At 42.6% G+C, this 70,412-nt stretch overlaps 4 protein-coding genes across 8 annotated transcripts in view; 3 read left to right on the forward strand and 1 right to left on the reverse strand.

The window, feature by feature from the left end:
• The window catches only part of CUNH4orf54 (chromosome unknown C4orf54 homolog), a 14,078-nt gene extending 4,530 nt beyond the window's left edge, over positions 1–9,548 (forward strand). The window contains exons 2-4 of the mRNA XM_071432676.1: positions 1–1,421; positions 5,872–5,994; positions 9,043–9,548. The exon at positions 1–1,421 is cut by the window's left edge and continues 3,357 nt beyond it. Coding sequence (XP_071288777.1) covers positions 1–1,412 — 1,412 coding nt within the window. The 3' untranslated portion in view covers positions 1,413–1,421; positions 5,872–5,994; positions 9,043–9,548. The remainder of the gene's footprint in view (positions 1,422–5,871; positions 5,995–9,042) is intronic.
• Positions 9,549–13,814: 4,266 nt separating this feature from the next.
• MTTP (microsomal triglyceride transfer protein) lies at positions 13,815–39,030 on the reverse strand. The gene is made up of 18 exons (XM_071432696.1): positions 38,970–39,030; positions 34,499–34,686; positions 33,801–33,944; positions 31,712–31,819; positions 30,859–30,975; positions 29,662–29,801; positions 28,696–28,846; positions 25,234–25,391; positions 24,196–24,364; positions 23,507–23,614; positions 22,394–22,606; positions 21,173–21,384; positions 20,468–20,565; positions 20,245–20,366; positions 19,252–19,479; positions 15,342–15,466; positions 14,828–14,998; positions 13,815–13,983 (listed from the first exon to the last, which is right to left on the reverse strand). Exons 1-18 carry the CDS (start codon positions 39,028–39,030, stop codon positions 13,815–13,817), a joined length of 2,682 nt encoding a protein of 893 aa, XP_071288797.1.
• Positions 39,031–42,915: 3,885 nt separating this feature from the next.
• On the forward strand, positions 42,916–52,592 carry TRMT10A (tRNA methyltransferase 10A). Of its 5 annotated transcripts, none has more exons than XM_071431860.1 (8): positions 42,916–43,044; positions 44,147–44,446; positions 45,449–45,611; positions 46,042–46,113; positions 46,542–46,616; positions 47,589–47,738; positions 48,301–48,406; positions 49,733–52,592. In XM_071431860.1, exons 2-8 carry the CDS (start codon positions 44,226–44,228, stop codon positions 49,897–49,899), a joined length of 954 nt encoding a protein of 317 aa, XP_071287961.1. In that variant the 5' UTR covers positions 42,916–43,044; positions 44,147–44,225; the 3' UTR covers positions 49,900–52,592. The 5 variants fall into 5 exon arrangements, with proteins under 5 accessions (XP_071287961.1, XP_071287960.1, XP_071287963.1 ...); XM_071431859.1 differs by lacking the exon at positions 42,916–43,044 and adding an exon at positions 43,051–43,532; XM_071431862.1 differs by lacking the exon at positions 42,916–43,044 and adding an exon at positions 43,051–43,221.
• A 5,879-nt stretch (positions 52,593–58,471) lies between these two features.
• LOC139592575 (alcohol dehydrogenase 1) overlaps positions 58,472–70,412 on the forward strand; it is a 12,132-nt gene continuing 191 nt past the window's right edge. The window contains exons 1-9 of the mRNA XM_071432677.1: positions 58,472–58,489; positions 61,354–61,449; positions 62,662–62,800; positions 65,527–65,614; positions 65,723–65,942; positions 66,644–66,904; positions 67,400–67,535; positions 68,784–68,922; positions 70,334–70,412. The exon at positions 70,334–70,412 is cut by the window's right edge and continues 191 nt beyond it. Of these exons, the coding sequence (XP_071288778.1) occupies positions 58,472–58,489; positions 61,354–61,449; positions 62,662–62,800; positions 65,527–65,614; positions 65,723–65,942; positions 66,644–66,904; positions 67,400–67,535; positions 68,784–68,922; positions 70,334–70,358 (1,122 nt within the window). The 3' untranslated portion in view covers positions 70,359–70,412. The remainder of the gene's footprint in view (positions 58,490–61,353; positions 61,450–62,661; positions 62,801–65,526; positions 65,615–65,722; positions 65,943–66,643; positions 66,905–67,399; positions 67,536–68,783; positions 68,923–70,333) is intronic.

Genomic DNA, 70,412 nt, shown 5'->3' on the forward strand with positions numbered 1-70,412 from the left:
CGCCGGTGCAGAACGCGCTGGAGAAGCTGACGGCGGCGGTGCGGAGCATGGAGGAGCTCTACAGCTTCAACAAGCGCGAGTGGAAGCGCAAGAGCGACCCTCTGCCCATCACCGACAGCCACGTCCTCTCCCTTATCGCCAGCCAGGAGCGGGGCGCCGGCTCCCGACCCGCCGCCGCCGCCGCCGCTCCGCCCCCGCCGCCGCCGGCGGACAAGGCGGAGGAGCCGTCGGGCAAGGGCCCGAGCAGCGAGCGGCTGCCCCGCCGCCCCTCCAACAGCGCCGCCGACAAGGTCTCGGCCAAGGCGGCCGCCTTCGAGAGCCTGGCCCGGCAGCGGCAGCGCTGCCCGCCGCCGCCCCGCGCCGAGCCCCCCGCCGCCCCCCGCGCCCTCCTCACGCTCCGCGGGGCGGGCGGAGCCGCGGCCCCCGCGCCCGCCAAGCTCCCCCCCGAGGGCGGCCCGCGGGGCCCGGCACCGCCGCGCTCCCCTCGGCTGCCCGCGGGCGGCGGCGGCGGCGATGCGGAGCGCGGCCCCGACTGCGGGAACTATCTGTCGCTGCCGCTGAAGGCGGCCGCCGAGCCCGGCTCCCCCCCGTCCGCGGGGGCCACGGAGGGCGGCGGCATCCGCCCCAGCCCGGTGTCGGCCTCAGCGGCGGCGGCGGCGCTGTGCGGCCTGCAGCCCTTCGGCGCCGCCAAGCCCCCCGGCAGCCCCAGACCGCCGCCCGGACCCCCGCCCGCCGAGGAGCCCCCCGCCGCCGCCCCGCCGCCCCCCGAGGGTGCGCCCGCCGCCCTGTACCGCCCGCCGCTGCCCTTCGCCGCCCTGCCCGGCGCCGCGCCGCCGCCGCTGCTCTGCTTCTCGCCCTCCGTGCCCGCCGCGGCCACCGCGGCCGAGCCCTTCCCGCAGACGCAGCGCAAGGTGCTGCTGGACGTGAGCACCGGGCAGTACTACCTGGTGGACACGCCCGTGCAGCAGCCCCTCAAGCGGCGCCTCTTCGACCCCGAGACCGGGCAGTACGTGGAGGTGCCGGTGCCCCAGCAGCCGGCCGTGGCTCCCGTCCCGCTGCCTCTCTCGCCCCTCGCCCTCAGTGCCGGTGCCTACGGCGCCACGTACATGCTGTACCCCGGGCTCCTGCCCGCCGCCACCGTGCTGCCCGCCGGCGCCCTGCAGCGCCCGCTGTCTCACTCGGGCAGCGATGGCAGCGCCCCCGCAGAGCCCGGCAGCCCCGCCGCGCCAGAGGCGCCTTTCGCCGACAGCCCCTACTACGTGGCCACCAGCAAGGGCCCGCCGCCGCCGCGGCACGGGCCAGCCGAGGCGAAGCCGGTCATCAGCATCACAGCGCCGGCCACCGGGCCGCGGATCGTCGCGCCGCCCTCCTTCGACGGCACCACCATGCGCTTCGTGGTGGAGCACCGGTGAAGAGCGCGGGTGAGTGGGTGCTGCCGGCCGGGCACGGCTGTCCCAGGGGATGGGCAGCGCAGAGCGGGTTAATGGCCAAATGACAGCAGTGCCGCAGCTTCTGCTCAGGGGGAGAGGGTTCACAGAGGGGCCCTCACTAAGGTGTAAAATATAGAAAGGTTAGGCGCACCCCTTGGTGCAGTTTGGTATAACTTGGAGCTTCTTTTTTTGGCAGTTTCAGAGAAGCACACCATAGCCACTCATCACAGGACCTGTATTTGTGCAGCCCTATGGCCGGGGTACCTCCCATTGCTCCCAGGGATGGCAGTGTGGGTGGGTGTCTCTGGATCCATCATCTGAACCCACCTTGCAAGCCATGAAAGAGCCCCTTCACCTTGGCATCTCATCCTCCTCTTGTGTCACCTCTCACCTCTTCCTCCCAAGGGGAGGTGAGCACCTCTCTCTTTCCCCTGTACCTGTTTCTCCCCAACCTCAAGAGGAGTGGGAGAGGGGTCTAATGGAAGCAAACCCTTATTTTGGGTCCTTCTTTTTAGTGGGGTGAGGGAGCAGGATGCATGGAGCAGTCCCAGGTGAGCTCTCCTGGAGCCATGGGGCTGCTGGCAGGGGCAGAGGTGCCCACAGCTGCCTGTGCTGCAGGAGGGCTCCCCGGGGCACTGCTGCAAAGCACAGTTTTACACAGCAGCTCTGAGCTTGTAGTGCCAGAGTCCTGACAGTGCCCAGCTACCTGGGGCTGTAACCCAGGGCCAGCCTCCAAATTCAGGGATGTGGATGTCCACCTGTCCTGGAGCAAGGAGGAGGGCACAGGACTAGGCAGACAGCATGCACTGAAACCAGTGTGGTGCAGTATGTCCTGTGCAAATAACCAAGGAATGATGACATTTCATTTTAAAAGACCTGAAATTTTACAGAAGTGCCTTCAGGACTGGTGTCACTGCTCCTTCTGCCTCTTGCATTAGAATGCATGGCTCATCTTTATCACGTGCAGTATTAGGCAGAACTGCCAAATCTTCCGTGGCTTACCAAGAATTCACAGAGTTGGTTTTTTGGTGTATATGAAAAGGCAAAGAGAAAGAGTGGAAGAGTGGCAACCGCCAGAAGTTTGGGTTTGTCACCAGTTTGGGTTGAGCTTTGCCCAGTTGTATGCTTGAGGGTAAATTTTGTCTTCCAGCACTTGGGTTATCTATTTTGCTTTAAAATATATATTTTTTTAGTTTGCATCATCTACTAGATAGTATATTATTTGTTGAATGAAACCTTATTGATGTGATTTATACACTTGCTTCTCTGCTTGTAATTATTTTATCTTGAAAGCTCCATTCTTTTATCCTGGCTGTGGATGAAGTTGTTTTCATTGGCCCTTATGGATCCTGGTGCCTTTATTGGCCCCAGCACAGGCAACATGCCAGTTTAACTTGAGCTCTGCTGGGCTGCTTGAGTTCATCTTGCCAGTAAAGTCAGAGAACCTAGATGAAATGGCAAAAAGTAGTTCATTATTTTCCCTTTGGTCTGGAGGCTGAATTGAGATGGCTGGCAGAAGGAATTTGTTAAATTTCAGATTAGAGACGTGATGTTTTTGAAAAGATAGAGTGTATAGTAGATGCATTTGTAACAGTAACTAAACAAAACCCACCCACTTTTCTTGTGTCTTTTTCACTCTTTAAAAGTGAAAAACATCATATTTCCTGGTGTGCCCTGTCCCTCAGTTTGCAAAGGGTTATCCTGTTCTCATGTTTTTAGCTTGCCTTCAGTGCCTGGTGAGGCAGGTGATGCTCTCACCAAATTGCTCTTTCTCCCAGGTGAAGTTAAAACAGCAGCCCTGCTTTGTTGTGCTGTGCCAGAGCTCTACCACTGCAGAACTGTGTGAAAGCTGCCTCAAAACACTGGTGGTGCATGCTCAGTACAGAAGGTCATGCAGCAGTGTGCAGCCTTGAGTTTCATTTTACCATCCTGATCAATCTTTGATCATGCCAAGGCATTTGTTGTCTACTACAGACAGGGGTGCCCCTCATGGGCTGTCTCAGACCTGCTGAGGGAGGTGTCCTGCTGCTGGACAATGGATGCACTTTTTTCCCTTGACCTGTTCTGACAGTCTTAACAGAAATAATTTTAACTGCATGCTGCAGGATGTGTTTCACTTGCCATTAGACTTTGGTTATTTCTGTATCTTATCTCTCTGTGGAAAACTATGTATATGCTAGAGAGGCATCACATCTGTAGCTTTCTTCTTCCTGTTATTTTCATTCACCTACATAATTTTCATATCCCTGTGGATAATTTTTCCTCTTCTTCTCTCTTTTGAGGTCTACTTTTTCCCCATTATTTTCCTTTATCTTTTGTCATTCCATTCCTAACGAAAAGCCTTTGTTTGCTCAGTGTGGTGTTTTTCCCCTAACACTGTGGTGTTTTTCCCCAAGAACATCAGTATAATTTCATGTGAATCTAAGGGTGAACTGTTGTTAACTTTTTAAATTCCTATTAGTTGCTTTCACACCAGACCAGGGTCTTTTGATTGCAGCAATGCTGTGCAGATCCTAAAATGGATTTGAAAACAGCCAGATTTCATCCTTTGAGTGCAAGAGTTCAATAAAGTACTGTCCTTTCAGGTCCTTTTTGTTTACTAAGCTAAGTGAGCTGAATGAATGCTCTTTTTCTCCACTCCTGAATTCCTTTCTGCACTGCACATATTCTCTTCTTCCTTTCTTTGCTCTATTTCTTTCACATCTTCATTCACAAACTGTATCACTGTGTTAAGGACTGCTCTATCTTGGTCTCTGTCACCTGTGGGAGGTCAGTGGGACCTGAAGTTCTGCTAATGGTGTGATGCCTGTGGTGGATTGACACCAAATCCCCTGCACATCTGCTGCTCTTCCAGCACTTCCCTTTGTATCTGGTGCTTTTTCCTGCATAATCATTGGGATAAAATGGATCCCATCAGTTTGTGTTCTGACAAAATCCAAGCTGCCATTTCTGAACTATTCTTAAGTTTTTGATGTGCAGAAAATAGTGGAAAAGTGTGTGCATATTTCTGAGTGATATCTTATGGTTGCTTCTCTCCCTCCTCTTCTTCACTCATGGTAAATGGGGAGCTTTAGCAACATCATCCTTGCCTGCTGCACTTCTTCCTTGATGCTAATTTTCAGTTCAAATAAACTTGCATCCAAGCCTAGACAGAACCTCTAGAGGGTGAACTGCCTGACAGGAGCTCATTCCCAGCATGAGTGAATGAAAATGTGGTTTTAACTTTTGTATCTATTCCCATATTTTACTCTCTGGAGTTGCTGCCTCGTGTTAGGTAAATAAATGAGAAAAGAACAGGTAGCAAAGTAGAAAGCAACTGTAGTAAATAGTACTGCCAATATTAGAAGGGTATTTTTCATTGTTCTGTTTAAACCATGAGCATAAACACCTTACAGGTACAGGAATACATAAGCAAATATACTTATCAGTTGTATTTTCTTCCCAACTGCTATCACATAATCTATGCTTTCCTTTAAAAATTAATTTTGTGTGGATAGTATATAAAAATGATTTTAAGGCTCATTAATTGGTATTTTTACACTTTGTTTTAGTTGTTCCCTGTTCATCAGGATGTATGTTCTACATTACTAAGTCAAGAAGTCAACTTACAGTGTAATATGCAGTACATAGGACTTACTTATGCTGATGCCTTTGCTGAGAATTTAGTACAGAATTTATCCAGTTTTAGTGGGAAATACGGGAATATTCCAAGAACCAAACAGGCTCTAACATTTGATCTAGTAAATCAGTCTACAAATGGAAATAAGCGTGACCTTGTACTCAAAACTGTGGCTATTTAGGAAACATTTCAATAGTGCTGAGCCTTGGTACCAATACAAGTTCACAGTGGCCTTAATGACTCCTCCTGCCCAGGATGATTTCCTGAGTCAGTATTGAAGTGTTCACTCCACAAATCTTAGAGCACTGGGTGTGGGTTGTTTCCCTTTTCCTGATGTGTTCCATGCTGGAGGCTGTGCTGGTAAGGGAAGCTCCCAGGGTATGGTTGTTTCCCTTTTCCTGATGTGTTCCATGCTGTGCTGGTAAGGGAAGCTGCCAGGTCTTTAACTGAGCAGATGGATCACTGAAATCCCACACAGGTCACATTGGCCTCTTTCCACCTGTGTCCGTGGGGTTCCCCAGGACCTGTCTGCTGGGAGCTGTGGCTCTGGAAGGCACAGCATGTTCCACACCTTGAGCAGCAAGGATGGGTTCTGCTCAAAACACCAGGGCTGCCAAAAACTGACTCAGTTTGAAAACCTGGATGCCCTTGGCTGATCATTGGCAGTGGCTTAGGAAATGAGGAGCAAAAGTAGTGTGGGGACAAAGGAGGTATTTATGCACCTCTCTGGAGGAATAAAGATTGTTCAGATTGTTGTGGCAGCTCTCTAACAATCTGTATTAATGATGCTTTTCTGGTTTTGTTTGTTTGTTTTTTCCACAGGGATAAGGAAGAAGAATTATGCTTCTTTGATTTGAAATACACTTGGTAACTCTTCAACATTAATCCTAAAAACTGCTTCTACCGTTTTCTCAATTTTTTTGCTTCATCATACAAAACAAGCATGTAAGTTTCTTGTTTTCTCCTAAATGCCCCCCTGTTTTGGAGTATGCCTACATTTAATTATGTGAGCAGCACTAAATTACTGCATTATTTTGTGCAAAGTTCTTTTTGTACTGAAGCTGATCTGCAGGCTTTATTGCCTCTGTGCTGGTAGCTAATGGCAGTGATGCCACTGCAGCTGTTTGTAAAATGCAGGGTGTAAATGCAGCAGTGTTTCAGTGTGGATCACCACACAACTTCATTCAGGTCCCTGGAATGTGTTGTGATGATCCAGTGCAGCCCTGCAGCTCTTCACAAATGAAATAAAGCCCTCAGCTCTCTCCTATTGCATTAAATTAGGGTCTTCCATATAGATTTTAATCACAATTTGCAATCAGATGGTTTTTTGTACTCTCTACTTCTCACTTGGAATTGCAAAGGAAGAGAGCTGTAGTGTTGGAATTGCAAAGGAAGAGAGCTGTAGTGTTAAATTTATCCTTAGTGTTCATTTTTTGCCATAGTTCAAAACAAGCTGTGTAAATGTCAGAAAACACATTTGATTGCTTTCATTTTTTGTTTGCTCCTCTGTACTGTGTTGAATATCACAAGTTGCCTTAATTAGGACAGCGTTTGAATACTGGGAAACCAGAAATCGAATGCAATATTTTAAAATCCTGGTTCTAAAGGAGAGAACAGCATTTATTTTCCTTTAAGACTGCAGTCTATTCTTCCTTAAATTGCAACATTGTTGAAAACATAATCCTAGTCACTGCCCTGTGAGAATAATTTATAACTGTTAGAGCCTCAGTACTATGCAGTTGTTTCTTTAGTTAGCTGTTTGACAGGTTTATCTGAGGGCTACAATTACAATTTGCTAAGAAAATATTTACCTTTTGAACAAAAAATATACATAAGATTACTGACAGTGCAGTGATTTATATGTCCAACTCTGCTCAAACTGATTGTTTTTTGTTACCAGCAACTAGTTTGTCTCAGCAAAAAAGAATTGTTATTGTGACACCAAATCTAAAATTCAATAGTCTGTTCCCTGCCCAAAATTTTGGCTAAGTGAAGCACTTTGGGAATCAAATAAATGTAAGACAAAACCTAAATTATATAACATAAAGCTTTCTTGAAGTAACAGATTAGAATTTTAAAGTCTAAATGCAAATCCCAAAAGTCTTTATTTAAGCATTTGCCCACAGGCAGGATTTTTCTCCACCTGTTCTCAAGGCTTTCTGCCGCTAAGAAAGTTTCAGTGTTTCCTATTTTTAAAATAAGCCCTGGGTTTTTGTTTTCCTAAGTAACTCATGAGGTACAGAAAACTCAGGTAGAACTGTCTTCAGCCATGTGTGTGAGATTGTATTTCAATGCAATTTATTTGTTTACAGGCACAAGTTGTAATTGCCCTCAGGATGAAATGCACTACAAGTGTGCAGATAGTGATTTCTCATGTGCCTTCTCACTCATTTTCATCATTGTGGAAACCCAGTTAATATTCTGACCCTTTTTAAAGAGCACAGATTGTGTAAGGCTAATCCCTGTGCTCTTCAGCTGTACAGCCTGCATGAGAAGCTTTAACTTCCCTCTGGGATTGGGGCTGACTGCCTCTTAAAGGAGATGAATGCTTCTCCCCCTCTCTCATGATGATAGGTCCGTAGGTGTTGTGATTAGAGTATCAGTGTTAGACAGAGCAGTACTTGGGACTGCAGGACAGTGCAGGTACCAGAGTGGCTGGTTCCCTGTGACATACACATGTGCAGAATGTTCAGTATAATACTAGCATCCCTGTTCCACAATGGTCCTGTCCTACCTTTTCCTGTATCGGTGCTCGGAGCGGAGTTTCCTGTTGCAGTTTACAAGATATAGGTTTGCACACACAACCTCAGGTTTACAGTTTCACCCGGTGTACTTGAAAGGAAAAAAAAAAAAGCATAGAAAACAACTGCCCAGGATTTCAACATGTATTTGTTGGAGGTAAATTTTGCAGGGTTTTTTTTTTTCACTGCCTGTGGAGATGAAAGCAATGAAATGAGGGAATACCAACAGCTATTTATTTTCTCAGGGGAGTTTACTTTAATGGAATGTGTCAATCCTAATGTCAAATAGTGTTTACTTGACTTTGTCTATTTCTAAAAAGACTTCTTGTTTGCATCAAGGGGTCAGTTTTGCAAGGTGCTTCGCTAACCCAGCAAAGCCTTCACATGCATCTCCAACTTCAGATACTTAAGCAGATTCCTGGGGACTTCAGTGGAAGGATTTTTTCCTTCACCCATCTATGCAAAGCTTTGCTGAACTCATCCCAGAGTGCTGAATGCCTTGCAGACCTGAGCACCAGGTTCTTCCCTTTGCAGAACCTGATCTCTGGGCTTGAGTCAAGCCAGACCCAGCAGATAATGCCACAAAAGGTCACCAGAAAAAAACTCTGGTAATATGGTGCTCCTCCATGTATGCCCAGTGGTGAATTTCTCCAGTGGATGGGGTGATGTGTAACCACATATCTTGGATTAGATTCAAGCCCTCCATGTCAGGGCTCACAAGCTGCTAGTATTATATGTTTCACGGTGCAGTCATAGTATGTTACAGCTGAAATTCACCCCATGTGCAAAGCAGGGCAAAATCCTGTGCACCACTCAAGTTCCCTCCCAACCCTGCTGTCAGGGTTTTGAGGGCTGCACCAGCCAACTGTCCATGCATTTTAGGTCAGGATACAATTAAAAGTTTGAGCGGGACTGGAGTGATGCACCAGAATGTTGTTCTGGTCCTTTGCAACAGGGTTGGTTTCACTCAGTATCAAATTTAACCCTTGGTGAATCAACTGGTGAATGATTTGAAATGTATTTATGGGTTGTGTGGGGTGTTTCTGCCCCTTGTCTGTATTCAGTGCTACCTTTATTCTTTAGTGTTGATGGCCAAAGTGTCATTCCTTATGCTTACATATTGCCATTAACTTGTGGCTACCTGAGAACACATACTTCAAAATGCTTGTGCTTTTTTTCACCTATTTCTTTTTTTTTTAATTTCTTCTTTTTTTCCCTCCCTGCCCCTTTCTTTTTCCTCTCATTTTTAAAGGGGTGAGTTAGTTATTGGTGTAAAGATATTTAAAAGTGCAAATGTGAAGTCAGGATAATGATTGTTTAGAGGATGTGGGTGGTATGTCTGATGAGAGAGGGGTGGGCTGTAAGGCAAAAGGGAAAAGGCCGTGAACGCATCGTGTCGATGACTGTTGCCCGTGGAAGAAGAATTAAGAAACAGAAGATGTATAACTGGAGAGAAATGGACTCTTTGAGCTGCTCTCAGTGGAGACAACACTGTGGCAAGTGCATAGCTGAAACCCAAAGTGATCCCACTGCAGGGTGCCATGGGCCTGGGATTGAGGGACGGCGGTGTCGCTCTGGGACTTGCACGGCGGGAACTTCGGAGCGTCACAGCCACGTGAGAACAGAGTGTCTGAAACTGCCAAGTACCAAAGTTTGTAACTGAATGAGTTGGCATTTGTATTATGTTGGGGTTTGTTGTTTTTATTTTTGTTTTTTCTCTTGAATGTTATGATAAATAAAATGTATTTTTCAGTAAAAGACACACTGCAAGTAAGCCTGCAGTCCTGCTTGGTTGTATATTTGCAAAGTTACCTTGGTTGTTTTGCAGAACAAGTGAAAACAGAGTCATTGCTTGGTTCAACATGTAAACAGCAACAGAAGAAGGAATTACACCAGAGAGCTGATCAAAAACCCCACACTCAGAGTCTCCCTGAGTTTGTCCCAGTATTGAAAGTCTCTTTCTGACCTGATATCTCTTTATTCTTTCCTCTTATAACAAAGGGTAGTTGGCATTGCTTATTTTTTTACCCAAGTATAATTTAAGAAAAAAGTCCCCAGTTTCAGTGAACTAACTTTGACTGGTGAATGGGTTTGGGTATCCAAAGAACTGCATCTTTGTATGTTGTAATGTGTTCAGAGAGAGCAATTGGTGGAGTAAATAACTTTTTTCTGCTCATCCTCCATGTTATCTTCATTGCCTAATATTGCAATACAAGCAAACATAAGATGAGTTTATTAGTGGATAGCATTATTGCTTGCACTATTACTAGGAAATATCTTTTGCTGCTTAAGTGTTTTCTTTCTATCTTCATGGAGACTGAAAAGATTTCTATTGTTCAAATGTTTAAAAAAGAATGAGTCAAACACCAGAAAATCCCAAAATAGACTTGAAAACTGAAGTATTACTTTTGCAGTTTAAATGAACACTTTCACTTAAAGGAAAACTGAAGCAAGTTGGGCCACCAGGAGATAAAGGGTGACCAAAACAGACACAAAATAATAGTGGGTGTGTAGAGCAGAGAAAATGGCCTTGGATCACTTTATTAAAATCAGAGAAGTCCAAAATTGCAAGGAGACCTGGGGTTGTCAACTGGAAAATTTGGGAACTCTGCTTTTCTTGAAGGAGAGCTCCTGGAGCCTGATTTCAGTGGAGCTCTGTTACAAGATTTTCACAGCACTGCTGGTTTCTCACAATAGATGGAAAAATGAAGCTGAAACCTCCACAAAAGACAGGTCAAAAGTAAATAAACTGAGAGACATGAACTTTAACCTTTCCTTAAGAAGCCCAATAATGCAACCAGTGTTTGTCCAGACACAAAGTGCCTCCCACCACATGAATCTACTGAAATTAAAGTATGAGGATTTCTTACGATACCTTAAATAAACTTAAGGGTGGAATATGTGGGATTTTCAAGGATTGTTGGAGAAAATCTTATAAGTTTCTACATAGTTATTAAAATATCACTGGTAGGAATGATGGTAAAAGTGCAACTCTATTGTGAAAAGGAGTAGGAACAAAGTAAAATGAGAAGCAAATAATTCCCTGATGTCAGATCTAAACAAGTTATCCAAACATAGAACATAACACTAAAAAAACCCTAAAAATCCAAACAAAAAAAAAGGCACCAATATTAGATTGCTGACCCGTAGGCTTGTTGCTATTGAGAACATGTAATCTGCCTGCCAAACCCAAACTGTATCTCTATATATATGAATATTTTTTTTAAGAGTAGATGAAAAACACTGTTCAAAAATTAGTATTCCTGGAAGGAAACCTGAAGGGGAAAGTTTCCAAGTCTCTATTGCAAGTGGGTTGCTTTTTGGACTTACCTGGATTTTCATTGCACTATTCCTTCTATGGTTTCCAATTAGAAAAGACTGAGCATTTGTTTCCTTCTCTGAACTTCAGGTATGAATTATTGTTTAATTGCTACCACTGCTGATTACTTAAAAGTACATGTAATACCACTATTAAATACGTATTTTACATCTTGATTAACCCCCACTAATTGGATAAACAGAGCATTTGCTTTGTTTATAACCCTAAATGCATTTTCCCTTCAAATGCAGGCTGGAGCAATGTATTCATTTCACCTTATTTTTAGAAGTTTGTTACTTTTGTTGTTTCTGTAGCTATGGAGCCCCAGTAAGGAAGCCATGGCCTTCCATTACCCAGCTGCTGGACTAAACCTCTCCTGGAATCCCCATTATGTCCAGCTGTTGGGGTCAGATAGCTTCAGAAGCATCTGCTGCCATGCCAGGGGGTATCCACAAAGACATGTATTCCTTCTGAAGAAGCAGTGGGGTCTCAGGGGTTCTGTTTAAGTGTGAAAGCTGTGGGAGGTCCACAATGTCCCTTTACTGGCTGGTTCCTCAATTTGACACAATTGAGAAGGGGTAAGCCTTGCTGGTATGGTGTAAGGATTGCTGGTATCAGACGAAGATCTTACAGATATAAACTGCATTATCTAGAACCTTTTTATTCTGATTTTGGGTTGTAAATTGATAGGCAAGCCTGGCAGAGTGGGGCTGAGGTGTCATCTGTTGATATCTCAACTCTCTGCAAGTAAAAGAGTGATGGCAGCTATTTCATTGTCCACCTTCTGTATTTAGGGTGTCAGGTCTCTGCAGGAGGAGACTGCCTCTTGCCAGGTGAGTGAGTAAGTAGCTCTGCTCTTTTTGTTTTGTGTGACACAAAGAGCAAGTATTAATAACAAATACAAAGGTTTGTCTTCAGTTTGTTCCTGAAACAGCAGTGGAGGTATCAGAGTGTCTACAACAGGGAGCAGACTGTGAGTGGATGCTGAGGGCAGTATTGACACTGAGGAGGAGTGCCTGGCTCTTACCTCTCCTCTGGGCAGAGGGCTTGGGCAGGCACCTCCAGCCCATGGTGCATCCTCATCTAATCAGGAGGTCTCCTGATTAGAGAGGGAGCTCAGAACCTGAGTGCCAATTTAAGTTATTGCTTCATACTGTGAAGGTGAGTAAAATGGCTCCTCTTACCCCAATCAACAGCATTCCTTCCCTAATGAGAGGCTTTCTGTACCCAGAAAGTAACAGACAATAAGACTGGAAACAGTTTCTTCACACTGTATTTTTACCTGTTTTATTTAGGCTTTGACTAGAAATGTGCCAGCATTTTCAGGGAAGACAACAAGCAGACCACTTTTTCATCCCACTGACAGTTTGATTTTTGCAGATTTCTGCACTCTTGGCTTTTACAACACAAAAGAATTTGGATTTTTTTCTTATTCTTGTAATAATTTTTTTCATGACAATTTATGAGTTTTTCCCGGCTGCTTTTGGGTTTGGGATTTTAAAAAATAAACAATTGTGCTTGCCTTTTTATTTTACTTTTTTTTGTGAACAGCACTTGCCCACCTTGTCCTATAAAAATTAAATCAGATGGATCAGAGATCAGCTGAGCTAGAATGGGGTATATTCTCTTTTAATCTGCAATGCTGATGTAAAACTTTTTTTTAATTTTTTCACATATCCTATGAAGACACTGCTTGAAGTGTCTAAGTAATTTTAATCAGAGGACTTGTCTGAGTAGTGATTATTTTTTGCATTGAAATACAAGCCTAACTTACCTAGAAGAAAATGTTCTGGCTCAGCACAGGCTTTGCTAGACTGTGCATCCAGAATCTATTTCTTTCAAGATCCTTTCCTTCTCCATAGTTCAGAATTGCCTTAGTGCATGCTCATTTTTTGAAATGCACCTGCCTTGATTACACACAGGGAGACAAATTTTGATGAGCTGCCAGTATTGGCTTAACTCTGCTCCTGCTTCTGGTAACTACAGAAATTACACCATTGATTTCAATGAGAACAGAATTAAGGCAAATGTAAGTTCCTTCTGGAAACATAACCTCACACTGTTAATCAATTGTATTTAACTACAGCAGTTAATAAAAAAACTCCAAAAGATAAATAATAATAATCAAGTTCTGCCTGCTTAAAAAAACTCACAAAATCCTTTAAAATCATGTAAAATAAAACCTGCTTTTTTGTAAACAGGCAATACTGAGTAAGCAGGAATTCATGGTCCTATCTGGTTGTTAATTGTACTTGAATATTTGAACAGGGATCGGTCATAGGCCTAAAACACCTAAATACTTTAAAATACATTTATAAATAATCATTCTTTATACATCATAATTGTTCTTTCCACACATCAAAAACACAGACTTCTGTATTCCCCCAGAAAAAAAAAAAAAAGATTACTTTTGCTTTTGGCACAAAAAAGTAAAAATTAAGAACAAGCACCACCCTTATGGGAGTGCATGAAACGCTACCAAATTGGTCTTTATTTGCCTTAGGGCTTTTTTTTTTTACAAAAGTTTTAAATATAGGTTAATATGTAAACACTGTGCACACACTGAGAGTTTGATCCTGGCCCGTTGAAATCAATGGCAGATTTCCCATTAATGCAGCCGTGCAGGGTCAAGCTCCTCGCTGGAAAGGTGTGTGCAGGCCTAAGTCATTGAGGGATGCAGGAAAGCAGGAGCCCAGGCGCTGCTTTCAAAACCAGCTGCCAGCAGAGTCCGACTTGGCGCCGAACACCTTCTTGCACATGTTGGAGTTTTCCTGGTGCAGGGGGTATTCGTTCCCGGCCAGCGTGGCTGCCTTCCCCCTCCTGGCCGTGTAGCGCCTGCCGGAGGGCAGGCTCTCGTACTTGGTCATGTGAGTCCTGCAAAGACACAGCACCGGGCTCTGCCATCAGCAGGTCTGTGCACAGCTGGCACCCCGCTACCAACACCTTGCACACAGGCCAGGGGGCCCTTCCACAGTGAGCAGACATAATCAGCAGATGTTTCAGTAGCTGCAGAATAGCAGACACTGTTTTCTTAGGATTTCCTGAAGATTCTCAAAGTCTTAAAATACTCAGGTTTTTAACCATCTTTCAGATGAGAAAAACCTGAATGGAAATCTGGCACAGGCTCTACAAATGTTATCTTCCTTAGGTCTTAGCAAATAAGGATTAGGAGAGAGCAGTATACCCAATAAAGCCAATTTAATTACTATTTTTTGGCTACTGAAGAGCATCTTTTTAACCTTATTGCACAGTTGTTTAGTTTTCAGGAAAACTGGTGCCTTAATAAAGTGTGATAGAACACAATGGCTGCAGGAGTGCCAGACAGGTACTTTTGTTGACATGAGTAAATAGCAGATGATGAAGAGAACTTTCCACTTCAGCTCATGTCTGGCTTTGCACGAGGTCACCATCAGAACTGATTGCACACGAGGGCACTACTGTCCTGCCACTTAAGTTAGTTCACTTGCAAAATCAAATTAAAAAATTGGACTGAAGTGCACATTCAGAGCTGATCAGTTGTGATCTTCAGAAAGGTTATTTCTGAATCTCAGGGAGGAATGCGTTAGCAGAGAGGTCAGTGTGTGTAACAGCCTGCACTGCATCTAATCGTGTTAGGCTGAAATTTGGCCTCAGTGGATAATCTCGTGTCTGTGAAAACCAAAAGTTCCAGCAGCTGGCTGGAAAGACACTTCAGAAAGTGTGTGCTCTTAGTTCTTACCTGAATGGAGAGTCCACTCTATCCATCTGCATACAGACCAAAAATGGGTACTGTGAAAACTGCACTGTGGAGATGAAGTCCAAAGCTGTTTCTGTTTCCAAAGTGGTTTCCATACCAGTTTTTACAAAGAAGGAATCCACCTCAGTGTTACCAGCTACAAAAATGGCTACCCTACAAAAAAAAATTAGGCATCGCAATTGTTTCAAAACACATTAAAAAAGAGGAAATTGAATTACAAATAGTCCTACTGCACAAACAAAAACTGCCCTCAAAGGAGCCTGTTCTTCACGTAAAGGTACATAAATTCACAAGAGACTAGTGGGAACTGGTATTATCCAGGTGGAAAGGAATAAAGAAGTAAAGATACTCTCCTATGCACATAACTACTTAATTCTATTTATTTAGTTGCTTAATTCTAACTCATCTGCAAGGTTTTTTATATTTAAATTTGGTGCTACCTTGGCTCAGAAGCCTGAGCTGCCTACAGCTACAGTGTGTGTTGGGGGTATCTCACCGGTTCTTGACGTTGGTTTTGGATTCCCGGTACCACAGGCTGAACTCCATTCCTCCAGAGATGTCGATGGCCAGCCCACCCATGAACTCTGCACTGGCTGTGGGCCCAGACTGCAGCTGGATTTCCTGGAGCCATGGCAAAGCACAGGTTACTGACTGCTCACCTCTGAGGTTTCTTTATTCCCTTTGGTCCTGCACTCACACCACTTGCCATTTTGCAGAAACAAAAAGGAATAGAGGGATTTTCTGAAAGAATGGACAAAACATCCTGATGCACCTCCCTCCCCCAGAAATGGGATGAAGCTACAGCAAGGCACCTTGCATCCTTCCCCTCTCCCCTGGGTGCCAGCTGGCATCACTTCTGCACAGAGTGTCACTGCAGGGAATATCATGTCTCCAAGAGCTACCACACTAGCCCCACGGAGGCTGTGACAGCAGTCCAGCTAAATCAGATTGAACTCCTTGCTGGAAGCCCAGAACAAGTGCAGTGCAGTGTGACCAGCACCCCTGAGCAGACCTGTACTGGCAGTAGGATGCTGCCACTTGTGCACTGGCTCCAAACCCACCATATGACAGGAATTACATCTTCAGTGGCTCGGTGGCCAAACCCATCAGCTAATGCACCTTAATTTGCATTAAATGCATTTTCTATCAAATATCAAATGTGCTCATGGCTTCATGAAACCTGTAAGGCTGGACTGAAAGCACATCCATAAAGTCAATTTCGGAAGTGGTAATATAGCTCAGGGTCATGGCAGTTCATTCCTTTTAAGGTTTGACACACAGCCAAGATTTCAGGGTTCGCCCAGCTTGGCAATCTATCTCTCTTTATATATTTGTCCTGCTTCCCTAAGAACTAGTGGATTAATTCACCATTTTAGAAGAAATATTAATTTGGGAAAAGCTTCTTTTGATCGTGTGCTTCACATACAGGACACCTTCTTCAGTCTCACAGATGGTTTTTGCTCTCCTCTCAGCTTTCTGTGCCTGTGATATTCTCAGCACTTGTAATGTTGCAGGCCTTCATAGGACATGTGGGAATGTGAATTTCCTGCCCTTTTTTGATGTCCAGGCACACTAGAAATCTCTATTCTCTTCTTAGCTATTCACTTGTCCAGTGGCTCCAACTAATTCTGTCCCAAGATTTAAGACAGAAGCAAGCAGAGAGTCAGTCCAGCTTCCTAATCCCTATAGCAAGGAGCAACATCAGGGAAGGTTTTTGTTCAGAACATTAAAGTTATCTGGCTGTAATTGAAGACTCGGATAATCATGGTAGTTGTACATGGTTAGTTCACCATTTAGGGTAAGTTAATTATCCTTGAAATTATTTCCTTGACAGAACCAGCTTGGCAGAGCCATCTTGGCAGTCAGTTGCTGCTAAAGTGGGCTTGAGATTTAAAGAATGCAGTGGGCTGGCTGTGGCTTATAAATCCAGCGTGACCCCAGCAAGTGTGGTCATATGATGCTCTGATTTCTTATTTTCACCCAAGTTAAAATCATGGCTTGAAATTGAAACCTTTCTGAAATCAAAGGGAGTTTTTATACTGACTCCAATGAGACATAAAATACTTCCCTTGTTGGTCTGTTTAGGTGTAGACATAAAGCTTGTTTTACTTTATTTTACTTTGCTCTTAATTGGGACTGGATTGGTGGGTAGCTGCTAATGAGTGAGGAGGTAACAGTATACATGCTGGCAGAAATATGTACACACAACCAGAGGAGCAGATATTTTTAGATGTATTGTCAAATTGCACCCAAGAATATTAAAGTAGGCTGAGTTTACAAAGGCTGCATGGTTCAAGACTTAAATGCTACCTAGAATTAAGCTGTATTTGTCACTGAAACCAGCAGAGAAGTTAAGGAGCACTTGTCATGTGTTTTACTAGCTCATCTATTTCCTTATTTATAGCTCAGCCCTGTCCCTCGTCTCATGTGCAAATCCAATCCAGGCTGATGGGAGGTGTAAATCACAAGGACCCAGCCTCCTAAGGAGAAGTATTTTCCTTTGCTTTCCTATTTTAAGCTTTGTGTCTCATTTGCGGTGGAAAATGTGACCCAAAAGATCAGAATCAGTCATTTTTTACTGTTTAAAATGCTGAAATATGCCATGTTCTAATAAGAAAGTGTCTTTATGTACTGCACTGTAATGCAATCTTACTGTAATGCAATGCAGAGATGGCTTCAACAAGCACTTCTCTGGGAACTGGCTACCTTCCACTGGGGTCTGGCTTTCAAGTGGCTTCTCTGACCTATCAATACAGTATTTCATTTCTCTGGGCTTCTGGCAGGTGTGTTGCCTAGGAGAACTATTAACACTGCTGAACTTTAATGCAGGTGACTTAGGAGTCTCAAAAACAGTTTTTTGAGAGCTGTTTATTTTATAGCAGGAATATAACTTCTGGGTTATTCTTAGCCCTGAAACAACACTGTGGCCACATGGAAGTTCCAAAACCATGTTGATGTGCTGTTGAGTTGGAGTGTAGCTATAAGACCATTCTTAGAAAGATGGGCTGTGCTTAAAAGGCAGCTCAGCCTGAAGCTGTGTTCAACAGTGCTTTAAACCATTCCTGCCCTTGTGGGATGTGGAGGTAAGACACTGCTGCCAAGGCTTCCAAAAAGGCAGTGACTGACTGAAAACACTGCACCCTGATCTTGTTAAAAATGGCCCACAGTCCCAGCCCTGGCTGCCCCAGACTTTTGAGAGGCTCTCCAAAGGCAAGGAGTGGAGAATTTGCTGGCGGGCAGAGCTCTAGGGGTGCCCAGCCAGCTGATTCAGCCAGAATATGTCTGGAGCTTCGTGCATGCACAGCAGTTGGAAATATTTAGTTCTCTAAATGCTCCCTGTGCTCAGGACTAGACATGATTATCTTTCTCACCTCTGCGGTCTGTTTGTTAAATAGGTCACAGCAAAGTTTTTGCCCATAATCTGCATGTGAACTGTAAAGCACTGCTGGAATGAGATTTAGTTAGCCAATTTGGGCACTACTTGGGAAGCCCTCTGGACTTAAAATACCATTAGAAGGAGTTGAGCTGGGTTCTGGATGGGGAAACCTGTCATATGCAGAGGGTGTTTCTGTGTAATTTTGAGCAGAGTGGATTGTCTCATCATCTACTTCTGGCATTTTCTTTGGCCATGAATTAAATGGGAAAAGCCAAAAGTAAAGTTTGAGACTGCAGATGTTTTGTGAGCTGAGTACAGCTGTTAAATCCACAGGTTCTAAGGAGATCCCAGCTTGGGAAGACCAAAGGTATCAAACCAAGTGCTGACCCTGCACTTCGAGAGAGATGTCTAGATTCTTAGCCCTCCAATAACACATTATGCAGCCAGTTATATGTGAATCTATTTAAACACAAAATAAGAAAATCATTTGGGGTGCAGTTGCATAAAAATTGTGTAGTCCTCATTTTAATTGCTTGTTTTGCCTAGAATAAACAGTTGAAATTCGGACCTCTTAGCATTGCTCTTTGAAGGATAGTTCTCTGATTCATTCACCTGACAATTATTGCCTAACTGGACACAAGGTCCCTGGACAACTTGTGAAGAGGAAAACTTAGGTGGTCTCATGGGACAAGACTGTATTACAAGAAACTGTGGGAGGGGAGGTCATAGCTGAGAGCAATATGAATTTGCAACAGAAAACTCAGTTGCATTTGCTTTTGTTAAGTTTCTGGTATATTTTCTAGAATATCTGTTCTCACCTTTGTTCTAGGTTGCTTTTCATGTAATTTCATTCTGGTATTAATACCCATGACTTTTCTATTGCTCTCCTAGTAAAGGTAACCTGTATAACACTGGTCAAGTTTATCACATTGAGAATAAAGAAAATAAGGTGTCCTACAATAGCAGTGTGGGGGAGGAACCATCTGTGCTTAAGAGACAGAAAAAGAAGCAAACAGTGTGCTGTTAGTACCTGTAAGAAATCTGTGAGGAGGACAAGTCCTTTCACCACATTCATGGGATCTCCAGTTGCCGAGAGCATTTTAGACATTAAATCACCATACCCTTGGAAAAATGTCACTGGCCTGAGCTGGAAGTCAAACAGAATGGCTGACATGCCAGCAAAGGAGTCCAGGTTTTCCTCGCCTTCATCGGGAGTTGCAGCTATTATGGACTCCAGACCCTGAGCTTCGAGAACCACCTACGAAGGAACAGTGATACAGAATCAATGAGAAAATCCCGCCTGACTCAGACTATTAACAACACCACATATTTTCTTTATGTCTAAATGCCTGATTCTAATGTATGTAGTTGTAGTGGAAAAGGTATGAGGATAAGACTTAACTAGGAAGAGTACTTAGAAAAATGGAAAATAAAATAATCTCATGCCATGTTTTTGCCCTTTAGGTGCTGAGCAGGATTTACCCACATGCAGATCATAATCCTAAGACTAGTTTTCTTTCAAACACATTTTCCTTTATTCATATAACTATTTTTCAGGGACAGTTGGGAGAAAAGGCCAGAGGTGTTCCACTGCACAATTTTTGTCCTGCATAAATTTAGGAGAGTTATAATACTGAAGATTCTTGCCAATATCAAGAAAATTCTAAAACACAGACATTAAAATCTCTTTGATTTGTACACTTGAGCTACTCCTTGAATTTCCATTCTGCGACACAATCTGAACTGGGACCTGATTTTACAAACTCACAAAGCTTTTATTGATTACATCAGAGAAACAGCATAGGCTTTACACAGACACAGACCACAATGTATGATGAAGAACAAAACACTTGTTTTGTTTATGGCAAACATATGCCACTTCGTGGGGTTTTCCCCTGTTATTGGCTTGTTCTGTGCCCAGTGCAGCAACCCTTATGGTCTTAAGCATTAGCTGAATTGATTTAGAAGCTGTAAGAAAAGGACCACATACTGGCTAAGTTATTGTGCACAGTGTGGCAGTTACCTGGATGGCATGAAGGTCAGCGCTTCTGTCAAAAACACGGATGTTCATGTTACTTCTCCGTAAAATGCCAGAGCCGGAGTAGAGGATGTCGAGGCTGTATGTGGATGACACATCAGGACCACCTTAGTTAAAAAAGAAAGAAGGTACCTGTGACTACACTAGTGGATTAATGAAATGTTTGGGAATACAAAGAGGGTTCAAAGGCAGTTTCATGGTTACATACGTGTGATATATCCAGTGTAGGCAGAGGAAGAGCCCATCTTGGAGAAGCGATCGTAGTTATGGGCACGCATGTCCTTGAGAACTTGCCGAACTGTTTTGCTGTGGGATTTCAAAGCAAAAAAACAAAACCACTGAGATACAAAAATGTTACAGTACCATGCATTACTTTTTCATAGAAAGATCAAATTTGAGAGAGGGTGAATTTCCCAGCAGGAAAGAGGGTCTTCAAAACCCTTACCTTTTCCCACTGAAAATCTGCCCTAACCCAGAGTCTCTCTTTCAATTTCATGTACTCCCTGCAGTCATAGGAAGAAAGGCAAGGAAAGATCTTGCTTGAAAATTAATGTTTTTAAGAAGAAGATATATATTGATTATTTTCATTCTCACACTCTGATGTTTAAAATTTTTCCACATCACTGGTTTTGAAAATACAAAAGCAAGGGACCATTTGAGAGAACTAAGATCAACAGAAGACATTTTTTACAGTAATGCAAGTCAGATGCCCAATTATTTTTTCTACCTGTGAAAATGTGAATAGCTATTAAAATAATGACATTGAAATTAAGGGATTTATTCTGAAATAACAATACAAACGACATAAAAATAAGATATTCTTTTATACTCTCCTTAAGTTTTAGTAATTCATGAGAACCTGTGTGTTCTCTGTAAGGAAGGGCTGTATTTATTTACACTGAACTTAATGTACCTGGAAGGCATTTCAAAGCGCAGTATATCTTGGATCATGGAGAGCATGTACTTGTTCATTTCCATTGGCAGTTCCCCAATGGAGAGCAGGATGTTTTTCACTTCCATGTAGGATGGGTTACTGTTTAAGATGATGGCAGCTGCTGTGGTTCTCACTGTCTTTTCATGGATTTTGCGAGTCTGGTGGTATATCCTGTTCATTGTTTCCTTCACCTGGTCAGGAAACACATTATTCACTCAGTGCTCATGCAGATGACTGGGCAAAGTACAGGTTGGAATCTCGTTTATAATATCAGCTTAAGTTAGCTTAGTTAGCTCCATAGCTAAGGCTAATACATAAGGATATATTTTCAGCATCATGTTTTTCATGGTCCTTTTGGAATGTTGAGACATGTATAGCTCAGTGACCACAAGGACAAGCGGGACATCTGTTATGTTCTCTCAGCCACAGACCAAATACAGCCTTACACACTGGTTTTCAAAGCAGGGCTGTAAATAAGTAGCAGCACTAAGAAGAAATGTGACAGTGGTAAGACAGAAATTTTCTTGACTGTTAAGGAAACATGTACTTTAAAAACCAAGAATGTTGTTATTTTAATTTTCTAGATAGTGCTGTGGTAGCGTGTTCCTGAGAAGATTGTGACACATCCTTGTTACAGGGAGTCTGTGGAAAGCCATGTAGTCCCACTGAATGGCCTCCTATATGCTCATTGCAGAGCAGTATCCTGACAGCCTCAATCCTGATGGCCAGCTGCAGGTATGAAAGGGAATGCAAGGTAATGCAGCAGAGGCAAGACGTACCGCTGTTTTCTATGTTTTTTCCTATTCTTAGAGGCTGCAGGGTAAAATGAAGCTATTTTACCCTTCTCTTACTTTGCGTGCTCTCCCTGTGTGAAAGCACAAGGAAGGAGAGGGGCTGCAGAGATGCCCAAGGGCTCCCTCTGGCGAGCAGAGCCCGGTTTTCCCAGCAGACTGCGGGCTACCTTTGGTAGCTGTGTGTGACCCTGGAGCCAAGGGCTGACTAGCACTTGCCCACCAGTCCATTCCTTGCCTTCAGCATGTTGACTGCACCACACAGCTTGGTGCTATCAGCAAACTTACTGAGATTGGACTCAACCTCACTGTCCATGTCGGTGATGACAAGAAATGAATTCTGTGAATTTACCCTTTATTTTTAATACAGTCTCCTGCACTTCTTTTCTTGGGCAGTACATTTTCTTACCTCTTTGGTGAGAAAAGAAGGATCATATCTCTGCAAGGCAGTGGCAGCAAGGCTGCTGATGGGCCCTTCTCCTGACTCAGCATACTTCAGGAGCACTGGAATTGCTTCGGGAAGGAGAGCGTTCTTCAGTGCCAGCAGGTACATCTGCACGTTGTCGTCTTTGTTGGCCTTCTCCAGTCTATTCAGAATCAACCTTTTGGCTTCCACAACAGCCTAAGAAAATCAACAGCACATTAAATGATGATCATAAACCTCCCTTTTTCCCCTTGCAGGAGCAGAAGGGGCAGGGCTGGGTTCTGGCATGATTTTGTGGCACAGGGCTAGCAAAGGTTTCATTTGTACGTTGATGGCTTCCTTCAAGCATAACCAAAGTGACTGCAGCTACAGTGACACCTAATCCAAAGTTTTATCACTTGCCAGCTGCTCCTGACCTGATTCAGGGACTTCACAGGTCCTCCTTGTGGGGCCAACAAGTTCCCACAAAAAAAGGCAAGGGAAGTATTCTTCAGTGCCTCAGAACATGATGTTATAAAACTACTTGGCAATTAACAAGGGAGATTAAAAGGACCTGTTCAGGTAATTAAAAGGGCTCTGTATCTTTTCAGTGATGTGCTGCAGTGCTGAACAACACAGATCCAGCAGCCTTGTCTGATCATTCTCATCCTCTAAGACCAGCATCTACTCAGTTCATGCTCAGAGTAAAAGTCTTCCTCCTTCTATGCATGTTCAGGGCACAGTTGAATATTTGAATCAATGAATTTTCTTCACAGTGGTGAAATAACCTAAGGTGATTGCAAATAACAAACAGATCCTGAGTTGGCCAGTGTTTCTCTGAGGATATGCAAAGCTTTTGGACAAGGCAGCACAAGCACTGCTTCTGCTGACAGGTTCAGCCACAGAAATGGGAAGAGACAAGATTAAAGCCTAAATCTGACAAAGTAGAGGTCATTATTAAAAAAAAATACAATCCTCTATCAAACATAGGAGTTCATGGACTTATTTTAAGTGAGAGAATCTGCTTCTCATGTCTGTCATGCTCCCCCAGTAATGTCACCAGGGAGTCCTGTGTATTGCAGACCAGAATTTGGGCAGCAGTGACCATCAGATACTCACTGGCAGCTTGCAGCCATCCCTGTCACACAGCTTTCTAATGAGTGCTCCCATGACAATGACAAGAGTTTCTCTGATTTCTTGACTGGCGACATCCCCCTTGAACTTCTCCTATCATGCAAAAGCAAAGCTGTTTAGTGTCTCAGTGTAAACATGACAAGCCACACTGCTGTGGGTTCAACAGGTTCCCTCATTTTCTGTGAACAATAATGCAATGCAAAGGCAGTGATTACCACGATGGCCTGGGCTCAGGCTAAGTACAGCACAGCTCTATCATTACATATATATTACATATAATAACTCCATGCCATTTTCACCTTCAGTTACATTCAGTGTCTCAAGTAGATTCATTTGGAAAAAAAAAAAGGGGATTTACAGTTCTGATTACAGGACTTTCATAAGGCAACAATCAAACAATCCTCAAATTATTTTCTTAACATTCAGTATGATGTTTCTTTTTCAAGTAATGGATTTTGGTAATATTTTACAAAGTAATTAGACTTTCAGTCTGGACATAGGAATGTTTGTTGCTTGCAGGCTCTATGTTAATAGCACATTTATAGGAAACCCTGGAAGGCATAAAGAAAGGAAAATTAGAAACAGCAACAGTTGTTTCTTCTTCTCTTCCCTTTTGACTGGGACAAGGCATAAGAGTATTAGCTCTGTTGTATTTGTTTTGTCCTTGGACTTACAGTTAATGATTTCAGGAGCGTTTCACTGGGGTGAGAAGCAAATCCACAGGCGTACAGGAACCGTTCCTGCAGGAGAGAAGTGCTTGCATCCTTAAAGTCAAGAAACTCCAGCACGGCCTCCAGTGATTCTGGGGTCTGAGCCGAGGTTACAGCATCCACTACCTGTGGACTACAAAGAAGTGCAAATTAAATGAACATATCCTTGCAATGAGCCAGTCAATACTGAAAAGACTTGGTTGCATATTGAGAGAAAGAAGCTTATGTACTGAAACTGCTCTTCATTGCAAGTAAGAGAATCTTTCACTCTTGTTAGAAAAAGTGTCCCTGAACTTTCACCTCAAAATGGTACACAGATTTATATCCATGGATAGTATTTTAATTTATGCAAATAAGGGACCAAATAAAGTTTAACAACCCAACAATCACAAGTGTATTAAAGTTTACAGGAAAAGGCTGTAGTTATAAAGAAGTGTTTTAGTACTGCACGCACAATGAAACATAGAGAAAAGGCTTCTATGCTGCCTGAGTGACTCTCAGGTTTATCTCCATTGCTAACAACTGCTACAATTTATTTGAAAGATCCCGACCATATGACTCAGAAATGCTTCTCACTCTCAAGTTTCAGTGTGCATGCTGTTCACAACCAAAATCTAATACTAGGGCAATTCCCAGGCATCAACGTTGCCTGGGAATATTTCTTTGTTGTATTTCCTATTGAAGGAAACCAATGAGAAGTCAAGAACAAGTTATAGGGTGTTTCAGAACAACCATTTGGTTTGAGAACCTTTGGCTAAACTACAAACCATGTTGGCCTTGCACTGTAGATAAAACCCTGGTGGCTGAAGGGTGTGCTGAAAATTTATTATATTACAAGAACAAACATAACTTTAAAAAAATCCTTTTCCTGTAGACAGTACTGAACACTTGGCTTGCATTGCTAGGACATCACCAGCAGAACTCAATCTCTTTGTATGCAATTTGCCCTTCTGCATTTTTCAGTAACTTAAACCTTTTAAAAGGTTGTTCATGGTAACTTACAGAAGTTCTTTATTTTCACTTTTAATAATTTTCAGTATCTCCTCCTTCGTAGCTTTTCTGATGTTCTGAATGAAGGACAAAAAGCTTTTTGCTGCATCAGGTTTGGAAAGTTTGTCAGGATGCATTTGTTCTCTGATGTTCTTCCAGTGCTCAGAAAGCTGCAAAACAATTCATATTATGTCAAACCTTTCAGATTATAGCTTCAGTTCTCAAAATCAGACTAAATAAATGCTAATATGTAGGCCAGCTGTTGCTCAAAGTAGCTGAAATCCAACTGACCTATGGTCCTTTAGCTCAGTATTAGGTAATTTATGATATCCCAGCACAAGTATCTTAGAAATCTTTCTTTAGTTGTCTCTCTTCCAACTCTTTATTATTTTCCTGATGTTGTACATGACCTTCACTGCAATCTCTTTTGGAACAATGAAATTTATTTATACTGTAACTGGAATAAAGGGAATTCTCTTCTCTTGCAAATTTACCGTGCTTTCTCGTGAATATGGTGTTTGCCTTATGTTCCCATTTCTTCCTAAGTAGATTTTTTTTTTTAAAGAAAGGGAGATGCACAATTCCCAATTCACTAATTAATCATGTTTTTTTAGAAGATGGTAATTTTGGGTTAGTATAGAACAGGATTAGATGTCCAAGAAGTTATTCCCATTTTTTCCATAAACTTTCATACAAAGGGATTTGTAGCTATTGTACAAAATGAAAGGCAAGATTGTGGTTGCTGTATTTATTCTCACATCACATTTTTTACCTGAACAAGCCAATGTGGTAGCAAAGCACCCATATCTGTCCTTCCAGATACACTCCCATAAGAAACTGGTGCCAGTATTTTGACCTTTCTTCTCTCCCTTGCCTTTGCCTCTGTTATCTCAAGTTATCGAGAACATTCCTTGGTGAAAACTCAGCTGTTCTTTGCAGCAGTCTTTACTGCAGTTTTCCTGAGTGGGAAATAACAGTAGCACCCACCCATCTGACCTTCACTAAAATAGTTCCCCTCTGTGGATTTTGTGTTGAGCAATAGCACTTGAACCTGCTGGCAATTAGAAGAATCATTCATCAGTACAGAGTGCAACTTCTATTGACTGTAACAAACAATAATTAGGCAACAATGATTGAGACATAGGATATTTCCTGAGGATTAATGACCAGCTGGGAGGAGCTCATGTTCTGAGGCACAGATGGGTCTTTTAACCTGAACTGGTAATTAGTGCTTAGCACCAAGGTCAGTGTTGCTATTATTAACTGAAATTGGATAAATATATAGGTCACTTTTTATTCCCCCTGTTAAAGTTGCACCACAGTCCAGCAAAAAAAACCCTCTAACCTCATTACTCCTACATTTTCTCCTGTGCAGAGCCCAGCTGTATGGGCTGCTCTTAGTCAGTTTGGCCCATACTCTAGAGACAAGCAAGGTGGGAGATGCAAGCTGGAGCTATCTCAAGAAAAAGAGAATGGAGACCAAGCCTTCCTTTGGGCGGTGCTCAGGAGCAGCTGCCATCTCCTGCAGTGACCCAGGCATTAAAAACACCATTTTCATTCACAGTTGACTTTTCTGAGGGTCCTCATTCTTCTGATGTGAATGTCAGGCAGTTTGGATTAAAAAGCCCAAACATTCAGGCACAAGATGCACACACTTCCACATGGCAATTCAGCGTGGACACGGACCTGTGTTTCTCTGACAGAGAGATCAGAACAGAGGTCCTGTGGGCACTCTAGGAAAACTCCAGCCAAACCAACAGGTTCTAAACTGAGCAGGAGTTGGTTTTGAATGCCTGTGCATGACAGCTGTTTACCAATGTACAAAGGGTGGCTGCACAAGACAGAACAAACCCACCTTACCTTCAGACAGGGCAAAAATCCTTCCCCATAGGAACCATGAGCATAAGAGTGTAAGATACATGAGCTCTTCTGAAAAGAGCATGCTTTGTGTTGTCTTAACACAGAAATCTAGACCTGATTTTAAGTGCAAACTTTTGCCATAACCTCAGAGAAGCTAGTGCTGCCATATGGGAAATGAGGGTAGTAATGGTTATTTTATCAAATTCATAAAAGAGAGATAAGACCTGATACAATTTTAAAAGAGCTTTGAGAATGTAAAACTCTAAGGTATAGCATGTCAGCAGGGCATTAATGTATACCATGAAATATAAGTACCATATGATATGTTGCTGCTTTGGATACAGTGTTCTGTTTATAGAGCTCATCTTTTCATAGCAGTTACTGAAAAATACAGTGAGAAAGCAGAACTTCATTCTCCCCGTGCCATTAGGTTTATAATGACATAGCTCAGTCCCCAGGCAGTGCTCTGGAATTATACCCTGTGTTTGTTATCTTGGTCTGAAAATTGTAACTGTTATGACAAACTCAGTCCCAAGTGACAAATTGGTCAGCACAAACCCCGACAGGCAGAGTCAGGGAAAAACCACCTGTCCCTACTCTGTTTAAGATGCCTTGATATTCCCTGCTCAGAACTGCCCCAGCACACGGGCAGCATCATTTCTATATTCCCCAAATATGTGGTTTTGGTCTTCCCTGTGGCTCAACAAGCATTAGATAAGAAAAATTATTACAGTGTAATGCTACTTCCAAATAACTAGCAAAAGTTCCAATACAGGAACATGTTTGTGCTCATAAGGAGTATCTCTGGAGGACTAAAATTCTGTGTGCTGAATAGAACTATATCTTGCTTATCAGCACCGGAGAATAATGATCCTTAATGTTCCCATTCATTCCTCAATGGTAATAGCATTAATACTGTTTGCCAACAGTCACTGTAGTAATCTATTTAGTTTATGATGAACATCATTAGTAAAACAAAAGATTATGCATTTACACTGTCATGCTCTTAGCCTTCAGATGTCTTAAATAAAAAAAAACAAGGCAAAAATGAGAACATTATTGGACTCCCCAAGAATACTAAAGCCCCATTTTATACCTGTAAAATACCTATAAAATCCTTTAAACAATAGACTTCCTTGGGGTCAGGTAGTAAGAAGAGGTTAAATATACCACCAACAAATGCTTAGCCTGCCTGAGGAATGGCTAATGAACTTGAATCCTAGGAACAGTTCATGACAAAACTCCTCCATGACAAAACTGTTTACAAACACCAGTCAGCAATCCTAAAATTAATTTCCACCCAGAGGAAATAAGGTGAACCCAGCTCAAAGCTGACAAGGTGAGATAAAACAACAGGGTGCTGTATTTTCTAGTGATCTGGAGAAATATGGCAGTCTTTAAAAGAGAGCAAAAAGGTTGGAACTTTTGTTGGTAGATCTTACAACACTCTTGAGGGGTGAGCACCATTGCAACACTTCCATACTCCCTACTCCAGGGTGCATTTTATATTGCTATGCTGGACCTGTCCTAGTTCTGCTTGGACAGAAAATTTGCTTTCACACTTGTCCTGCTCAGCTAAGCAACCTTATGTCCAATGAACCTGTGTTTACTTACTGAAGGGCACTTTTTGCATTCGGATTTCACTGGCTCTGCTTCCAGAGGAATGGCAACATAATTGGGGTCCAAGGTCTTGATCACACCACTGACTTGCTTTGCAGCGATCAGTCCCGTCCCAGCTTGGACTGACTTCAGTTCCAGCCTCTGCCTGTACATCCACACAGTGAGGACACCATTAGAGCCCACCAAGGGGAAACAAAAAAACCCTCCACAGACAAAAAAATATAGAATACAGACTAACTGAAGTCTTATTTTAAAATGTTCAGGTAACAGAAGTATCTGATACCACCAAAATTATTGCTAGAGTTATGTGTAATAAAATACCTGTATGAGAGACTTTCTAAAGCACAGATTTGTAACACTTGATAAACAGCCTTCAGTATTCACATAGATTCTGAAATGTTTCATATATTTGTTCTTAAAAGATCTGGAAAGTGAAATTTTTGAATGTACTTTTTCCTTCAAATATCTATTTTTACTGAGATGCCTGAATCATTCATCTTGTATGAGTATCTCCACACTTTCAGTGCTTTGGAGCCTGGAGTCTAACACAGATCTAGGTTTCACAGTTGTTTCCTTTCTACGCAGTAGATTTTATTTTCTACACTTCCAAATTCTCATATGCTAGAAATGGAAATCCAACAGAAGTATTTCTTGAGAAATGAGAAGACGGAACACCTATAGCACTAATGGGTAGATTAAAAGGGTTTGGCCAATTCCTGCTGTTTCCCATTAACTTCTTATGAATGCCATTATTTATTATTTGCGGTGTGGTAGAACCCTTAATCAAAGCTGGACCTGGTACCTGACACAGTTGGACCTGTATATGGATAAAAAAGAGACCTAAACCCTTACCTGAAGAGTGCACAGCCTTAGATCTCAATTCTACAAAACCTACACATGTAACCTGACTTGAATCACTAGTCCTGCCACCATCAATGACAGTCTAATTGCCCAACTTACTTTGAAACTATTTTGGCACCTGTTTTTCGTCGGTAATTCAGAGCGAAAACGAAATTTTCTTCTGCCTTAATGGATTTAATGAAGCTGTCTTCTAGCACATAAACTGTAGCAGATGTGGCTTTTGTATTGACATCCAATATCTGAAAATAATTAAAAAATAAAACAGAGAGAGGGTTATTCAACAACAAAATAGGAAAAGAGCTCACTGTTCCAAATGAGGGCAAGACTTGTCATGAAGTAGAGCCATATGAAGAAGGTTCATATAGGCTGGCATCTCAAATTAAGCCTATGAACCAGGTTTTCAAGTATCCCCTTTGCAGTAAGTAGCCACTCATTTCTACACCACGTGCTTCAAATTCAGTATGTACCAGGGTACAAGATAGTAGGAGCAGGGTAGGAAGTTATGGAGCAGGCTGCAACTGAGAAAACATCCAGTACTACATTTTGTAAGATATGCTTTAAATAAGATAAGAATCTTTTCCAGAGAAATATCTTTTAAATGAGATTGTCATGTTCACAATCAAACAGATCAATGAACAGATTGTCATGTTCACAGATCAAACAAGATGGCTGGTTTTGCTTCTTGTTTTGTAAACAAGACGATGTCTTTGTGGTGTGAAAATGGGGAACCCAGTCAAGGTGTTAAGGCAGTTTATTAAGAGAGTGTGTGGTGTCTTTGTACTTCTCTGAGCTGAGAAAGGTCAGTTTCTGATGTGGAGAATCCCAGTGCCTTCAGCAGGTGTCCAGCCTGTCCTCAGCAGTGACTACTTAGAAAAACATTTACTAACAGTGGAGGACCACTAGGGCTGTAGTAGGGTTTCATTTACCTCTATAGCACATCTCCTGTATTACACCTGTGCATTAGGAAAGCCTTTGACCTTACAGGCAAGCCTGACCAGGCTCCATTCAGGAGTCAGCATCTTGCCTGGCATTTACAGCAGAAGGGGAAAAGGTTACTATTATCACTATGACTGCATCTGTATCAGCTGAGTCAAAGTGGTTTACACCACAGGAGAATCCATTACCTGATCTCTCCATGAGAACTACATATGACATTCGGGCTAGTAAAACTACAAAATTTACATATCGAATTTGCTTCCTCTAATGCCAGAAGGACTTCTGAGAAGATGAGTAGTAGCTGCTAAGAATATATTTTAAATAGGAAGAATAGATTTTATTTTGTTAAAGAAATCATACCCGATTGTGGCTGGTAAATCTTTTCTTTTCTGTTTCACAGGAGTCCAGGTCTTTTATTTTAGTCACTTGATCTTGCCGCACATGGTAAGTAGTATCACACTTCCCAGAAATGTCCACCTTGGAAAAGAGAGTTAGATTAGGACAATTTCTTGAATTTATCTTTGGGACATCCCAACACCTTCCAAAGATGAAGCATTTTCTCCACTGTTGGAATCCTGTACCTGAGATGCTGTACTGCTTGGGTTTGTTTAACAGTTTTGAGGATGTCAGTGGTTCTAACTATCTGCTTTGGATTGGCAGGGGTACTGTTCATTAGAAGGCTAGGAAGAAAAGTAACAATGGCTGTTTAAACAAAATAATTAGGAAATACCAGGCAGTTTACACTATACTCACAAATTGGAGTTAAATTTGAGCTTTGTTTAAGGGGACAGGCTTAGAAATTTAACAATGGAAGGCAACTTAAATGGATGCAGCTAAATCAGTGCTGACTTTGTGTGGGTACTTGGATTTAGAACGGGACTCCACTGAACTGAATTTAGGAATCAGCCAACTTTAAACAGCGGTATAATCAATTTTATAGTGACCTGGTTTAAGGTGGTTTATTACCAAATTTATAGTGCTAAATTTATAAAGGCATTTTAAATCAAATGGATTGCACTACTTCTTTATGATTTGATTTGTGTCACCAAATATGCAGAAGACTGTCTTTATGTCCCTAACCTCATGTTATCAAAGGACTGATTTCTATCACAGTTCACTCTTTCTGAAGTCAGCAGGAACCACAGGTTCCAGAGCAGATCAGGCTCTGCCTGTTCCTCATGTGATGATAATCTTGCCTGATAGAGCACCATACCTCACGGGAAGAACCAGAGTGCAGCTGTAGTTGGAAAAGGCTAGCCAGACCTCTCTTAATGTTCTGAGTAAAACCAGGTTCATTTTGATATGAGTAGAAGGTTTTGATCTGCAGGAATTAAAAAAAAAAACAAACAAACAAAAAAAACCAAACATAAAAAAAACATTCAAAAGTGTGTAACAAATCTGGTTAAATTAGAAAGGAATAGTGAGGATCCACTCTAGAAAAACCTTTACTTTGAATTTGGATCTGTTATTTGCTTATTTTGAGCAAACTGTTGAGGCTGCAGAGCCTGGCAATAACTGTACAAACACATTTTGGCCTTCAGCTGAACCTAAGTACAGTTTCAGTGCAGTGAGCATCTCTCCTCCTGGAATTAGAGAGAATTTCGATGGGAAATGGGAAACTTTTCATACTTTCACAGGCAACTCATTTTTCTGCATAATCCTCAGGTAATCGCTCCCCACAGGGGCATATCTGTTGCACTTTAATCACAGGTTACAAAAACTCAGGATGAATCATAGATAAATCACAGATAGAATGACTTCAATGACGTGTCAAACATATCACAACCTTTGCACTTCATGGGTCAACTATTGTGCTTGAGCCTCTCCTCTGGTAACAAGACTTTGCACCTCCACTCTGCATTCAAGGTGCTTTAAAAGTGCCCCTTTATCTGGAACTGTAAGTACAATCAGTGTGTTATCTTGGGGTAACCCTGAAAAGTGAAATTACTGTGCCAGGGATGAAATTGTCATACCACAAAGAAATCATAAAAGGAGCATATAGACCCTACCGCCTGAGAAAAAGCCCAAGTTTTTAGTCCTACATCTTCACCTTAGCATATGAAACTGTGCAATGTATGAGGAGTAGATGCATTCTGTGTTCTTCTGGTACCTCTGTTCTTATGTAGGGATGTGTGCAGTTCACAGCCAGCGCTGTCCTGTTTCTTTTTATGTTGTGTAAAACTGATGACAAGGCTGAGTCTGAAAGTTACTGAGCAGGTCTGATAGCAGCTGCAATTCAGCAGGCTGAGCTGGCAGCCAGGGTATGTGCTCAGTGCCTATTTACAGCAGGAGGTAAAGATCCTGCTGGGATAGAGTGTCACAGCTCTCACTGCGCTCTGCAGAGGGGAAAAGGGAGTGTGACCTTCAACCTTCCTCCTTTCTCACAGCCTCTCCTGCCCCACCTGCTGAGCATTGCTCAGGCTGCAGAGGGGAAAATGGGGCTCTTGGCCTCATGCCACAAGCAACAGGAGGGTGAAGGACCAGGGGCAGGAGCAGCCATGGCTTGAGCCCCACCACTCCCTGGCCACAAGAGTATGCTGAGTACAAGGGCAGCTCTCATAAGCAGCTCTGCAGGGGAAAAGAGAGTGGGATGGATGTACTTGAATCCCCTTCTCAGAGAAATAGGGACACTGAGAGCTACAAAGGACATGGGTGCTCCTGTGCTGGGACAGCACTTTGGTGCTCTCTCAGGGCAGGATAAAAAACCCAGGCACATGTTGAGACACATCTGCTTTCTGACCCTTCTCTTCTGATTTTCGGAGACTGTCTCCCAGTGGGGGAAAAACATGTAAGGCTGTAGCTCTTTCAGCATCAAGCTCATTAACTTGGCAGGTGACACAGAAGAAATTAAGAAATCCAGGGAGCTAGGAAAAGCAATCCTGGTAAAATACTTGATAAGGGTTTAAAGTGATTAACACTCTACTGAGTTCCTCACAGACTCAGTAGAACATCCCTCATGACAAATTGTATCTGCTTTTCTGCCTTCAGATCTTGGACAAAATCCTGCCCTGGCTGAAGTCAATAGCACAAATCCCACACAGCAATTGTGCATATATCCAATGTGTACCTGTCTTTGTGGACAATCTGCTCTTTACTTTCCCATTGTGTGGTGTTCTTCTAGGCTTGGGCTAGAAGGTAAATTACAGTCTGTTCTCAACTACTGTATTGCACACAGAATGATAGGACACAATGGCTTATTAAAAACACTGAGTGAATAGTGAACTGGTAAATTCTTCAAGTCTGTTACAAAAGATATGTGTCATGTTTCCTTAGGGACTGAATTTTAAAAGACAGGCTCTTACTTTTCCACGGACTAGCTCAACCATTATGGGCTTCTGTAAAGCCTCCAGATACTCCTTCCCGATGATCTTCTCTGTGCTTTTTCCTTTGAAGATGTTTTTATCAGCTGGACGCTCATTCACATTTTCAACCTGAACATCTTTCATCTAGCAAATCAAAAGTAGAGAAAATTAATGTAGAGAGCACTGTAGAATTGGCCTGGAGTAGAGCAGATAGACTAAATCACATAATAAATGTTCTTTATTGCTGGTGCTGATTATTAATCTTCCATGATTACTATGTCAGTTTACAAAAGAAGCCAGCACTCTCCACTGGGGAAATAAGTCTCAGAAAATGTCACCAGAAAGCTAAGTACCAAACCCAGTTTCTATTTAGAAATATTTGCAGTTACAACTGTGGACAACTATTGCCCCTCAGGTGAGGGCTTGCACACCAGTCGCTTGAAGCTATAGGTGCTGTATGAAGCAATTTCTAAATACAGGAGACATTCTGAAGTGCTGGCTTATGATATTAGATAGATACTTGTGAAATCTTATTCTATAGGAATTAGATCATCAAAGCAGCTGGGTTTAGTTGATGAGACTGGAGAATAAAAGGTTTAGCTCATGTTCCAAAAGTGAGTTCTCTGAGATTAGATCAGCAGCTAGATAAGTGCAGAAAAGATTGGGTATGTTTAAAGTTGTCTGATGGCAATAATTACCGTAATTTTGACCAGCTGGTCATCATCATTGTCAGGATTTCTCCATAAAAGGTTGACATCCACACCAGAAGAAATCCGATATCCTGCACTTTTCTGCAGGGATGCTTTCACCCGATCAACATAGACTTCAGCTGAGTAAGCAAACTTATATAGCTTGTCATTATTTAGGCTGGGCCCAGTAGTGTGCCCTGTTTGGAAAGCAAAAACAAACAGCATTTTAGAATTGACTAACACTCATAATCTACCATTTTCTCTAAGAAATCTTTAGAAAAATTAAAAATTTAATTACAAGCAAAATATTTATGGGACTGATCCTGCTACTCTTGATTGCAGAGGCTGTCTCACTGAAGCAGCTGGGGTTTTTTGTGATTAAGTTGACACTGATCATACATATTTAACATAAGAAAGGTGACAAAATCCTTTGTTCTAGCTCTTTAAGACTGTCAGATTCTTTTCTTCAGCTATGTTAGCATTACAAATTAATCCAAAATTATTTGCAACTCAAAATACTGTTAATAATCACACAATTTGTGTGCTTAGCAATGTGAAATGCACTGATGTGATTTGTTGGGGCCAACATAAATCATTCTCTGTATCTCTTGCACATTTATTGGGAATCCTTCCGTGGAGAGTCTTGCCCAAGGGTGACATGAATGTGATGAAAACATTAAGAATGTATTTTTTAGATAAAATAATTAAGCTCTTGTTCTTTCAACTAAATAATTGTTCCCATAGCTGTGTCTCTGTTGTTAATTTATATATTTTAAGGAATGTAAAAGGGAAGAGAAGGGAAAATAAGCTGGCTGTACACTAAGTGCTCTTAACATTCTCAAAGCAAACACACACAGAGTGACCTTAGGTGCTATCTCTAAGCAGCACAGCACCAGCCTCACACACCCAAATGCTGCACCACTAAATGCACTGGAGATTTCTTCATGGAGTTCAGGAGGTACAGAGCAGAAACAAGTTCACAACAGAGTTAATCTAAGAAACACAAAGTGCTGTCCTCAGGGAGATGCATCTCGGTCTTATGACAAGTGCAGGGAAGGGCAGAGGAAAGAAGAAAAATCTCTCACAACAGCTCAGAAAAATTCTTAAGCATGCTGTAATGGAATCAGTGTCTTCAAAGTCCCCTGCAGAGATTCATCAGGCTATCCTGATTTATGTTATATCCCTCTGTTTTTTTCTGACTCACTTAAATAAACTTCAAATCACTGCACTGATAGAAAGGAAAATCAGTCTTTTTTCACTTTAATATTTTAAAGCCCATTTAGGTGGGTGCCCAGGGTAGTTCCATCATGGCTGGATGGGTACATTCTACAGTTCTTAAAGAGTCCAAAACCCCTGCTTCATTAAGACTTTGCATCACATTGTTTCCCTGTTCACTCAGATACCATGACAGTGGATTAAGGTGAGCATCAAAGAACCTTTCCCTGAGCAAAACGGACACTCCAGCAAGTTTAATCTGCAAGTTGTGTAAACTGGCAAAGTTACAGAACCAAACAGACTTTATGCCAGCTGGGGATGTGGTTCAGCAAGTCTGGTGATCCCAGTGGGCTCAGCCTGCTCACATGTGAGAGGCCAAAGCTGTAACTATTGATTTTTTCCCAGGGAGGTTGAAGGATTCATGTTGGCACAATGGGGCTTGTCTGGTTTTGCGTGTCTTGTGTGTCTGTTTCAAAACAAAGTCACCAAGAGGCATGCAACCCTTCCTGGAGGTTTACTGTGAATTTCCTAGCCAATTTCTTTCCCCAATTCCCTGCTTTGAAGCTACCTTACCCTTGAGAGCAGAGGGTGCTCAGTGCCTGCTCAGAGGTGGCTATGCCTTTCAGGGACACCCCAGGTTCCCTGCAGTCCCTTGGAGCCAGTTGCTTCCTGGTTCAAAATGTCCTTGACTTGCAGCAGAAACTGCAGTGCAAAGGACTTAGTATTGGCTGAGATTTAAGGAATACCACCCACTAGGTGCATTATAAACACAGTCCCATCTAAAGGAAAAAGTAGGGGAATAGCACATCCAAGAGAAATTATCTGGGTGCTCAGAGACAAGTCTCCTATTAGTTAAGATGCATGTTATGGTTTTGCTCCCTCCCTATTCTCAGTTAAAAGCACATTTCACCTACCCTCTTCCTTTCCCCACAGCTGAACACATACATGGTTTTATTCTTCTTTTGTAAGAGTTCCTTCCCTCCTCCTCCCTTTTAGCATTTGCTTGTCCCCAAATACAATAGAGATGCTCCATCCTAAAGGAAACAGATGAGCAAATGATGCAGCAGCTTCTTGCAAGTGTCATGGAAGAAACTAATAATTGCAAAGTATCCCTGGGAGCTAGAAGAACATGAGGTTTTGAAAACTTTCACCAATTCACACATAGAAAACACTGCAGGAGCCAGGGAAGAAGACACCTTTAGTTGCCAGACTTGGAAAGGTTAGGCCAAGAGTGGATGATGATAAGAGAAGCAGCAGGGATGAGGCAGTATTGAAAGCAGTCCCAAAGAGTTAGCACTTATCCCTGTGGAAATGGGGAACCCAAGAGAGACAACTGAATAGTGTGGTCAGGCTGAGAGGCAGGAGGGATCTTGACACATGACAGACAGAGGCACAGGGTCACTGAGCAGAACCAGTACTCAAAACAACACAACTAAATTTTCATGCCAACTTCCACGAAGAAAACACCAGTACTTTTAAAAAGGAATATTGCAACATCTTTCTGATAGAAACTTTTCTTAATAGAAAGACACTCTTTTAGAAGCTCCTTCCTTTGTATTCAGCACTGCACTGGAATCCTTGCTGCCTGTGCAGCCATTGACATTTCAGCTGATGGCAAGTGTCCCACTGCCTGAGAAGGGAGGAGAGATGGACACACAGACTGCCACCAGCCCAGCCAAGCTCTCTGGGGGTCAGAAGTGCTGCTTCCAAGGTGGAGTGCATAACACATAGTTTGACTAGTAATGTTAAGTGTCTGTCATTAAGAGTAACATGCCAAGTCTATAATTAAATCATGATACTGTATAATACAGAAGGTTACACTGCATGAGTAGAAACAGCTGTCAAGTCCTGTGCCTTTTATTAATACATATGGCATGCACAGCATGTGTGTCTCTAACTACTTGCTAGCTCTACCTTCATAAATCATATTTGCCACTATCTCTGACACCAGATAGCTTTAAAAAGCAAACCCCATCCGCTTATTTGAAAACATTTTTGAAGTGGAACTGCAGTAGGAAAGTTTTACGTGTGCTGACCTACCTGAATTGAACAGAATAATGTTTTGATATTTCCAAAAGGCAGCGTGGCCTGATGAAAAGGTAAAACACCAATCCTAATCCCAGCTCTCACCCTGAGGCCCTAAGTGGCCTTTGGGCCAGTAATTTAGCTCTCAATCTTGCTGCACAAGAGAAGAAATGTGGCAGAGCTGAAGGGGTGACTAATTAAAGGGAAAATGCTTGCTCAGTATCCTGGGGAGTGTGACAAGCAAATACTACTTCACATCAAGAAGCTTTGCTTAATTGATATTAAGGGGAGGCTGGGAAGATCAGACACAGAAATGTGGCACATTGGTACCTAGCCATAAACTGATTGTGGCAGTCTCATGAAATAAACTCACAGGTAAAGGAATTGCTTGCAAATTTCTCTCCTTCATAATTCCTGTCATGAGGGTGTATAGAGGCAGGGAAGAAGGAAGGTTGCTGCTCTGTGCTTACAGGAAACAGGAGGTGGCACCCATCAGAGCATCTCTACAGCCTTTTCAACAGCTTTGCCCAGGATGGCGTGCTCCCCTTGTTTCCCCTTATGATGAAGACATCCTCATTAAACTAAAAACTCAGCTTATAAGGTTGCTGCTCCTCTAAATTTAATGTGAAGTTGTACATGAAGAGCCACTACTATAGACACCTTTCCTCGCTTCATACATTGCCACTGCTGAAGCAGACAGCCTCCAAGATTTCATACCCTTGACTCTGTCAGGACACCTGAGTAAAGCTCTGCTCACAGGGTTTCTGCAGACATCCAGATTTTCAAGACTTACTACAGAGCAACCTTTTCATGAAATTAACAGGATGCTTCTTACTGACTTCAGTGGTAGCTGAGTCAACTGCTCAGAAGCTGAAACCTGGGCAGCCCTGAGCACTTCCTGGCTCTGCTCCACAGAGCACTCCATGTGTTTAACGTCTGAGCGTGTGAAAAGTCCCTTTGAAGTCAGTGCCCCTACAGTATGTCCTGATTAAGCAAGTTCAAGATCTCTGATCTCCTGGTCACACCACTGGCCCTGTGCACTTGAAAACATCATCTCCTCCATCACCTCTGCTGAGAGGAATGCCACAAGCACTTAAACCTAGCTAGTAAATGCATCTTGTGTTATTCAAGCATGTCTGAGTAAAGCTGATAATTTTTGAGGCAAAACAGAGATCTGCATACACACACTGGCTTTGCCTCTGCTGAGGCAGAAGTTGAACCAAGCCCAGTACAGACCTACCTTTCACAGAGGCTGAGTAGGTGGAAATGATGCAAAGGAACAGCACGGTAAGAAGAATCATGCTGGACTCTGCCGAGCTCCTGACTGCAGCATGAAGTGTGAGAGCCTCCAAGAAGTGAGCTGAGAGTGGAGCTTGCAGAGAGAGCCACAGGCTTGGCCACACTGTTTATCTAGATGTAGTAAAGGTCAGATTCCAAATTCCACACTCAGGTACTAAGTTCATTAAAGGACTTCCAGTTAATTATTAAGAACTAAGGTAACTGGCAGTTTCTACCCCATTTTATCGATCACCCTGGCTTTCATTTTTGAGTGAAAAAATGAGTCCACACAGACCCATTACTGAGCAGCAGAGCCCACCTCCAGTGCTGGAAGAACCAGGAGATCCTGTTACCACTCCTCTCTCTGAACGAAAGGACCATCAGCTCTGTTTCTGCCAGGGGCCAGATCCTGACCACTGTTTCCACTGTCTTGCATCATCTGTCATCATCTCTGAGCAACCACAGAAGCAGAGGTTTTTTTAAGGGTCTTCCAGGAAGCAGAAGTACATGGGATTTATCAGTGCCATCCCAAAAACTGATCCTAGTTCATTACAGACTCAGATGTGATGTCAGTGCCTGCTACACTGTACCATACTAAATCAATGTTCTTTCTTTCAGCATCCCCAGCCTCTATCTTACATCATTGCAGTGGCAGAGGTTAGAGCCTGAAAGATGAGATAAAACAAGACATTTGTCCCATCTCTGTGAAGGGTACTTGCTTGGCAAGGTCTGGGAGCAGGGCAAACCAAGCCCTTCACCCTTTCCTTGTGCTTCCTTCACCACCTCCCTTGAAAAGGCCCTCGCTGACTAACCCACATGCTTCCCTTTTCCTCTGACAGTAAATCCCAGACCCTCTCACACTAACCTCATGGCCACAGGGCTGGTTAAAGGATGTCCTTCAGCTGTCCCTCAGGTGTCAGTGGGGCAGCAGGCCAACCCTCCGTGTTTCTTGGCATGCCCTGCGAGGCTGCATGCCTCTCCCCAGCACACAAAGCCTTCCCAGCTCTGTGAAGAGGCAGGATCTGCTCCTGCAAGTAAAGGAAACACACAAGTGAGCCATCAACACAGTCTTCCAATTCACTTCCACAGGTTTCTTTCATGTGACTGTGATCTACACACATCCCAACCCAGCAAGTGCCACCCCAGGCTGCAATTAGATGCTCCCAGAGGGCCCCATCCTCTGTAAGGGATGGTAAAGTGAGAGCAGCCTTCACCTTGAGTGGTATAAGTGCCTCCTCTGTTTTTTGTGGTAAAGAGAAGTTGAGCAAACACTGTGGATGTCAATCATTGCCCAGGAGTGGGAAACAACAGGTCCATGCCACTGCTTCTCCCCCATGCTCATCTGCACCTTGTGGAAGTTCCCCCTGGGCCTTTTCCTGTGTTTTGTTTGTGTGTGCGCACGTGGGAGGGAGGAGATTAGAAAACCCCAGGGGTCTGCTATTGCTTCTTCCCCATTTGTGGTTGGTTATGCTGCTTTCTCAGCACAGGTTGTGACATGCTCCCGAATTCAAGGGGCTGAGGCAGAGGACTCCTTTTGTTGCATTTAGTAAACAAAGAGCTTTCCAGGCTTTCTGTGCTGTTTTGAAAAAAATAAGGACACTATCTTAGTGCAAAACCAACTCCATCTAGAGAAAGACCAGAGATATGGATCCTGCTTCAGAAAAGCAGCATTGACATTTTACTCAGAAGGGGGGCGTGATGTTGGTCTGGAATCTGAAGATGAGCAATTGTCCTCTTTCTGTGCTCTTGAGACACAAGAAATTTATTTCTTCTTTGAAATAAAATATTTTTTTTAAAAGGCCTCTGTTACAATATCCCTGGACAGATCCCCTGCTGATGTAAATCCACATCTCTCTTTGGACACCACTGTATCTGAGCCAATTACAGAGCCAAGGGCATAACTGCCACGTAGAGAAATTCTGTCCATACATTTCCACGTACACACACATTTATACACCCATAGGCATACCGGTAACACAGAGCTGGGGCGCTCTTCAGACATCTTAGAAACAGGAGGCCTGAGCCTCACCTCAGTTATGGCCAGAGCTAATCAGCAGTGACTTCCTTTCAGGCAGATTACACCCGTGCAAACGGCGCTGTGCCCACCAAAGTCCACTCCACGTACAGGCTGTGGGCTCAGCCCCTCATGGATGCCTCACGCCATGCTGGCATACAGACCGGGGTCAAAGTATTCCTGCTGCTGCACATTTTCCAGAGTCCAAACTATAGGGCTCATATCTTTATACAACCTAATAAAACTAATGAGATTTCCTCCCATGTTCTGAGTCAACAAAATGTTTCTTTCTGCCTTCTCTTCTGAAGCAACAGCACAAAGATCTTGCTTTTCAACTCAAACCTTCAAGTGTAAGCACCAAAGTACCCCAGCGCATCTTTGCCCTTCAGCTGCTGCCCAGGTGCCCGCAGCTCCCAGGCTTTGGGTGAATAAGACCCCCTGTTTCTGCCACAGGGGTCAGGGGGTCAGAGATACCTGTCCAAGCCACTGGCCAAAGCCAGTTTGCACCCTGAGCCTTCCTCAAGAGCGCTGCAGTCAGGCCCAGCCCACAGGGAGCAATGGCATTGCCCACACCCGAGCCTCCCATGAGTATCTTTTTTCTTCTCCATAGTCTGCCTCTTGAGCTGCAGCTTTAAGCTCTGGAATATTTAGTTCTTTCTGTTGCTGGGAGAGAGGGTGACTCACCATTGGGATCAGCATCTTGAAAAGGTCATGTTAAGGCCCTATAAAATAATGAAATTTAGATAGACAGCTCTTTCTCAATATTTGCAACTGCTCAGTTTTCCATTTCACTTTGTCACCACTTGGCAGACGTTGGAAAACATTGCATGATGCTCTGTTGTTGTCTGAGGACACAGGGGGCTGGATGAGCAAGACTGACGCTTTGCAGAGAGCACTATGAGAAAAACAAACTGCGTAAGCAGCTTCTTCATTCTAGGAAAAAGCACATCTGAGTATTACATGACTTTGTCAGATGTATTTTGCTTTTTTCAAAAAAAAAAGGCCTTCTGTTGGTAAATCATCTGCTGCCTTTCTGTGACCAAAAAACAACAAAGAATTCTCCACAGGGAGACTGGAGCATTTGGGCTTTTATGAAGCTGGTGTGTCAAGCTAGGTATTAATAGTAACATCAGCGAGGTTTTAAATAGACCCCGGCAAATGCAAATCTAGCTATTTTTAAAGCAATGCACTGAACAGGAATCACAAATTAGATCAAATACTACAGCAAATACTAAATTCCAGCAGCAGTTGAAAGGTCAGTGTCTCACTATAGTGACACCACACAGTTTTGTGAGTGCAACACAGCTGTGGCGAACCCGAAACCAGCACTAAAACTGTCCGAGTGTGTATATGTGGCACCAATGAAACCTGAGCTAAACACTGATGCACACGGAAAGGGGATTATGGCAGCGCACGCTCGTGTGTTTGCTAACTTTGTGCGCCTCGTTAACCAGGGGCAAACAGACATCTACATACTCAGGCTGCCCAAAATACATTGTTCCCATAGAATATCATCCCAGTCTCCAGAAACGACAGGGCAGCATTCTTTCGTGAAGTTATCCGGCGGCGAAAGAACGCTGCCTTCGCTGGGCATTGACACCGGAGTTTAAACAGCTAATTGTCGGCGGCCTTCAAAAATAGGAAGCGCGAAGGCGCGGCCCTCTCCGGCGGGGGCGGAGGGAGCGCGGCACTGCCGGGGTCCTCTGCAGCTACAGATCTGCCCTGAGGAATGCCACCAGCCAAAAATACGTCGCTGGCCCCTGCCTGAACTCAGCGGGGCCATCAAACCATCAGATAAAAATAAGCTTTTCTCTTCCTTTTCGCTGCCCTTTACCCTCACGGAGCCCCCAAAGCCACGGCTGGGGGTGTGAGGGGGGTGGCGCGAGCCCTGACACCGCCCGCCGCTGGGGGGCGCGCTGCCCGGCGGCCTCACGCGACCGCCGCTCTGCTTCCCCCTCGCGCGCGCCTGCGCGTGCGCAGCTCCGCCCCTTCCCACGCCGGGCGCGCGCGGGGCGGCTCGCGGGTACGTTGAGGCCCCTCGGGGGCTGGGGGGAACATGGCGGCCCCCAGGGCCCTCAGCGCGGCCCCGCACCGCGCCCGGCCCGGCCTGGCCGCCGGGGCGGGACACGGCCCTCCGCGGGCTTGCGGCCGGCCCTCTGCAGTCATGAAGGGTGTATGGCGTGTCCGTGTATAGATACACGTGCGCTTGCGTGTGTGAGCGTGTGTGTGTGTGTGTGTACACGTGTGTGTGTGTCTGTGCGCCTGTATGCACGCACGCGGGCAGGCGTGCGCGTAGGGCTCAGGTGTGCGAACGCTCTCGGACAAGGAAATCGGGATGTGCCAGCAAAACCTCCGCTGGGTTTCTGCTGTGCTGTGTGTTTCCTGTCTCTGCTGCCGCTGCAGGAAGCAGGGGGTTGCTGTTTCCTGCCTGGTGGAGATGCAGCGTTCTCCACAGAGGAGCTGCTAGTGCGGAAAAATCGTGCTCGCCATGGGAAAGGAGTGGTTATAATTGTAATTGGTTTGAACCGAGAGTGTTTTGCTGAATAACATTTGTTCATCCTTTTACTTACTGTGTTTGTCTTCTGACAGTGGCCGGTGTCTGTTACTGTCCAGTGTCTTCTGTTTTCGGGAGAAATAAAAATTAATTTTGAAGGAGTACAGCTCGTTCACACTTCTTTCCCCCCCCCCCCCCCCCCCCCCCCCCCCAAATGGCTTTAGTCACTTTAAAATTACATACTTCTGTATTACATATTTCTCTAATATGCTGCTGTAGTTATATTGCAAGACACGTCTTTAATTCTTTGTGTTTGTGTACACATCCTGCTAATGCTTTTTTTTTCTATTACATTTGATTCAGTATGATTCCCTAATTTTATGCTTTTGTTCTTTTGCGAAGTTTTTAATCAGAAGCTATTCACTACCTGCAGATCTAGCAGGCAGAATTTTAGACTCTCAGAATATAGGTTATAATCTTTCTAGAATGTTCCATGTTATTATTTGCAGAGGCTTTAAACAACAAAAAAAGCCTTCTCTTATTCTTTATTCAGGCTTATAGTAGGTATTGAGTGGTGTTTATTCTAGTTGAGCATCTTATTAATGACACTTAATATCACTTTGTTTCCTAGAGAACTGGTGAGCAGAAGAATTGTTTTTAATGAAATATCCGGCATGTGCTGACAAGTCAGAAAACCCAGCCAAAAGCTAATGTCATCTGAGTCACCCACAGACAGTCCAGAGGTCCCAATGGAAAATACCCCATTCCCTGAAGTTCCTGATGTGGAAGGAAAGGGGAAGTCAAATGACAATCCAGTAGAGAGACTGGAGGCAGGCTCAGGCAAGGAAGAATGCCTTGAGTCCATGTCCAAGAGGCAAAGGAAGAAGCTGTTGAAGCAGAAGCAGTGGGAAGAACAGAAAGATCTACGGAGGTATGGTTTGCAAAGCAGCTTTCCATGGTTCCCGTGTAATATTTAGTGCTAATAATAACGACATGTCAGCAGCATGTGCTTGTGAATTGCTTCATCAAATCAAGGCAGTTGAACCAGTTTTCTCCCATACCAGGTTTAAAGCAGTAGCCCCAGGCTACTTGGTCTGCACTCGAAGAGGCTGTAGAGGTAAGCGTCCCCTCCTCATCCTATAATTGTTCCTCGGCTTCAGGAGGATGTCAGGAGGGATTCAAACGTGCATGTTGTTATTTGTCAGAAGGGAGACAGAACATGTGGTCTTGTTCTTATTTTCCTGGTGCTGTCAGACTTGAGATTCTTACAAAGATGCTGAATAAAAGCAGCCACATTTGACGCATGAAGTGCTGTGCTATAAGTTACACTGACATACAGAGCTTCTGTTTTGTTGTGTTGAAAGAAAGTGTATCTGCAAATGCACTGATGGTGGTTTATTCTTATCCCACTGACTGCCAGGTCCTCCTTCCCAAGACAGTGGTTGTTGCTGTCTCTGAAATTTGACCTCCCAACTGCCTGCTCCTGTCAGGAGGACAGGAGGATGGAACAATTTCTTCAGAAGCCTTTTGAAAAACTGTTCAGTGAAACAGGATGTAAATTGTCTTCCTTATTCTGATCCTGATACTGTGATCGCTGTTCATGTGTAAACTAACCACTTTTTGGCTAGTTCTGTTATGAGACTTAACTCAAGCACCTTCAAATCCACGAGACTCCCAGCATTGGGTTAATTGAGCAAATTGAATTTGTGTCGATGTCTGTCTTTGTAGGTATTTACAGAACTTCACAAAGGCGGGAGGGGGTGTGTTTTGTGCTGGTCTCAGTGTGGCACAAATGCAGGCAACAGGCTGAGTTTAAACTATCACAGTCACAGGACAACCACTTTGGTCCTAGAAGTCTGCATTTGTGTGCACAACACAGTACCTCAGCAGAGCTGGCAGCACTTTTTGAGGATTGATTTGTTTGTTTACTTAGGCAGAAACGAAAAGAAAAACGCCAGAAGAGAAAACTAGAACGTCAGTCAAAATTGGATTCCAGTAGTGAGGGGAATGACAGAAAGTGCATGCGCAGGGAAGTTGTTCCCAGCACGCTTCGCCTCATCGTGGACTGCAGCTTTGATGACCTGATGGTGTTAAAGGTAAAAGGAACTTCAGATGAATTAGGTATATTTAATTCTCTTAAATATAGACTGTATGTTCTCGGGATTTTCCCATGGGTTACAGACTGAGTGTCGTCACAGTGATAAACCTGTTTGATTCCTCAGATTAATTCTGTATGTTCATTAAATCCCTGTGATTTTTTTTCCCCCTAGAATAATGAAAATCCAGCACATGCATAGAGGTGTCTAAGTACACCTGTGTGGAAGATGTGTGTGTCTCCTTGTCGGCGTAATCCCCTCACAATGAGTGCTTTTTCTCTCAGAATCTGATGCCCATACTCTCTGAGTAGTCACTTTAGCCAGTTAAAAGCTTCCTTTTTCTCTCTTTAGCTTCTGAGTGGCTTATGATAAAGCATTTTGTGATGGTCTGTATGAAGGACTAAATAAAAACAAACTCTGTTGTGTACAGGATGTTAAGAAGCTTCATAAGCAGATTCAGAGATGTTACGCAGAAAACCGCAAGGCATTTCATCCTGTGCAGGTAAGTTTGAACAAACTGAACGCTGACTGTTGCCAAGTACCAAACATGAGAACTATAGTAGGAAGAGAAAATATTTAAGCTGCCTCTTTCATAAGAAAATTACTTCTGTTGTAACACCCACATGTTATAAGGATACACCTATATATGGAACAGTATGTGCATACAGATGAAAAGTGCCAGATCCAGGTGTGCCAGTAAGAGGCTGTTGATACTCTGGCTTTTAGCTGTGGCAGATTTTTTAAAAAGTCACTATAAGTCTGAATTTGTCTTTTAAACGTATCACTAACTGTATGAATATGGTCCTAGTACCACTTCCATCTAAAATATATTAAGAGTTTTAGCTAACAGTTAAGGGTAGAAAGAGAGGAAACAGATTGTGGCAAATTGACGTTTCTGTATTTTGTACCTCTTGTTTGTTCTGTTTGAAGTTTTACTTGACCAGCCATGGGGGACAGCTGAAGACCAATATGAATGAAAATGACAAAGGATGGGTGAATTGGAAGGTGAATAATTGAGTATTTCTCTAAAAAGTTGAAGTCTTGATTGTAGTTGTTAACTATATCGTTAGTTGTGAAGAACATGATTTTTTTCCACATGGGTTTTTGTAATACATGTGAGCAATACCATATTTGAAAAAGTGTAGTTTTTTGTCCTTTTAATTGATTTAACTTTAATAAGCCAAAGACTGCTTCTCTTGAATCTAGATTTGATTTTTGCTTGAAAAACTACACACAAAATCATTTTCACTTATTTTTTTGAACAAATTCCATTCTTGATAGTCTAAGCTGGACTCCTTGATTTAGGCAGTTCCAGCAGTTGTCTGTCTTGGCAGTGCTCTTTTATCCACGTCCAAAACAAGACTTGCCAGTTGGGATGTGATTCTCTGGTGTGCACTTTCACTTTCATCACGTTCCTCTCAGTGCTGAAGCGTTCTGGAGAGTAGTAGCTTCTCCTATGGTCAAGCTCGTGTTGGTTTTCATTGTGACTCCCTGTTAAGCCACTATTCCAACAACTGCAATGGGACAGCACATAGAACAAATAAAAGCAGTCCTGTTTCCAGCAGTTCTTGTGCAATAGCTGCTCCATGAGAGCTTAGCATAAACTTCTTTTACTGAACAATTAATGTTAACTAAGCATTTGCTTCTGGGTTCACTTTTCTTAATGGACTTGAAAACTACTTGGATCCATAGGAGAAATATGGCAACATTTGAAGGGAATCACAAGAACTTAAGGACTTGTAAAGTTCTTTTGGGTTTCAGGAAATTTCCTGTTGATTTTTACAACTCAGTGCTCTAGGGACTGGATTGTTTACACAGAAAATAATTTTGCACTGTGCTACGTATTTGAACGTGAAGGAGGAATGTGGAAAGACCACAAACTGTTGGATTTATTTTGCCAGTCCCATCTTGGGTCTGTAAAGCTTGGCCAGCACTTCATCAGTTGAATGTAACTTCTTTTAACTACCTTCTTTTGAGGATATCCAAATTAGAACAGAGCACTATAGTGAGCTAATAAAGAAAGAAGACCTAGTATATCTTACCTCAGATTCCCCAGACGTTCTCAGAGAGCTTGATGAGAAGAAAGCCTATGTGATTGGAGGACTGGTGGATCACAACCACCACAAGGTAAGCTGTGGGTCTGTTTCTTTGAAGCTTTTTTTTTGGCACCTTATTTGACATTATTGCTGTTCATATGTAAACTAACATAATTAATAATGAGAAATCTTCTTCAAAAAGGAATTCCAAAAAATGTTGAAGAAATGTGAAAAACACTTGTAGTGGTAGCAGTGGCTTGTGTTCCAGAGTTTTCTTATTCTTTACTCTTCCTCTGAAAAAATACTGAGTGACTACACCCTGAATAGCTTTGTACTTTACATAAGCTCACCTTTAAAACAGGCAACAGCTGATGGTTCTAGAGCTGCAGCTGCATGAACAGGTTTCATTTACAATCCTTTTGACCACAGGTCACAGTGTGACATGGATACAAAGTAGTGAGTTTTCCAGTGGTAGTAGCCCTTGAGGAAGGTGCTGTCCAATCCGGTTAAGTTTCTTTTGTAACCAACTTCTGAAGCAACAGCATGGCAGCGCAGGCAAAACTCTTGCCAGGAAATGATACTTGCAGTGAATCTGTGTGGGCTGATCTGAAACAGTTATTCTCAATCCACTTGTTTTGGTGTCTTTTCCCCAGGGAATTACTTACAGAAAAGCTATAGAGCAGGGAATTGGTCATGCACAGCTCCCACTTGGAAACTTTGTCAAAATGAACAGTCGGAAAGTGTTAGCTGTCAATCATGGTAAGTTCTAAATCACAAAATAATTACATTATTTTAGAATATACCTATAATAGTCACAGTTCAAACCCACTGCACTGTAGTGCAGATGCCTAAACCTTGTTTTATTATGTTGATGTTTCTTGAATTTAGTTGCCTTCAGAATACACTAATTGCCGTGACCTTTAAATATTATGGATATGGTTAAATGTAAATGATGGTGCTTAGCCATTTAGAAGTGAACATTGTATCCTGTTGGCTTGTCTGAGGATTACTTGTGGCTTTCTTACCATCCTGGTCTTGTTTCCAGGTTTACTCTATAAGTGGGTAAAATGTTGGAAACTATCCAACATTGTATTTTTTTGTAGGGTACACATTTCATGCCAAGGGAGGATGAATGTTTGTGATGTTTTCACCTCTTTCAACAGCTTTGTTCAGCAGTAACTGCCTCAGTACCTGTAGACTTTCCTCAGTTGGTATCAGCAGTACTCCAGCTACTGAACTTTCATAACTGTATTTTTACCTGATTTCTTGGTTCTGATTGAAGTATTAATGGCTTAACCAAGCCTTGAATCCTGCTTCTTTTAAACTTTCAGCTTTATTATTAGATTGTCTTTCAGTGTCATTAAACAAAAGTACATGCAAAATGCAGCCTACTCAGACCTTCATGGAAATTTTTGACATGGTGTGAAAGTCCTTATTGTGCCCCACTGCACATTCTTTAGCTTATTTTACCTTGCTTTATTTCAAGTTTATTTTTTTATGTAACACAGTGCTCAATAGTAACTTTATTTTCTGAAAGTGCCGTATTAATGAGGCTGGCATTTGCATTATAATAACGATTATTTAAGCATGGAGGAGGATATAGTATGCCACGGGACTTAAAAATTATCAAAAAAATTATCAAAAAAACTTATGTATTTGTAAGATTTGACATGTTTCTAAAATTGGATCTTTTACTGTTGCTTTATATAGAAAGGAAGAGCTAATTAGAGCTAATTATAGGAGGGGTCAAAATCTTTATTAAAGTGCATCCACAGCAGGATTCCTGTCAAACGTATGAAAGCACTGGTGCCTGTACAGAAGGCACTGGTGAGACTGAAGTATTTGTCTCAGTCCCTGAGAGAAATCCTGTCATGCAGCTGGAGACTTGGGGTCCTGCTTGGCTTCAGGCTGCAGTAGTAGCAGAATTGCAGTGTCTGTCCCTGCCTGCATTTCATCAGTTCTGCTCTGAAGAAGCCACAAGAGAATGCACCTAAACCTCTGTAAAGATGGATTTGGGGGTGTGTTGCTATCAGCAATTCGCTTACCTCCCTGTAAAAGAGCTGATGGGCTTTTCTAATGTTGCAGTGTTTGAGATCATCCTTGCATACCTGGAGAAGAGAGACTGGAAAGAGGCCTTTTTCAGTGTCCTGCCACAGAGGAAGGGGGCTGTTCCTTTGGGAGAAGCCAATGATTCATCCAGACATGCTCTGTGTGGAAAAGAAGATGAAGACAATGACTCAGACAGCAGCTAGGCTTCAGAATTGGATGATGGGAAAGACGAGACGTGCAGTTTGTGGAATAAAACTGGGACAGGAAGGAGTTTTACTTCAAAGACGATCTGCAGCCCTTGTAAAGCTGAATTGTCTCAGTGCTCGGTAGTCCCAGAGTTGTTTCTGTGCATGAAGGGTTAAGTTAAATGCAGGTTTTACCCTGAAACTTCAATATAATAGCTTTTTAAAAGAGAGGGGGAAAAAAAGAAATTAATGGAAAATGCTGCATTTTTTCCCAGGGAAGCTGTTTAATTTAATTTTTTTAATATTATTTTTTTTATACATACCAAGTTGGATGTAAATTCCAAGAGCATTAGTAGTTAATATTTTAATGTATGCATTCTTGTCTCTATTTCTGTTCAAAAGTTTTCTTAAAAGCAGTGAATGACAAGTGCTCCTTTGGTTCCAAAACCTGTACCACTAGTGCCTGCTGCAAAGTGTGCATGAACACTCAAAACAAAAATTCTGATTTTCCTGAGCATCTCAACAGAGAATCACAAGCAACTGAACTGCCTGATTTATATATTGTGTTTAGTTAGCTGGGGTCAGTAGGTGAAGTATGAATGTGGGGTTAAGCCAGTGCTTTATACTTGAGCCTGAGAGGGATGGGTGTTAGCACAGGTGCAAATCCTGTGCCTTGGGTAGGCACATGGTGCACACTGAGGTGACTCAATCACTTTTGATTATTCCTTCATATTCTCAGCAAAATTTATCACACAGCCTCAGAACAACACCAGGAGAGAGGAACTCTTCCTTACAGGTCACTCAGATTCAGTATTACTGTGTAATCACAGGATCCTGTATGTATTGTATTGTCTATCAAATATTTTTCCTTTAAAAAAAGTCATAATCTTAGTCTTGGATGGATGTTCTGATTCTGATTCTTTACCTGACTTCAGTGCTGTGGCAGAGTAGTGAAGTGGACATCTTGGAAGTGAGGCTTTGCTTCAGCCCTGTGAGCCTGCCTATCCCTCTCTTCTCCAGGGAGTAGCCAGGTAGCTGCAGTGCCTGAATAAGTGCACCTCTCACACAGGTTTCTCATGCCTGAAGAGCTTGAGGTCATGGCATCTTAAGTGTTCCTCTCTGCTGAGCTGCAGTCAGAGGGCTGATTCAACTATGATTTGCCTTGTGCCCGTTTTTCTTCTTCCCTTTGTTGTTCCTGCTTTCAAGTGGAGACTGCAGGTGGGATCCCTGTGGCTCCCTATGGTCTGTAAAGGCTTGGCACCCAGCTGGTTATGACTTACACTCTTGGTGCACTTCTCTCTACACTTTCTAAAAGGCCAATAGAAAAGTTTCTTCTGTTAAAAGGATGGATTGTGGTTGGTTGCTGAAGGTCCACAGGGCTTTTCTTAGGCTTTAAAAAAGTGTGATTGCTTTGTTGCAGAAACTAGATCAGCCTTTTCATAAAAGCATTGCTGGTTTTATTTCTGTAACAAAAAAGGCAGCATAAGTGTACCCAGCATGCATAACACTGATTTTCTAACTGATATGTGTAAAATTTCAAGGAATTACACCTTTACAGCTGAGAGAACCTTATGTTAATGCAAGTAGCACCTACTAAACCTGATCTAAGACTCCTCGGTCTGTCCAAGGTTTCCTTAAGATCATTTCATATATGTGCCTCATTTACTCAGGCTTGAGAGTATAGTAGCTCAGACAAACTGGGGACTTTTAGAGACAGGCTGAAAGGGTTCCAAAGCATCTTACAGAACTGTCGTGCAACCTTAAACACAGCCTTACAACATTACCAGTGAAATAAGATACACACACCTACACCCATCCAGGTGTTTTAAAGTCCAGCTGTTTAGATCTGAAGCTTACCTGGCTATGGAGAAATAGAAGGAAAACATGGTCTGGGGTACGTTGCTGTTCAAAGGCAGCTCATGCCAACTGTGTCACAGCAGCTCAGTGGCTGCTGCCTGTTCATACACGTTGCTTGTCTCGCCCACACAGTGGGGTCTTCCTGTCCCCCATCATAAGAAGCGTGGCCAGCAGCTCAAGGAAGGTGATCCTCCTGCTCTGCTCTGATGAGACCCCACCTGGATTGCTGTGGCTAGAGCTGGGGCTCACAGCATATGAAGCCCATGGACCTGTTTGAGCAAGTCCAGAGGAGGCCATGAAGATGCTCAGAGTGCTGGAGCACCTCTCCTGCAGACAGGCTGGGAGAGCTGGGGCTGTTCAGCCCAGGAGAAGAGAAGGCTCTGGGGAGACATTACAGCACCTTCCAGTACCTGGAAAGCTTCCAGTAGCTTTCCAGCCTACAGGAAAGCTGTAGAGGGACTTTTTACAGGGACAGGTAGTGATAGGACAAGGGAGTGGCTTTTAACTGACAGAGAGTGGGTTTAGGTTAGATATTAGGAAGAAATTCTTCACTATGAGGATGAGGACTTTTAATTGTTTTTCATTTTGGATTTACATATTGTGTACAAGTTATAGCACTGTTTGGCACTCTGGTGCTCTAGTTTGTGGCATGCTACTTAAGAAAGCACATTTATTCTTCATTTTCAATCTACAGACCTGGCTGCTCTCAATATTTTCAAGATGACCACTTGCATATTTCCGGCATGGCCTACAAATGCATTACACTGGAAGCAGAGATAAATCACTGTACTGTTTTATAATAAGAAATGACAAGGATTTTGTTTCTGATAACAGAAATAAATATTTACATGTAGTGCTTTAGGGCACTTCTTACAGAAAGATCTTTCTTTGAACCACCTTTAGCTGTACGAAGTTAATGCAACTGTAGGAAAACACACTGGGAAATTGTCTGCTTCACCCTGCTGTCCTCAGGGAAGATCAGCTCTGACAAGCTTATCTAACCAAGACTTAGAGACCTCCAGTGTGATTTGTTCCTGGGCCACAATGTTGAAGAACAGAACATTAAAAAAACAATCTGCACAGAAGCTCTAGAAGAACAGGATCCCTGTGTTTCACCACCAGGCGTCATTGCTGAGCTTAGGAAAGTTCTGACTGATGAAACTTTCATCACTAAGCTTTGTAAAGTTTCAGGTACTCCCAGAACTATTGCTCAGCAATGCTGGGCAGCAGAAAACATCCCGAGATCTTTAAATCTGTGTAGGAAAGCATTAAAAAGGCAATAAAGAGGTATGGCTCAAGGAACCTGAAAAGAAAGAAACAGAAAATAGGAAGGGGATATGGCAGAAAGTCAAACCTCACTGAAATGGGCAAATTTTCTTTTAGTTTCATGCAGTGGGGAGGTCACAGAAAGGTGCCATAAATAATCCTGTTGTTTTGTTCCCTTTCCACTGAGCCTCAATTTCCTTGGTTCAGATTTCTGAAGTCAGGAACCTCAGCAGTGTTTATCTGCATCCATGTTGTGACAATTTCCCAAACACTGTACTGCTGCAGGTTACTGTACTTTCCCCCCTTCTTGTCCATTTCCTGGATTCAGGTCAATTTGCCTTTGCTTTGGCTTCCACATGTCCCATATCCTAATTGTCCCATTGTCCCACATGTCCCATACTGCTCCATGTTTGCTTATGGAGCAGTAGTGTTTGATTCTAGACATGACTCTGCAGAAGAGCACCTGAGTAGGAAAGAGCCTCTCTGAACTGCCCCATCTCAGAGGCTTTTGGTCACAAAGTTGACAACGATGGTGAGTTTTGCATGCTGCTCAGGGGTGTAGCTGTCCAAGGGGATCCACACTCGTGGTTATTCCAAAATCCTGTGTGCATGACAAGGCACATGTGCTCAGGGCAGTCTTGGGGCAATGTGACTGCCAGCTGCAGGAGTGCAGGATGCGGTATTCCTAAAATCCTTAGAGCTTGAGGATAAGGTCAGGGAAGTTTGAAGAGTTCAGTGTTTCTCTGATTTAAACAGAACTTTTTATTGCTCACACTGTGCTGTAGATCATCCTGAAGATCACAGCTTCACTGCACCATTATTGGCTCAATTATTGTAAAGTATCCATTTATTCTGCAGGAGGGCTTTACAATAAGCTATCATTAAGCACACATTCTTCTTATCATAAATTATTGAAAAGCAGAGGTGGACTTCAGTGTGACTTCCAAATCTAAAGCTAAATAAACGTTGGCCCATCTTTGAAATGTGTACCTTGTCTCTCTTCCAAGAAGGTGGCTTTGTTAGCTGGAACAACAGCATCTACTACTGACAATCCTAAAGCCAAATAATCAAATGTTTGATTCATATTTATTCCCTTTTGCTGCATTTTTATGTCAAGTACTGTAAGATGTACTTTTTAATTTCTTGTTTGCCTTGTTTGGCTGTGGTAAGAGACCTAAAAGGAAGAAAAGGCATTATTTAAAAAAGGGGGGTTGATGCTTGATTGAGTACTCTCCTTGGATATTATTTTCCCCTTCAAATTCTTCTAGTACTTGCTCTAAACCCACAAGCCAATTTACACCTTTCACCTTTAGCATTTCTTCAGCTTATTGAAATGAATAAGGCATTGTCCTGTGAGCAGTTGATTTATTTCCTGTGTGTGTTTGGAAAGGTGTTTATTTCTGGATGTCTTTGTTCATGTTCTCACAAAACTGGATGTCATCCTGTACGTGCTTAATTCAGCTCCATTGCCTTGTCATGCACATGTATAATCTTCAGACACGATCCCTAAACTTTTTGAAGGGCATAACCTGCCCAGCCAGCTAGTTCTGCTCAGTCTCTGTGCTTCAATAATAATGAGCAGTTGCAGGGTTTAGTATTTTGTATACCTAATCTTTTGGACATTCTTAAATGTGCAGGTGGGAAAATATAAAGGGGTTGGAGCACTCACAGCTTCTATACTGTGTAGGGTGGGACTTCAGAAATGTTGCTCTTTTTTTCCTATCTTCTACCAACATGTGTGTCCCAGAGCTTTTGTGTTACCAAGTTCTTCAGAACTGATTCATAAGAGGGTAATTTGGAAAGTGCTGTCACACAGTAGGAAGAAATGCTGGATTTTCAATTTAAACACCCTCCAGAAGGTTTATGTTTCTTAACAGCCAAGTTCACTGTCTGAAAGAAAGAAAGGTACCTTGGTAAGCTTAAAAATCAACATGGTAAATAAGGAAGAAGTAACCTATTTTTAAAAATGCTAAAGTTTTAGCTAAAGCTAGTATGCATTTTATTATTTGTCAGTTAAATCTGTGATGCACAACTGCTCTTAAAAGCTTTTTTTGCTGTTGTTGTTCTCTAAAGAGCTATGTCACTTGAGCTGTGGTTAAAATAGTCTCCTGTTAAATAGAGCCGGGTTCAGTGCAGAACTAATTTTTCATGACAAGAAAGCTGTTTCAGAAAGCACTAGCTCTCTTCACCTGGAGTCAACATCATGCACTGCTTCAGGCAAGCAAGCAATGCAAGGTTGCTCAGCCCTGGCAGGAGTAAGGAGTGGGAAGCAAGCTGTGCTGCCTGGGAAGTGGCAGCAAAGAACCACTTTCCCCTACAAGTGCCTTGTAGGCAGAAACTGTAGCTATGGCTACAATCTGCTGAGCATGGTCAGTGTTTCATAACATTTGCCCAAGTTACAGTCCCCAAGTGAAGATAACCTGGAGTTGCAAGAACAGGCCTTTGCCCACTGCTTCTGTGTGCAGGCTCACCAGCCTTGAACACCTCAAGTATGCTCTTTGTCTTCAGCCTCTGACACACATTTCACTGTAATCTGCTGAGGTTAATAAATCACTGGAGAGGGGATATTACTGCATCATGTTTAGTTGGATAAAGTGAGATAAAAAAATGATAAAGGAATTATGCACCATATTTCCATAGAATTACAGGCTATCCTGAGTTGGAAGGGACCTACATCAAAGTCCAACTCCTGGCCCTGTGCAGGGCAGCCCCAAGAGTCACACCCTGTGCCTGAGAGCATTGTCCAAATCCTTCTTGAATTCTGTCAGTCTGGTGCTGTGACCACTGCCTTGGGGAGCCTGTTCAGGTGCCCAACCACCCTATAGGTGAAAAACCTTTTCCTAATATTCAACTTAAACCTCCCCTGACATAACTTCATGCTATCCCATTGGGTCATGTCGCTGCTCACCAGAAAGAAGAGATTTTAATTGCACAACATGTAGATAAACACAGAGAAAAATTCTCTTCATAGTGAACAGCCCTAAAAGTGGAGAGATCTAGGGATCAGCTAAGTATTTTCTGGCAAAGGGTTCAGCTGAGGGCCTGTACAAGCAAGTTGTAAAGGGGTAGTAGCACTGTGGTTTCCCTGCATTCCAGGGCCACTGTATGCCCTGAGCTGGAGCCTCACCCTCAGTTTTCTTTAGGAACTGGGCAGAGCAAGGCAAATAAAGCAACTTCTGCAACATGGTTATGCAAGTCTGCTCATGCTTCACTGGAACCCTGTGCAGTCTCTTTTCTTGTCACCTTTTGCCTAAAGACCATGATACCTACTCCTGCACAGGCTGCAGACAGGATCCACTGTCTGATCCAATGTTCTCAGTTGGAGAAAAAAAAAGTCATGGCCTTAATATGAATATAGCTAAAGATATGGGGAAAGTTTTCAGGGGAAAGTAAACATAAAGGAATATGAGAAATAAACCAATAAGGAAAAGGGATGGGAATAGTTGGAAAAGACCTCTAAAATCATCAAGTACAAAAGAAGGGAGGAAAGGAGAAAGATAAACATCAAGGAATAGAGTGGACTATAAATACTTCATTCTGATATAAGTTATTTTAGGAAGTGCAAATCACTAGGTTGTACCTTCTGAGAGGACTGGAGAGCTTTGGCTGGAACTCTGAACAAAAAAGGAGAGTTTATGTCCATTGGAAAAAAGGGCTGAGAGCTCAGGAGGATTACAAGGACGTTATGAGTTTTTGCAGGGAGAAAATTAGAAGGGCCAAAGCCCAAGTAGAACTTAATCTGGTCACTACCATTAAAGACAAGAAAAAATGTTTCTATAAATACATTAACAGGAGCAGGGCCCCATCATGTGTAACAGTGACTTGGGAAGACATATGCCATCACTCCAAATGTCCATGCCTTCCTCCTTCTTCCCCCACTTTATATACTGAGCATGATGTCATGTGGTCTGGTGCAGCCCTTTGGTCAGTTTGGGTCACCTCTCCGGGCTTTGTCTCCTCCCAGCCTCCCACACACCCCCAATTTCCTCACCAGTGTGGCCATATGAAACACAGAAAAGGTGTTGGCTCTATAAACCATGTTTAGCAATACCAAGAAATCCCTACATTATCAGCCCTATGCTCAGTACAAATCCAAAACCCAGTCCCAAACCAGCCACAGTGAAGAAAAACTAACTTTGCACCAGCCCAAACCAGCACAGAGGTTCAACTAGACCAAGTGCCAAGTCCAACCCTCAGTAACAACAGCCCCAGGCAGCACTAGAGGAAAAGCTGCCTGGAGGAAAAGGACCTGAGGTGCTGGTTGACAGCAGCTGAACATGACTCAGCATGTGCTCTGGTGGCCAAGAGGGCCAGTGGCATCCTGTCCTGGATCAGAAATAGAGCAGCCAGCATGACCAGGGAAGAGAAGAATCTCTTCTTGAATTAGTTAAAGTCATACAGGTAAACATGAGAGAGTGCTATACTTAGTAATTACTAGTCAGGTTATATGCAACATTTTATCTCTATTTTGTTTGTTTATGAAAGAAAAAATCTTGTTTTCAGGATGCTGGGCATAATTTAAATATAGATGAAGCTTGAAGTCCCCAGGAAGGCATGCAGCGCTGACTTCCACCCAATCCCTTGCACCAACGTGTAGTGCCAGGAGGGAAAGTGTGTGGGCGTGTGGGCATGTGAGCAGTGATGGGGGCTGTGCTTGTGGGTATTGGCAGAACCAACAGGTCAGGCACAAAACAAGCAGGGTGTTGCATGTGCTAAGAAACATTCTGTCACATCACTTCTGACTTACTGATTTTTGTTCTGCCCTCGGCATGATTGGCACATTGTCCTTGGACACAGTGAAGAGAAAGCCATTCCAACAGATTAATGAGTAGCCAGACTGTAACACTAAGAATTCAGGAGCACATGCAGCCACAGCCACACAGTCAGTGTATGCTTCTTAAGCAGCTTCACAACCCCATGTCTTAATGGATGAACTGGGCTCTTGTGTCACCAAAGTTCATCAGCAAAGCCTTCATATTCTCACTGTGTCCCTGCTGCTGTGAATTCAAGAGCCACTCTCTCCGTTTCTCTTTGCACCTATTGTGCCTCTGAGAGTAGTGGGTTGGGAGATCAGCTTCCAGGGAGGTGGAAAAAGGGAAATAGCTTCCAGCCAGGGCTGTTGCTTTTGTTCCATGACATTGAGGGCAACCACAGGTGAGCTGCAAAAAAGGGTAGGAAGAGCGTGACAATGGAGTCAGGAAGAGGGAAGCACTGAAAGACTGCGGTTTAATCAGAGGAGTGCTTCACTCTCATTCCAGCACTTCTTCTGATTAAGGGGTGGGACTCTGAGCTGGGAGGCTTGGCTAAAAGGTCAGAGCAGTCCACTCGTGGGAGCGCTTCACACAGCCAGGTTCCCGTGTGCTGGAGAGGACTTGTGGCACCAGCAACCCAGCTGCTCTGGGGGTGACTGCGTTCTTGGCGCAAGAAATCAGCGGTGGCAAGCTTTGAAACAGACACAGCGGTCAACATGAGCACGGCAGGCAAAGTAAGCAACAATTTGTATTAGGAAAATTTCTTTGCTACAGCTGAGTAATGCATTTTTAAATGTGAATTCTTTGCAGGGACACTGTAAGTCCTGGTGGTATAGCACAGATTAAAGTTAAGGATGAAGCTGGTACAGAAGAGCTGCTTTTATTTGCAGGCTACTGTAGTTTCTTAGGAAATGGTTGTTAACTCTTCAAGGCAATAGTTTATTTGAGGCAACATAAGGTAACAGCACCAGAATAAGTATAACATCCTGTCTGGGTTAGCAAACTTTTTAATCTCTGATTGGATAATTTAAAATATTGTAGAATGTACTAAGTGTTTAGATCAATGTATTTATCTACCAGTTTCCATTCTGAGATCCTACAGAAGTTTAAACTCTTTTTAGTTTATTTATAATTCTATCAGCTTGTTTTCTAAAAAGAAGATATAGCTAATATTGTGTTAAATTTCAGGGGGAATTGTGCTGCCATTAGGAGAGTCATTAAATTTGAACATGCTTATAACAAGTCTCAATCTTTAGTTAATGAACACCAGAAATAAATTTCACATGCAATGCAATACTGAGCTGTGACTGAAGTTATATCTTTGCTAGAAATTAGATAACAAGAGAGGTGGAGGTTGATACCAATACATGTTCCTTCTTGCACTGCTGGCAAGATGCTAACAGGCATCCAGGGACCTGCAAGAGGGATTAAGGGACAAGCAACTAGAAATGGAAAACAATTGAAAGCATGCACCTTGCTAGAATGTGCCTTAAGATAGTTCTAAGATCATTTGCTGTTACTGCCAGCTGTCTTCACTATTCTAAAATCAAAAGAGAAAGGAAAAAAAAAAAACTTTGAGTTACTGCAAATGCAAAATTAATTGTAGCTTACTGTAGGTAAATTCACCAAGTTCAGTCCCCTACTCAGCATTGGATGGAGCTCAGTAAATGAAGGGTTGTGATGTAGCTTAACTGCTTTGATTTCACTATGTTTATCTTGGAATAACACAGGAGTTACATTGCAATTTATGTAACCAAGCAGCATAATGTGTGTCCTGTAGAAGGGTGTGTTTCTACACCTGCCCTCCCCCACTGCAGTAACTCACAGGGCTGGTAGAACACACGAGCAGAAACAACTGTTAAGGCAGCTCTTGTCTTAGCAGATGAAGTGGGTGATAGCGTGCTGTTGCTGCATCTGTGGGATCCTGTTGCAATCCATAAAAGCTCACAGGGACTAAGCAGTCCGAAAAATACATAATTAATAATGTCTCATTATAGGAGAGATTTGTTTGTTCTCGGCAATCCACATTTCTTGACCTTCGTTCTTAGAAACACTACATGTGCTTTGTATGAGTCATGGGATCATCACTGTGTTATGTGGGATCAATACAAATATATATACTGCCATTTTTTTAAGTAACTTGGTGCCATTTGAAATGTGATCTTTGACCACACTTGTGAATTTTTCACTAATCACACTTGCATCTAAACATTAAATTTAAATTTAGTGCAAATATCTCTTGATGCTTTTTTTTTCAAAGCATTGTGCCCACCCCAATTCTGTGTCTAGCTGCTGGAAGTCTGCTATTTTATTTGTTTAGAATTTCCTAGTAATTATTTTCTTTGTTACCAGTTTTCAGTTTGTGGATAATCAGACATTATCTACTTCTAAAGCTTTGATACTAAAAACATCTTTGTTTGTTGTTTTCCCCTGTGACTTTTGCAGCACACTGGTGTTAAGTTGTCCTGGTCACACAGGATAAATACGCATGTGCTAAACTTCTTGCATCCTGGATTTGATTCCCCTCTGTTTCCTTTTCAAGATCATGCTACCTGAACACTTGCAGTCAGTAGACTTAACAGAAGGACTGAGGACTTTGTAGGGTGTCACCCAAGAAAATCATATTTCAGGGACTGGGGTTGTTTAAAGACCTGGGATGATATCTTTAAATACCTCCAAGGAGGAAGAGCAATTATGGGGACAGAGAGGTCCCACTGCTTTTGAATATACTAGGATTGAGCTTGCAGGGAGGAAACCTGTTTGAGGGCCTGGGATGAGGTGTGAACAGAGCTCTTCTCTTTTTTGAGAGGATTTTTCTCTCAGTGGCAGATGGTCAGAGAAGCCCTAAGGCCTGTCATTACCAGGACAAAGCCTGAAGAGTTAATGGACAAACTTCAGTCTAAGAGATGGAAAAAAACCTGTATTGGATAGTTGGGTAGTAAATCTACCTGAGCCAAATATCCCTTCTGAGAAGGGGGGTACCTTAGCATGGATAATACTGCACTTAAAGCGACTGTTCAAGATTACCTCTGTGTAGTGCTACATCACTTTGCACAGGTGTCCTTTCAGCCATCACCTCATGGCTGAACTTGAGCTCTACTAGAATGTTTATAAAGCTGTACTAGGCTCTGAATTCCATTTTTAGCAATTTTGTCAGTTCCCAACACAGACAGTTCTAGGCAATACAGACTTCATCACAGCCTGATAAGTGACATCATTTAGCGTGCCATCATCAGGAAGACAGAAATACAGACAAGTAATCCAACACAGCAAAAAAAATTGACCAAGGAAGTTAGCAAAGGAGCAATGAGAATGGGTAGGGTATCTCCTTACCTAGGAGACTATTACACATGCAGCTGAGAACCTGACAGAAGTGACAGAATGATGAGCAAAGTCAGATATGATCTTGGTGGGGGGAAAACAGGCTTACACTGACCTTTGGTGTTGACTTTTTTGTTGTTTGGTTTGGCTTTCTTCCCTGTAGTTTCCCTCTCGTCTACACAAATATGAGCAGGAGTTTCGTATGCAGAAAGGGAAGAATCTGTGTGGTGACTTGAAAATGCAAGTGCTGTTCCCATTTTCTTTGCTCTGTTTGCAGGTTATTAAATGCAAGGCAGCAGTGCTGTGGGAAGCCAACAAACCATTCAGTATTGAGGAAGTGGAAGTTGCCCCACCAAAAGAACATGAAGTGCGCGTAAAAGTACTGAAAATAAAATTTAAAACAACTCCTATGACTTGCATTCTATCTTGCTTTTAATCAGAATTAGTTCTATAAATGTTTAAGACCCAGTCAGAAAACATTCTACTAGAAAGTAGTTACTAATCAGTGAGCTCCTATGAAACATGTTTAAAGTCCTTAATTTGATAATGAGGTTCTTTTAAAAAATATATATATTTTCAGAGTTGTATTTTTTGTTTACTGACATCTGTTTTTCTAATAGGCTGAAAAAATTACAGTACAAGGCAAAAATCAGAATTTCCTGTAGTGTGGAGCAAGAAAATTTATTTTACTTTGTTTGAATCTGTGCTAGGAAATAGCTCATTAGGCCTGGGAGCTTCTTTTTTTACCTGGATATTGGCCTCAGTGGAATTTAGCAGCTGCCTTAATTTTTGAGCAGTTTCAAGTGGTACATACGTGAGGAAAACCCTGTCATGGGGTTGACAAATCCATTTGTCAGAATAAAAGTTGTAAACACATACCTGAATATTTCAAAAGAAATAGTGCTGTTCTAGCTGGAAGAAAAGGCAAAATGTCGTATAAAACACTATGTAGCCTAAATTTTTTAATGTAATATATACAAATATTTTAAATATATACGCAGCACAGTAATGTAATTATTGTGCAATTATCTATAATATAAAATCATTCTATAATACATCATTTATATAAAATATCTATTATACATTGTCATATAATCTAAATGTAATAAATACAAAATATGCACAATATTTATATGTTTAGAAATAATATGTGATGGTTAATTTGTATTTACATAATTTTATAATATTTATATAATATTTCACAATTTTCTTTTTAATATTTCACACTTTTCTTTTTAAGTATTTATATATAAATATTAGGAATAATTTAATTTACTCTGTTCTCCCTATACAATTGTATTGCTAGAACATTGGTTCTGCAGAAAAACCATCGGACTCCCTATAGAGCTCAGTACTGCACAGCAAAGATTCACAAAGGGGCTTTGCCCTGTAGATTAAAGACTAATAAACACCATGAAAATCTTAAATCAGACAACTAAATTTGTTTTACCTGTAGATTTATTGTGTGCAGATTGGATTTTGGGGAGAAGCATGTGGCTTCTCCAAGTGTAGAACATCATTTCACTTCCACATATGACATGACACAGTTAAAAGCAGAAATATTCTTCTCTTTCCTGTGAATCAGATCGTGGCCACTGGGATCTGCCGCTCTGATGACCATGTGACAACTGGTGCACTGGTTATGCCTTTTCCAATAATTCTTGGGCATGAAGCAGCTGGTGTTGTGGAGAGTGTTGGGCAGGGAGTGACTGCAGTCAAGCCAGGTATGAAACAGCACTGAAAATAAATCCTGTGCTAAGTTTCCAGACTCCTCAAGTCAAAGATTATTTCTTTCGTGAGTATTTTTACTGCACAGGAAAATATTCCAATTTCAATTTTTTCAAGGATACCTCAAAGGATATAAACCCGCTGCTTACGCCTTTCTGTGTCCCCAATTTACTTTCAGATTTTCTACTCAATTTCTTTTGGTTTTGGCAAAAAACATCTGCAGCTTGCCTTCCACCTACATAGTGCTTTTCCTGTTGTGGGACTAAGAACATTTACTAAGCAAAGACTAAGAGTCTTTGCTGTTGTTCATATGAAATCAGGTGCTAGCTGCAGGTTCTCTGAACAGTTTGTGTGGCTCACCTTTCTCAAGGATAAGGCAAAGCAAAGCACTAGATGACAAACAAGTCAAAGCACCTTTTAATTCTCTTAACAGCTAAAGAATCCATTGACTTAAGTTGACCAGAACTTAGGTCTTACCTCACTTTAAAAGCACCAGGGCACAGCTGGGGTGCCCACCCTGCTGCAGGCTTTGCATGTAGGCAGCACCAGTGCAGGCGAGGCAGCACTGCTCCCTGAGGGCTGGATTGCTCTGAGGACACTCATCTGGACCAGCTGCTCCTCTCCTTATCTTCCCTTTGAACCACAGTGCACAGATAGTGAGGGAGGGATGACAATTTTCAGCCAAGTGCTGCAAGATGAGATGGCATTCCTCTACACTTTTATTGGACCAAAAAAATTCTAACAAGGGCTAAATTATTAAGAGAAAATATGCAGTGAAAAAAATCTACACAGAATCAATGAATTTCCAGGCACTCTGAGTAGCCCACTTTTAACACCTCTGTACTTCCTGTGTCTTTGTCCATACTGACAAGTATGAAGTCTTTCCAAAGCAGGTTGGTATGTATAACAAAAAAATTTATTAGAGATTTCTGCTTTACCTCCAAACAAATACGTATATTGCAAATTTCAGTGACAGCTCTAGCTGCTTTTTCTGTTATGTCTGGGTTCATAAATCTCTGTGTTGTCTAATTCTAGCTGCCCTGTGTTTCCAGGTGAGCTGAAATAGCAGGCCTGAACACATACATGCACAAAATCACATTTCTCAGATGTTGCTTAAATTACACCTCCGAGTTCTGAAAAAGGGCTTCCACTTGTACAACCTTTCTTTAGCAATATGATTACTAAGACCATAACAGTTCTAAGTTAACTCAGAATCGAGGTAGTGGGGGCATTTAATGTTCTGTAAGTATTTTTAATTTTTTGGTGGAAATCAAAAATTTCCCTTGACTTTCAATATGTCAAGGATTAGCCACATTTTAAAACTGACAAATCATAAACTGATATGTATTAGGAAATACCTGTTTAGAGATTATTAGGCATTTACCATATATCATTGCTGTGGAAATTGCATAGGAGTAAAAAATTGCACTGGGAAGCTATGTGCTCCTTTGTTAATCACAGAATTTTGCTAGAGAATTAGAGATGCTGGCTTAGATTGTGTGTGCCACTGCTTCTCAGACAAGTATTTTACCTACTTGTACTCAACACAACATTAACAGGACTGCTATATAGTAAAGATGCTCAAAAGGACTGACAAATTAATGTTTAATCCCCCATTCTTTGTATGCACAGTTTACAGCCCTGTTATCTTGGCACTCCAATCTGCTGTCCTGGTGGATGTCAATTTTTATCTCAATTTCTTTACTGAAAGAAGGTGTATTATTACTTTATTTTTATGCAGGAGATGCAATAAACTGCTCAATAAGTACTTAAGATATGTTGGTAGATAACATGGTTTTATGACATAGGTCTCATTTCTGTGGAAGGGCACCAGAAATTTTGCATATCAAAATTAGTTGTCATAACTTTGCCCTAATTATGTCTTTTATATAAAACACAGAGAGATGGTTCATCTTAAAAATGTAGCAGAAGGAAATAAAACCATGGCTGCGTTCCTAGTGCATATTTGCCTGGCGATGAAATACAATTACTTCATGTTTTTACCTGCATGCTTCTTGTTTGCCTTTTTTAATCCTCAGTTGTTGTAGTGCGTTCTTATATTTTGTAATACCTTGAAGTAGTTGGTTTTGTATTCCCATGTTTTTCCCAAATGGTTTATCCCAGACTGCACCCCCCCCCCTCCTTTTGTGTTATCCCTTTCCTGGGATAAGATCTCCAAAACCCCCACCCTGGCTCTCTGCCAGTCACCTCGACATCCCAGCCCCCTACCTAGAAGTTTCGGTCCAAGTTGTCGAGTGATTAGCCAGGGGCCAAGGGTCAACCCCCCGAGTCCTGCCCCATACGCTGTTTTGTATGTCTGTCCCCCCAGCACCCATCCCCCAGAGATACCTATTGGTCAGTAGGATTTTATCTATGTTAGTTTCCTCCCCCCTTTAAATGTAAGCTCCAAACGTCCCCCAGCGCTCTCGGCAGGAACCCCCTGAGGTATAGGAGCTCGCTCGGGACTCCTTAATAAAACCTTGGAATATCCCCTGCTGGGAGTCGGCCCCTTTCCTCTTCCACCGACGTCTCGGTCGTCTCTGCTGCAACGAAGGCAACCAGCCTGAGTGCCCTCAGCACCCTCGGGGCACAGAGAGTGTCTCCCCGCAGTCGGCCGTGGTGGGGCTACCCCCCCCACTCTCTGCCGACCCGGGTAAGGCCCAGGGACTCGAGAGGCTTGCAGAGAGACTGGGACACTCAGTCATTACTGTTTTATTTCTAGGAGACAAGGTTATTCCACTCTTTGTTCCACAGTGTGGGGAGTGCCAGAACTGCTTAAACACCAAGGGTAATCTGTGCAGTAAAACTGAGTGAGTTTTCCTGGATTATTTACAACCCTAATTTGATTTGACTTTACCCAAAATTGATTACAATCAACAAGTTTCACTTGCCATTATTTCTGGTCATCTTTCAAACAGTCTTGGTACAAGTGGTGGATTAATGGCTGATGGCACCACCAGATTCACCTGTAAAGGAAAAGCAATTCACCACTTTCTTGGTACAAGTACCTTCACTGAATACACAGTACTGCATGAATCTGCTGTGGCAAAAATCGATTCTGCTGCTCCTCTGGAAAAAGTTTGTCTAATTGGCTGTGGATTTTCAACTGGTTATGGGGCTGCTCTGCAGACTGCCAAGGTAAATATTGTGCTGGGTGTTTCTGATATTTTATGGTGTCCATTCAAGATTGTGTAGCCTGCAAGTGGGTTGTCAGCATGGCAGCCAGAAGGTAAAGACTCTGTGTGGTTCAGTGTGGAAAGAAGATACTAGCTCTTTGCCTACTTCAGATTCCGTCTCTAGAGTACTCAGAAGTCTTCAATTCAAAATCCAGTAAAATTATGTATTACCATCTATAGTGTTTTCCCTCATAGCTTTATCACCCCTAGAAAAATGTTACAACAGAGTTCATTTTTTTATTATAACTGAAGTCTAGGAATGGATAGAAGCAACACATATAGGCAACACTCACAATTGCAGCAATATATGACTGTGAGTTTTAGAGCTGGCACTGTCAGGAGTTGAGTGACACTACAGATCTTAACACCACTGGAATATAAAGCTTCATAAAAAAAGGTGTGTGTAAACCCAAAGCTGAGACATATAATGAAAACCTGGTCTCAGAAGTGTATTTTAGGGAGAGTTTCTCTTAGTCACATGTAGCATTATAACAGTACAGCTGGCTACTGCACTAGCAGGTATCCATGTGCAAATTCCTTCTCAGCAGGTAATCTCTAAATTGCAAGAAGTGGCTTAAGCGAAATCCTGCTGACAATGAGGAAATGCATGGTACTTTCCCTAGCCTGTAACGATATACCATGTTTACATGGTTGTTATTACAGGTGGAACCAGGCTCCACCTGTGCCGTTTTTGGCCTTGGAGGAGTTGGCCTCTCCGTTATCATAGGTTGCAAGGTGGCCGGAGCTTCCCGCATCATTGCTGTGGACATCAATAGTGACAAGTTTGCCAAGGCCAAGGAGCTGGGAGCCACTGACTGCATCAACCCCAAAGATTTCAATAAGCCCATCCACGAAGTGTTGACGGAAATGACCGGCGGGGGTGTGGACTACTCCTTTGAGGTCATCGGCCGTACGGATACCATGGTATGCCACCAGAGGAGGGGGTGACACTCCTTAGCACTCCCTTCACCAAGCACCAAGGATGAAGAGGAGCTGGGAGCTGGCAGAATACCAAGGAGCTGGCAGAGTACCAAGCTCACTTCAAACCTGTTAAGTCCAGCTGTCGGCCACTGAGATGCAGGGACAGAAGCATACTCAGAAATTTAGGAAAGGGAACTTCACTGTAGTGCCCTGGCCACACCAGGGTGGCTACATGTCACATATTTCTCATGCTCTCCAAAAGTGACTTATCACTAATAATTGAGACAAAATGGGCAAGAAGAGCAAAGCTAGGATATACTTAACCAGTGAGAGCAGATACAATGGTGTGAGCAGATAAAATGGACAATTTTTTATGTGGTTTCAGTTACAAAAAATTAATTGCAAGCAGAGCCATGAGAGGAGGAGATGGAATTCAAACTTCTGTGCCCCAAGGACAAATCTTGCCTGACCCCGGGTGTCCCTCTCTTTCTAATGCAGACTGCAGCCTTGGCCTGTTGTCAGTATAACTACGGAGTCAGTGTGATTGTGGGAGTGCCCCCTGCAGCACAAAAGATCACCTTTGATCCCATGCTCCTCTTCACCGGTCGCAGCTGGAAAGGCTCCGTCTTTGGAGGTAAGAACTTGAAAAGATGTGATTTACCTGGCTTGAGAAACTTGTAAATCATCTTGAATGAAACAGGATACATGATGTTAATTGCTTAGGCTCTGTTATTGGAAGCAGTATTGGTGGTTGTTTTGCTGATAAAGAAGTTGAAATAGAATTAATTATGGGAACTATAATGTCAAGTGAAGGAAGGAAAAAAACAGAAGGGGAGGGAGGGGGAAGAAAGGGAAGAGAAGAAGAGACAAAGAGAGATATAAGAAGACAGAAAATAGAGCAAAAGAGGGAGGAAGAAGAAAGAGGGAAAATGAGAGAAAAGGGAGAGAAGCAAAAGAGAAAAGGAAAATGAGGGGGAAGGGAGGGAGGAGGATGGATAAAAATAAAGAGGAGGAAAAATAGAAGGAGAGAGATAAGAGGAGATAAAGAGTAGAAGATAAAGCAAAAAAAAGAGAAAATCAGAAAGAGGGAGAGAGGACAGAGGGAAGAGAGGAAAAGAGCAAGTGCAATAGAGGAATAGAAAGAGAGGGAGAGATAGCAGGATAGATGGAGAGTCAGGACTGTAAAGGACATCAGGGCTTATACTCAGCTGATTTCCACAGGGGTCAGACCCCAGCTTAGCCCTTGGCCAGCTGCCAACAGTCCCTTCCCATTCTTTCTCTTTTTGGAGCTCTCTCAGCAGTCCCACACTCAGCAAGTCCTAGATCACTGAACTCAAAGGCCACAGAAAACTTGTTTCCAACAACAGGTTTTCTCACTCATGACCTGTTCCTCTTATGTATTCAAAAAGACACCTGAATAAAATAGCAGAGACAAATCAGGTTCCTCTGGAAGGGCATTCTACTATTTACGCTATTTATGACACTTTATCTAGTGGTGCTTGTAAGAAAAGAGAGAAACATCCACCACCCACTCCCCAGTTTTGAGCAGACAATCAAGTTTCAACTTACCAACATGGATGTCAGCACTCTGGCTTTTGTATGACATGATTAAGTTGGAACAGTGTTTGATGTGGGGGGAAGTTTGGATTCTGTAAGGACTGACATTTGTACTGGTCTGCTGGGTTTGCCATATGTGGAATAGCTGCACTTTGTCCCATGTTTTCTGCCAGCATCCTGTGTTACAAAGGTAAAGCCATGCTGCCACATTTCATCCCATTACTCTGCCATAGAAAGTTTATCTAAAAATTTAAGCTGTCCTGGGTTTTATGAATTTTCAGAAGCATTTAATTTCATCATGCATTTTCTGTGGGGTTTTTTTCAGGCTGGAAGAGTAAAGATGTAGTTCCCAAACTGGTTGCTGACTACATGAAGAAAAAGTTTGTTCTGGATCCACTAATAACCCACACACTACCTTTCACAAAGATCAATGAAGGATTTGATCTTCTAAGGACAGGGAAGAGGTAAGCATCATTTCACTGGAAAGGTTCTGTATAAATAACTTAAAGGAGATCTATGGTAAGACAAAGTCTGACTTCATGGCAGAGAATGGGGAAGGCAGCCCAGCATGCCCCTTAATCCCTCCCAGTGTGTTCCCATGGGTTGCAGCTGGAGTCATAAAGTCAGCAAACCTTCAGCTTTTGAAATGCAGCGGGCCCTTACAGAGGAACTTTTGGATTCTAGTTTGAGCAGAGACACTGGGTGGCAGAGGGAGAAAAGACTGCACAATTGAGGAAGTCCCAGTACTCAATGGAAAAAAGCACAGAACCAAGGGAGCATGGGAGTGCCAAGCTGTAGAATGCCATAGGTTAGCTACATCATATTCCAAGAAACATTTCAGGATGAGGAGCAGGAACACAGAAATAGCCTATTTCTCTTGTGAGTTAGGGAACAGAATCCCAGTCCAACTGGTCCTAAAGTCACTGGGTACTTTACCTTGAGCATCAGAGCTTTTAAAAAATTAAAGTACTTGGGATATATATACATTGCAAACTCAGAATTTAGCTCTTGGGCATTCCTCAAATATTATGAAATTTCAGCTCAGACTGTTTTCACAGGGTAATGAAATTGGAAATATTTTTTGACAGAGACATTTAACAAGACTCACCATGAGAATTGAAAATTGTCCTTAGCAGAAGTAGGAAATACATTTGTAGATCTTAGTATGTGTGGGGACTACCCTCTTTGAAAGTTCTAGATGTTTATAACTTTCTGAAGAATTACATTAATGTTTTCTTTTCATTGTCATTTGCTAGCAGTTATTTTAGATGTTCCTCGCTCTGAATATAAAAAGCAAGTAACAGCAGAATTTCAGCCCCTGAGGTTTGTTCTCAGGTTCTAACAATGCAGCACACACTTCATTTTTTGACTGTCCTTATTTTACATAGGCTGTAAATGTTAGTTTTAGTCTTTAGTATAACAAATGGGAAAGTGGTGAGGACAGAGATGCCAGCAGCTTTGCTAAAATACTGATAGTCATCCTGAAGATGGAGGCGTGTTTGAGCTGATCATTTTACAGAGTATAATACTTCAGTGTTTCAGAGCAGAATAAGCTGTGCCAGTTACTCTGTAATTGGAAAGATGTGTCTAAGCCACTCTCTGAGGAACTCCTCTGGCTGTAGCTGGTAATTAATTACCAGGAGCCCTGGGCTTCATCAGTGAAGGCTTGGCAGTCTTCTGTGAATTCTGTTCTCTACATCTGCAGCAAAGTTTGCCCATCTGTTCTGTCATTTTGCTGCAAGCTGGGGCGGGGGCAGGCAGGAAGGGAGTACCTGTTTGACAGCAATAGCACTGATTATCAGAGAAAACAGCAGTGTTCTGCTGATGCCAGCCCAGGTGATTTTCTAGTCGCTAACTTGTCATTTTGTATTGCAGCATCCGCAGTGTCCTGACATTTTAGGATTCCCAGACATTAAGCAGCGGATGACTCAGCACCAGTACGAACTTCACCGTC

This window comes from Agelaius tricolor, unplaced genomic scaffold, assembly GCF_023055355.1.
Source record: "Agelaius tricolor isolate 1412-34295 unplaced genomic scaffold, bAgeTri1.0.p SCAF_8, whole genome shotgun sequence".
In the NCBI taxonomy this organism is placed as follows: Eukaryota; Metazoa; Chordata; class Aves; order Passeriformes; family Icteridae; genus Agelaius; species Agelaius tricolor.

Excerpts from the sequence above, each read along its gene's own strand:
- MTTP (XM_071432696.1), bottom strand. The coding sequence starts at position 39,030 with ATGATTCTTCTTACCGTGCTGTTCCTTTGCATCATTTCCACCTACTCA. Across the intron at positions 34,687-38,969 it reads CTACTCAGCCTCTGTGAAAG|GGCACACTACTGGGCCCAGC; the intron begins GTAGGTCTGTAC and ends CTTTCCAAACAG. Across the intron at positions 20,566-21,172 it reads CGCTTTGAAATGCCTTCCAG|CAAAACAGTTCGGCAAGTTC; the intron begins GTACATTAAGTT and ends GAAATCCCACAG.
- TRMT10A (XM_071431860.1), top strand. The coding sequence starts at position 44,226 with ATGTCATCTGAGTCACCCACAGACAGTCCAGAGGTCCCAATGGAAAAT. Across the intron at positions 46,114-46,541 it reads AGGCATTTCATCCTGTGCAG|TTTTACTTGACCAGCCATGG; the intron begins GTAAGTTTGAAC and ends TTCTGTTTGAAG. Across the intron at positions 48,407-49,732 it reads AGTGTTAGCTGTCAATCATG|TGTTTGAGATCATCCTTGCA; the intron begins GTAAGTTCTAAA and ends CTAATGTTGCAG.